Genomic DNA, 71,778 nt, shown 5'->3' with positions numbered 1-71,778 from the left:
AAGTCAATAGATTGTCATTAGTAATTAAGCCATGAACTAAAATACAATATTCAATGTCTATTTGCCTGCATTAAACCACTTTTTGTAAAACCTATCTGATCCCACCAATATGTTCAGATTCAGTTTACAAGAGAATAAATAACTTTTAATCAAGCTTTATAAAGGTTTTACTGCATCAATATCGGAGTTCATGGTTTAACTGACAGGAATCCACTTCAGTTTTGAAAACAATCTCAAAAACCATTGATTACATGGAACCGCTGCCCTTGATTTAATGTAGTGTAGTTAGATCCCAGTATCTGCAAATGACTGCATATAGGCACACCTCCATATTACAGCAAGCAGTCAACTGCAAGAGTGAGGCCTTCACTGCGTAGTTCAAATGACAGCAATCCATTAGCACAACTAGGATTGTGACGTAAAAAGGTATGTCCACTAGTTATATTTGACATTTAAATTATAAACTTGTCAAGGCAGGGATCTTGTCTGCCTGTTTGCACAACAGCTATCATGACAGGACCTCAAGTTTAATTAGGGCCTCTGTACACTATTGCAATACATACTTTTTTGGATAGATTGAAGAGGAAGATGAGAGTAAGGGAGACCTGAAAGAAGGCAGTTACAGGAGCCCAGGCAAGAAAAAAAAAAAAAAAAAAAAGTGGCACCAGTCATGAATTTTATATCTTTACTTTATGCATTTTGACCATTAAGATGACTAGAGTTGTTTGAACTTTGTATGCAATTTTACCCCCCCTCCCCCACCCAGGGCAACTGGAATGGAGTTATTGTAGTTGTTCACAATCTCTCAAGTAAAAGTTCTATGAATAACATATTGGATAATGGTGGGGGAGGGCACCATTGAAAAAGAATGGGATCTGACTGAGGATCCACCTGAATCATGGGCATGGGTTTGGCTCTGACTCTGATCTCTCCTGATCCCCCTCGTGCAAGAATTGGAAGCGAGATGTGAATATCAGGGGAATCAGTCATTACGCCCAGACCTGATTACAACCATGATGCTACTCCATCTATTCCATCCAGCACCACACATCTGATTATCTGAAGAGATGAATGCAGCTAAAAATAGGCTCTTAGTATTGTACTTAACATACTTTAAAAGAATCCACCTATTAAATATTACTACTAACCATGGTCCTGTGCTAATACCCCTCCATCCCCCACCCAGCCTACAACAAATAAAGTTTTACATATAGGCAGCTCAAAAAGCAATGTCTCTTTAGGCAATATAATTGTATTTCCTAAAGTATGTTTCAGGCAGTTGACTGTACATAGTCTAGGTCTTTTTCCTTTCTCACCCGTTTTTATATTATCTTTAAGTCTATTCCCTTAAACTTACAGGTTTGTCAGACTACTTTTATCACTCATAAAAAGAGTGAAGGGGTATCCGACATTTTTGAGAGTCATCATTCAAACACTGTAGTTTTATTGGAGTTTTGAAAGCTATTATATACCTAAACCTAAAAAAGTTATTCACATATGCATCTCTATCTTACTTTGCCACTAAGTGTGTGCTCTGAGACCAACTCACATACCACATTTGGTAACAGATACATAATAAGTTTCAGCTTTATGTTCTGTTTTATAAGATTTTATTTGCAATATATTATACAGAAGTTCATCGAATGAAACCAGAAAATAAATTAAAGGTTACCAAAAAGCTGAAAACAAGTTTTCCCAAATAGACCTATTCTCAATGAGATCTTGAGAAGATTTTTATCCCCAGTTAAAGGCACACTATTAAGTTTAGTAGACCCCAAATCTCATACTGTCTATAAACAACCCTATCTTCCAATAATCCCTAGCCTAGAAGAAATCTATCAGCTCTCCAAAACAAGGGCCATACTAGTCAAACTACATTTAAAGTAGAGGCTCAAGCAAACTACACTCAGACTAAGATTTCCTAAACTCCAATCATGTTGCGTGTGCTATCCCACAACTGTTCATGAAAGCTATTTTTGCTTGGGTGCACTCAGTTACATGATGCAACTACATAACACAAGCACAGGAAACCCAGCATCTTGGGACCATAACCTGTAATTTGAGGGTTTACATTTTACATGACAGAAGGACTGATAGTCTCGTCGTTAGTGGGACCAGATTTCAAGTGGAAACCTTTTCATGCTGATATATATCCAAATACCTATACAAATCTGGTACTGCACCTACATTAACAAATATTTAAACAGATTTGCTCATTACAATACATAGCCCCAAAATAAGACTTACTTGTCCAAGGCTTTGGCAGCTTCACGAATACCACGAGCTAAGCCATCGTGGATGAGTGCGGTCTTCAGCACTTCTTGCAGGGCGGTGTTAACATCCATTACACCTCCAGCAGCAATGCTAAACAATTGAACACAGACATAACTCCGCACTCACCTGCCAGCCTCCCGCCTTAGGACCCCGGAGACCTTGCCTGCAAACACCGGGGCAATAACACACCGGAGATGGGGTGCGCAGGTCCACACAACCCTGCTGCAGCCCAGCCCGGTTCCCCCCGCTGCAGGTGAAGCTCCCGACCCGGAGATCCCGCCGTCCGTTCCTCCCACCCGGCTCCGAACACGCGGCGAGGCCGCGCAGGCCTGGGCCGGGCCAGGACAGCTCAGCGCCCGGCGGAGCCACACGCGGCGGCACGTGGCGCGCGGGGCCCGGCATCGGCCACGCGCGACCTCGCCCCCTCCCCCCTCTCCCTCCCAGGGCGCCCGAGCGGAGCTACTAGGACCCAACGCCCTTCCCCCCACCCCCCACGCCCCAGTCTGCGCCCCCGGCCCCGGCTCTCACCCTTCCTCGGCCATGGTCGGTGGGGGTCGCTCCCGCCCGGGATTTGCTGAAACACAAGAGGCAGAACGAGAAGGTTAGTGGCGGTGGCGGACGCAGCCCCGCCCCCCGCAATCCCCCCGCAGATGCCCCCAGGACGGGGGTTAAATTCGCGCCGCGGCCCGATTCCCACTTACCCCGCAGCCTCTACGAGTCACCAGCGAAAGAGGGGGCGGGGCCCCGGCGGCGCATACTTAAGGGCGCGAGGACCCCGTCGCTGCCGCGCGCTCCCGGAAGAGGTGTCTTCGGAACTGCCTGATCCTCTGTCCGTCACTGACCCGTTCACAAGCGTTGCTGACGAAAAAAACCCGCCCCCGTCTCCTCTGGCTGTGACCCCTCCCCCCACAGAGCCGACTGACGTGTTTCGGCCAAAACTTTTTTTTCACAGGAACATGCCGGGCGGGTGGTAGCCTCTGGCGGAGCCGGGCCAAACCCCGCCGGTGGCGGGAACCCGCCTCTGAGAAGATGACCCCGGCCCGTCCGAGGGTTTCCCCACAGCCCTGCTGGATTCAGCACCACTTTGCCTTTGCTCTCTTGCTTCCCTCTTGGGAGCACAGTTGCCAGTTTTAACGCGGTAAATAAGCACCCGACTTTCACAATAAGCCAGAAATGAAGCTAATCCCATTTCAAAACAAGCCAATCCCTAAGAAGCCCAACACTATGTGACTGGATGATCCCCCAGTGTGCAGGCTGGGACTGTGGTGGGCCCGCTGTGCACACCCCTGAGTCTCTCCCCTGCTTGCCCCTTACCCCTGCTTGCTGGGAGCTGATAAAAAAAAAAAAAAGACACAACAAGCTAAAAGTAGGGTTACCATACGTCCGGATTTTCCTGGACATGTCCGGCTTTTGGGGACTCAAATCCCCGTCCGGGGGGAAATCCCAAAAAGCCGAACATGTCCGGGAAAATCCGGCGCCGCTGGGTGCTGGCCCAGGGGCCGGCGGTGCCGGGGGCCGGCGGTGCTGGGCGGCCGGGCCGGGGGCTGGCGGTGTTGGCCCGGGGGTGCTCGGCCGGGGGCTGGCCCGGGGCCGGCACCCCAGGGCCCGCACCCCAGGGCCCGAGCCGAGCCAGGCTGGAGACGCCGGGGCCGGCCGCCGGACGGGGCCAGACTGGGCCGCGCCTCCTCCTCCCACCCCCCCAGCTTACCTGCTGCCTGCTTCCTGCTTCAGGCTTCCCGCGAATCAAATGTTTGCGGGAAGCAGGGGAGGGGGCGGAGTTGGGGCGGGGACTTTGGGGAAGGGGTGGAGTTGGGGCGGGGTGTGGGCGGGGCTGGGGGCGGGGCCGGGGCCCCGTGGAGTGTCCTCCTTTTGGACACTCAAAATATGGTAACCCTACTAAAAGCCAAAAACTAGCCAAAAGCAACTCAAGCCAATTAAGCCAAAACCATGCCCAATTTCTGTGTTTTTTTCAATGGGTTTGGCATGTCTGCTTCTGGGATCTCCTGTGGTCCCAGCGCTCAGAGTTCCCCTTTCCTTCTGCACAAAGCCCTGCAGTTTGTCAGTTCTCCCATGGGCCAGCGAACTGGAAGAAGATCAGTGATTCACACAGCTCAACTTCCCCCCCCCCCCCACATACACCTTTCCCAGGCTATGTCTACACTACAGCTTATGTCAGCATAATTTATGGCTCTCATGGGTGCAAATAAGGCTGTGTCTACACTGCACAGTTTACAGTGGCACAGCCGTGCCGCTAAAGACTTACCGTTGTAAGGCACGCAGCATAGCCACTCTTTGTCGCCAGGAGAGAGCTCTCCTCACAACAAAATAAAACCACCCCCAACAAGGAGCAGTAGCTTCTTTGTCAGGAGAGCATCTCCCACTGATGAAGCACTGTCCACTAACACTAACGATGAAAGTGCAGAGTAGACATAGCCTAAATGACCTCCCTGAGTGACAGAGTTACACCAGCGTAAGCGCTCGTGTGCACAGCATTATGTCGGCAGGGGAGCTTTTCCCACTGACATAGCTTCTGTCATTGGCAGAGTAGTTTTATTATGCTGAAGGGAGAGCTCTCTCCCATCAGCATAGAGTACCTTCACTGGATGCGCTACAGCGGCACAGCTACATTAGTACAGCTGCGCCGTTGCAGTGCAGTACTATGTAAACATGCCCTAAGTGGCTGTAGCACCTGCAGCTACTGCTGACACAACATGGTGAGAGCACACAGTGTCAGCCATGGCACCATTATGCTCTTGCCCAGCACTGAGCAAAATCAGCCCAAGGTACTGCCTCTTTACAAAGTGATGAGCCTAGTTATTTGCTATTGTAAAGCCTCTCATTTCAAAGATTACACCAGGAATAAATTTGGCCCAATAGTATAACCCAGGGGTCAGCAACCTCTAGCACGCGGCTCTCCAGGGTAAGCATCCTGGCGGGCCGGGCCAGTTTGTTTACCTGCCGCGTCCGCAGGTTCGGCCGATTGCGGCTCCCACTGGCCGCGGTTCGCCGCTCCAGGCTAATGGGCGTGGCGGGAAGCTGTGGCCAGTACGTTCCTCGGCCCGCGCTGCTTCCCCTGGTATACCCTGACCTCAGATTGTAAAATGTTAGTTGCAAGGACAATAGGGCTGGTCTAGACTTTAAAATTAGGTTGACTCAGGGTAGGTCTAAAACTCTAGAGCAGTGGCACAGCTGTGCGGCTCTAGTGCTTCATTGTAGATACTACCTACACTGATGGGAGGGGTAGCTAAAGGTGGTAGCTAGATTGATGGGAGAATTCTTCCATTGGCCTAGCGCTGTCTACACCAGGGGTTAGGTAAGTATAGCTACATCTCTGAGGCATGTGGATTTTTCACACGCCTGAGAGGCCTAGCTAAACCAATGTAAGTTCCTAGTGTAGATCAGCCCTCTGCTCCGTTGCTCCAGGCCATGAAAAATTTTGCATCCGGAGCACCATAGTTAGGTTGACCTAACCTCCACTTTAGATGCAGCTAGGTTGATAGCATTCATCTGTTGACTTAGCTGCTGCCTCTCAAAGAGGTTAATTAATTACATTGATGGAAAACCCCCTTCTGTCACTGTAGGAAACATATACGCTATTATGTCACTATGTGGTACGGTACATCCTGGCTCTGCCACTACCGTGGCTGCAGCGTAAGCAAGTCCCTGAGTGTTGTTACAGCACTTAACACAATGGGGCCCAGATCTTGGTTTGAACCTGCAGGCACTATTGTAATGCAGGTATTAATAATAATTAAAAAAACATTGCAAGGCCAAAGTTTTTTGTATAAGATAACAAATAAATTGAGAGCCCAACAGCCTAAGATGAAATTCGACTATGATATGGTTATTGGGATGCAATTGTGGTTAAAGCAGGGGAGAGGGAGTCAGGCCATCTTGGTTCTGTTCCCAGTTGCTCCACCACAAACTCTCTATGTGATCTGGTAAAAGTCACTTGTCATTTCTATGCTAGTAGTGCCTGCACTATGCCAAGTGTTTTTCACGCATATAGGAAGACACTTTCAGTCTTGAAGAATGTCTCAGTTTCACCAACAGTAAAATGAGAATAATACTTACGAATAAAGCAAGAACTACAGAACTATATTGTAACTTTGGGGTACATTTTCAATGGCACAAATTCATAGATTCATAGATTCTAGGACTGGAAGGGACCTCGAGAGGTCATCGAGTCCAGTCCCCTGCCCTCATGGCAGGACCAAATACTGTCTAAACCATCCCTGATAGACATTTATCTAACCTACTCTTAAATATCTCCAGAGATGGAGATTCTACAACTTCCCTAGGCAATTTATTCCAGTGTTTAACCACCCTGATTAGATAAAATAAGATCTGTGCCTTTGAAGATCTTCCCCTTTGTTTCAGTAACCAACTTTGACAATGACATATGGGTGTGAATTAATTCAGAAGTAAAAATAAGACTTTGGAGATTTAGCAACAATTCTTAAATACACATTTGTATGTCAGAAACCAGATACATTTCAAAAACATGACAACTACCCTAGGACGTACTATAAGAATTTCAGATATTCCCACATTAAAGGAATTGTTAACAAGATGCATTTAAACCAGAAACATCCCACACCTTGTGAATGTTACGTATCAGTATTCAGCATGTATATATATTCTTTTTCTCCACTGTGTCTGAAAAGATTTCTGAAGCCTATGAATGTGTTCAGAAAAGAGTCAAAGTAAAATACACACACTGGGAAATTCTGAGAATGAAAAAGCACAGAAACAAATCCAAAAAACAGATGTTTGGGGGGTGGGGGGAGGTAACAAAAGCTGGTAGCAACAGCTTTGTAACTAAAGAAACCAAAATTAGAATGCTCCGTCCTTTTTCTGCAATGTATCCCTCTATCACCTTGCTAGTACCCACATCATTTTACCCCACTCCTTTCCATCCAGGTTATCATGGGAGGCAACCAATAGTGGACCAGATTCCAACACTGAAAAGGAGGGTGAAGAGATAATCACAGATATAGGTAGGGGTAGGGGATTGGACATGAGAAGGAGGGGACAGTTGGACAGTACGGGGTCCGTACCAAATTGCATAACTAATGGGAGAAAGGATAGACAGCATACGGTAAGATGTTTATACACCAATGCGAGAAGCCTAGGTAACAAAATGGAGGAATTGGAGCTCCTGGTCCAAAAAATGAAACCTGATATCATAGGAATAACCGAAACGTGGTGGAACGGTAGTCATGACTGGAGTACAGGTATGGAAGGGTATGTGCTGTTTAGGAATGACCGGAACAAAGGTAAAGGTGGGGGAGTGGCATTGTATGTCAATAATGAGGTTAAATGTAAAGAAATAATAAGTGATGGAATGGATAAGACGGAGTCTGTCTGGGCAATAATTACACTGGGTAAAAGAACTACTAGAGCCTCCCCTGAGATAGTGCTTGGGGTGTGCTATAGACCGCCAGGATCTAGCCTGGATGCGGACAGAGAACTATTTAATGTTTTTAGGGAAGTAAAAACTAATAAGAACTGTGTGATCATGGGGGACTTTAACTTCCCAGATATAGACTGGGGAACAAATGCTAGTAACAATAATAGGGCTCAGATGTTCCTAGACATGCTAGCAGATGAATTCCTTCATCAAGTAGTAACTGAACCGATGAGGGGGGATGCCATTTTAGATTTGGTGCTGGTGAGTAGTGAGGACCTCGTTGAGGAAATGGTTGTAGGGGACAACCTTGGCTCGAGTGACCATGAGCTAATTCGGTTTAAACTAAATGGAAGGATTAACAGAAATAAAACTGTGACTAAGGTTTACGATTTCAAAAAGGCCAACTTTAATAAATTAAGGCAACTACTTAGGGAAGTGCATTGGGCTAACATACTTAGGGATCTAAAGGCAGATGACGCCTGGGATTATTTCAAGTTGAAGTTGCACGAGCTGTCCGAGGCCTGTATCCCGAGAAAGGGAAAACGGTTAGTTGGCAGGAGATTTAGACCTAGCTGGATGAGCGGGCGTCTCAAAGGGGCGATTAAGAAAAAACAGAAAGCGTACAAAGAATGGAAGAGGGGAGGGATCAGCAAGGAAACCTACCTTATTGAGGTTAGAGCATGTAGGGATGCAGTGAGAAAGGCCAAAAGCCATGTAGAGTTGGACCTTGCGAGGGGAATTAAATCCAATAGTAAGAGGTTTTATAGCCATATAAATAGGAAGAAAACAAAGAAAGAGGAAGTGGGACCGCTGAAGAAGGTAGATGGAGTGGAGATTAAGGATAATCTAGGCATGGCACAATATCTAAATGAATATTTTGCGTCGGTCTTTAATAAGGCTAATGAAGGGCTTAGAAATAGAGTGAGCAGGACAGAGGGGAATAAAAGAGGGGGGATTGACATTACAGCATCAGAGGTGGAAGCCAAACTTGACCAGCTAAACGGGACTAAATCGGGCGGACCGGATGATCTTCATCCTAGAATATTGAAGGAACTGGCACGAGAAATTGCAAGCCCCTTAACGATAATTTTTAATGAATCTGTAAACTCGGGGGTGGTACCGTTGGACTGGAAAATAGCTAATGTGGTTCCTATTTTCAAGAAGGGGAAAAAAAGTGACCCTGGTAACTACAGGCCTGTTAGTTTAACATCTGTAGTATGCAAGGTCTTGGAAAAAAATTTGAAGGAGAAAGTAGTTAAGGACCTTGAGGCGAATGGCAATTGGGACAAATTACAACATGGGTTTACGAAAGGCAGATCGTGCCAAACCAACCTGATCTCCTTCTTTGAGAAAGTAACAGACCTTCTAGATAAAGGAAATGCGGTGGATCTAATATACCTCGATTTTAGTAAAGCGTTTGATACTGTGCCGCATGAGGAATTATTGGTTAAATTGGAAAAAATGGGGATCGATATGAAAATCCAGAGGTGGATAAAGAACTGGTTAAAGGGTAGACTACAGTGGGTAGTACTGAAAGGTGAACTGTCAGGTTGGAGGGAGGTTCCTCAAGGTTCGGTTTTGGGTCCGATTATATTTAATCTATTTATTACTGACCTCAGAACCGAATGTAGGAGTGGGCTGATAAAGTTTGCGGATGACACAAAGTTGGGAGGTATTGCCAATTCGGAGAAGGATCGGGATATTCTGCAGGGAGACTTGGATGACCTTGTAAATTGGAGTAATAATAATAGGATGAGATTTAATAGTGAGAAGTGTAAGGTGATGCATTTAGGGATGACTAACAAGAATTTTAGTTATAAGCTGGGGACGCATAGGTTGGAAGTGACGGAGGAGGAGAAGGACCTCGGAGTCCTGGTTGATCGCAGGATGACTATGAGTCGGCAATGTGACGTGGCTGTGAAAAAAGCTAATGCGATCTTGGGATGCGTTAGGCGAGGTATTTCTAGTAGGGACAAGGAGGTGCTGCTTCCGTTATACAAGGCGCTGGTGAGACCTCATTTGGAGTACTGTGTGCAGTTCTGGCCTCCTATGTTTAAAAAGGACGAACTCAAACTGGAACGGGTACAGAGAAGGGCCACTAGGATGATCCGAGGAATGGAAAACCTTTCCTATGAAAGGAGTCTCGAGGAGCTCGGTTTGTTTAGCCTAACCAAAAGAAGGCTGAGGGGGGATATGATTGCTCTCTTTAAATATATCAGAGGGATAAATACCAGGGAGGGAGAGGAATTATTTCAGCTCAGTACTAATGTGGACACGAGAACAAATGGATATAAACTGGCCGTGGGGAAGTTTAGGCTTGAAATTAGACGAAGGTTTCTAACCGTCAGAGGGGTGAAATTTTGGAACAGCCTTCCGAGGGAAACGGTGGGGGCGAAAGACCTCCCTGGCTTCAAGATTAGGCTAGATAAGTTCATGGAGGGAATGGTTTGATGGGCTAACGTGATTTTAGTCAATTAGGCAATAACGTGCCATCGCTGGTAAAATGAGGGTCCGGCTGGAGATTCTTGCCTGTATGCTCGGGGTTCTACTGATCGCCATATTTGGGGTCGGGAAGGAATTTTCCTCCAGGGTAGATTGGCAGAGGCCCTGGAGGTTTTTCGCCTTCCTCCGCAGCATAGGGCAGGGGTCGCAAGCTGGAGGATTCTCTGCGACTTGAAGTCTTTATATCACGATCTGGAGACTTCAACAGCTGAGTTAAGGGAAAGTGGGTGGGTCAGCTTTTGTGGCCTGCATCATGCGGGAGGTCAGACTAGATGACCACAATGGTCCCTTCTGACCTTAAAATCTATGAGTCTATGAGTCTATGAGACCATGAGGTTCCTTACACCTCTGTTCAGGGAACTATAGAATGACATATGCAATATATATTCTATCCAGTAGGTGGACGTATGCTCAGCCAAAAAGGTATGTATTAGATCAAACAAGGAAAATAATAGAAGAGCCAATGTATCATACATTTCTCCCCACCTTGGTCTAGCTACATTATAAACTCTTTGTTGCAGACTCTCTCTTCTTATGTGTAAGTCCAGCACCTACCACCCTGGAGCCCTGATCTTAGTTGGAGTCTCCAGGCACTAAACAACAATTGTAATAATAAATAATGTGGAAGTATATGTGTTATTGCATGCTAGATGTGTACACATAAATATACGTGTGTATCTGCATGTAGGTGTGGGAGTCAGTTTCTACAGATTTATTTTTATAGGTATCTGGACAGGTGTGCATTTCTGTGGTTGTGCTCTATGGATTTGTATTTGGGCTTCAGGAGTGGGCCTTTAATGGACCCATTGCAGCTGTGATAATATGTGGTCCTAATTCCACACATAAAATTACAATAACTTTAGTGAGCAAAAAACATGTAGCTGGTTACGAAAAATGGGAAGAGGGGAGGGAAAGAATCATGAAAACCTTTGTGAAATTTCATTTTTTTAAATTACCCTTTTTGACTAATTTGCTGCCAGCTCTAGTGTCCTGTAACAAATAAAACCTGAACTTAGCATAATACATCTGTCAAAACAATACATTTGCCTGTTTGGGCCTTTCTGTGAAAATGAGCACTTGAAAGAGGGTGTAGGAGAGCAAGTGATGGAGGGAGGGGAGATAGAGTGGGAGGGGGGCAGCCCCCCACCTTCACTAGCAGGACCAAGTACTGATTTTGCCCCAGATCCCTAAATGGCCCCCTCAAGGATTGAACTCACAACGCTGGGTTTAGCAGGCTAATGCTCAAACCAGCCAGCATGACACAGGCTCAGGGAGTGATGTGGGGAAGGAAGCTCTGGGCTTAGGTTGGAAGATGCTTGCTGCAGATTTCAGCATAATGTACCATTCAGCTTCTGATACTGTGGGTCACAGATGGTGACATGATACCTCACGCACAAATGACAGAAATCCATTCATAACCCCCTTTGCATCTGTAGTGCTACCACCCTCTGCACCAATAGTGCATAAGTATAAGACAGTACCCCTACTCCATACTAAATATCAGATCCTGTGGACCAAAAAGATGGGCTCCTCTTCCAGTCCTCTGAGCACCCAAAACATCACCCCTAGAATACAGTTCTTGTTTCCTGGGCACAGAAAATACAGAAAACCTGTTGCTGTCTGAACTGTGAAAATGCTGTGTGGTTTGGACAACTGTAGGTCATCCTCACTTACTATACCTCAGTATTGTCTTTGGATTTTGGATCCTCTCCTTCTCTGTCTGATTTCAAGAATCTCTTCTGTTCCTGAAGATGACCACATCTAAACCTGCTCCCCAACTAACGAGTCTGTTGTATGCAGAAGCTGCCTATCCATCCTGGCTGATTGGGTGTGCCCAAAGAACCCAACTGCTGAGGGGGTTATAGGAATATACCTGTTATGGACTGTACATTATAGCTCATCATAGAATGGTATGTGAGTCTTAAATGAAAGCCATTGTCATACGGGTCATTAGTATTCTTGGGAGATATATGTACAGACACTATGTAAGGAGTTATGTATATATACCAGAAATATATTTTAAAGTCAGTATCAAGGTAGATTCACAAACAGGTTTCTGTCAAACAAAGAGATGTGTAGTCATCTATCTGGCTGTTGAAATGTAAGTTAAGTATTGTCTCATTCACAATGGGTCACCCCTCACCCATCTAAACTGAATGCTGATGAAAGATTGTAAGAATTTCAGAAAGGAATTAACAGGTAGGGAAATCCAGTGGGGAAAGAAAACCTTATCTTGAGAAACACTTCAAAGGTTTGGTGGACTATGTTTGGGGAATAAAGAAGACACCCTGTCATCCTGCACCTAGGGAGTAAATGGACATTGTGTTTATATTTGTGAAAATGAGATCACAACTAGCTGTGGTTGAAATACTGCAGAGGACATTAGGGGTGAGGTAAACTACTTTAAACAGGAGGTTATCCTGGTAAGTTTAATTTCTAGAAAGCATGTTATGATTTTCTTTTATATGTAATCTTTTGTTTCCATTGTCTTACTCACTATCTCTCATATCTTTGGTAATAAACTTGTCCTTGATTTCACTAAAAATTATCTAAGTATTGTGCTAATAAGCAAGGTGATGATTCTGAGTTGAATAATACAAGTTGGTGAGTACACTGTAACCCTGGGGACAGCAGACCTGGTATTTCTGTGAGTGTTCAGTGGATGAGGGGCTGGACACTACCAGGGAACCCTTCCAAGGGGCTTGGTTCTGGGGTGCATCTATTGTTAACTTGCAAACAAAGTAAGGGCTAGTAATGCTCAGCAAAGAGGCTTGGATGGCTAACAGACTGGTGGTGTCAAGGAGCTGACACCTGGCTAAGCACAAGCAAGTGCCTCTCTCATGCTTGAGGCAAGAGGGTAATGAAGTGACTCACTGTTCTGGATACTTCGAGAACCATCACACTGGGATTCCTATATAAATTCCTATATAACAAATGTTCCTTTTCCAGTTTCTCTTTTTCCTCCTCCCCATTTTTAATAGTCTCCCCCACATTACCAGTGCTCATGTCCCCATCTGTATTGTCCGACTCCTGGCTATCAATGGTTCCTGCTTCCTCACCTTGACCCCTTCTCAATCATGTATCAATAAAGGACCAAGTCAGTCCTTCCCTCAAAAGTAGAGAGGCTTTCCATTCAAAATGGGGCTTTCATCAATCCTGCAGGATTGCTCAGAACTCTAACCCCCCTGGCTCAGGGAAGGAGGAAGGGTCTTTGAAAAACTGGGAATGACATCTTTCCCTACTGTTCCAGACCTCTGGGCACTGCCTTCAAACATGTCCACTTTTCCTACATATATTGCATCTAATGCAATCCTTGTGGTCTCAATCTTGGGTGCATTAGAACCACTGCACATGCACTTCCTCACCCCACAGCCCACACAAAAATGCTCTGTAGAGCCACAGGTAAAACAAGTGCATGGCTGCCTGGGATACCTACAGCTCAGAACTTAAATAAAATATACTGTGGAGATGTTGCAACCCTGGAAAAGTTCAATGGGGCTGTGATAAATGAAAGGGGGGGGGAGGAGTAGCTCCCTTTTATGGACACCCAGCCAGCCAGTTAGCTATAAAATCCCTCTTAGTAGCTGTTCTCTACTTGCTTTACCTGTAAAGGGTTATAAAGTCTGACTACATGCATAGGTAAAAGGAAGTGAGTGGGCACCTGGCCAAAAGAGTCAATGGGAAGGCTAGAATTTTTTATAATCGAAACAAGACTACCCTTTTGTCTGTCTGTGGTTGTTCTCTCTGGAGAGAAGACACAGAGCAGCAATGCTGTAAGAAGCTTGCGCCAGGTATGAAAAAATCATCAAATCATACCTAGAAACTACTCATTTGAAACCCCAGATATGTAAGTAGATCAGGAAATGTCTAGGAAGATGCAATTAGGTTTATCTCTTTTATTTCTGTAAGGCTTGTGGACTCCTCTTTGCTAACCCCAGGTGCTTTTGTTTTGCTTGTAACCTTTAAGCTGGACCTCAAGTAAGTTATTTTGATGCTTAATCCTTATAAGTGGTTCTTTTTAAAATCTAGCAATAGTCTGAGTTTTTAGATGTATTTCTTTCTTTTTTGTTTTTAATAAAATTTACCTTTTTTAAGAACAAGATTGGATTTTGTGTCCTAAGAGGTTTGTGCATATGTTGTTTAATTAGCTGGTGGCAACAGCTGATTTCCTTTGTTTTCTTTCTCAGCTCTTCCCCAGAGGGGGGGTGAAAGGGCTTGAGGGTACCCCACAGGAAGGAATTCCCAAGTGCTCCTTCCTCGGTTCAAAGGGTTGGTTTTTGTTTTGTTTTGTTTTGTTTGCATTTGCGTGGTGGCAGCATCTACCCATCCAAGGTCAGAGAGAGAAGCTGTAACCTTGGAAGTTTAATACAAGCCTGGAGTGGCCAGTATTAATTTTTAGAATCCTTGCATGCCCCCATCTTCTACACTCACAGTGCCATAGGGGGGAATCAGCCTTGACGGGGGCCTATAATTCACCATTCAAACCCTAAATCAATCATCAGCTTTAACTGGAGGCTGTGCCACTTTAATGTAACATGGAATCCAGAGCAGAAGATCTGCTTCATGGATATTTTCATTGTGGAAGAAAGTAGTCACAGGTTTAATCAAGGTTGGGATAACAAAACAGTTACTCCCAATCCCTAATCCCCCTCCTCATTCCAAACTGCTCCCAGAAAAATCCACTAGACTATAAGAGTAAAAGCTGAAGTAGAATTCTCTGCTGCCCGGCAGATGTATCACAGCTTTCAGCTGTGCAAGAGGCAATCCTAACTCTTTGAACAAGAGTCCCAACAACAACATTTCTAATTGGACATTTGTCCCTGTCCCCTGTATACAGCGGTCAAATCATCTATCTCCGCTGAGGCATCCTAAGATAATTTTTCCATTATGAGGAATCTTGCCCAGAAGATCAATCCTGCCAGCTGTGACTGCTGCTAGGATTTCTTCCTAGGTGGCCCCTAAGAAGACCCATGGCTGGAAACAGACACCTCAGATCCTTCCTTATTGTCACCATTCCTCAGTTTCTAACTCCCGACAGGTTTTTGTGTTCTCTCATCCCTGTGTTCTCTCATCAGCTCTGGGGTTTCCCTTTGTGTTGCTGGGATCCTCACGGTCAAGCAAAACAAAAAACCACCACTTCAGATTCTAAAAAAATTCCTCTTTTGGACCACTTTTCCCTCTGGTCCACTCATAGCCTTAATAATCCCCTGAGTGGAGTAAAGCAAATGGAGCTCCTGCAACAGAGGAGACCCCAATACTACCCCCATCTCCACTCACAGGGGAAGAGGAAGCCACATGTGTGGCTGCTAAACTGCCCTTTACCTCTACATTTCTGATACAGCCTGACTGTGTTAAAGTTCCACTGTATCCCTGCCCCTTCTCTAAATCCCATGCAGAATTTAAAATGGCGGTCACGCCCTGCAAACCATCTGCAGGAGTAAGGGGACCTAATCCACCCCCTCCATAGCCAAAGCTCCTTCTGGCAGCTGATCCCCAACAGCAAGGAGCTTCAAAGCAAGCTCTCTTTCCATTTGAACATATACTCCTATTGCCAGTCTCTTCATCCTCCCCCTCCGTGCAGATCCCAAGTCAGTTTCCCCAGCTACATGTACCTTTGGCCTGGGGACACAACCCCCCCAGGCACCACAGGAATAAGGCTTATAACAGGGGTCGGCAACCTCTGGCACGTGGCTCGCCAGGGTAAGCACCCTGGCGGGCTGGGCCAGTTTGTTTACCTGCCGTGTCTGCTGGTTCGGCCAATCTCGGCTCCCACTGGCCGCGATTCACCGTCCCAGGCCAATGGGGGCTGTGGGAAGCAGCACGGGCCAAGGAATGTGCTGGCCGCCGCTTCCCGGCGTCCCCATTGGCCTGGAGCGGCGAACCGCGGTCAGTGGGAGCCGTGCTCGGCCGAACCTGTGGACGTGGCAGGTAAACAAACTGGCCCGGCCCGCCAGGGTCTTACCCTGGCGAGCCGTGTGCCAGAGCTTGCCAAGCCCTGGCTTATAACATCAGCTGATAGCACCACATAGATCCACTGGTCTGTTCACAGTGATTTCTGCATCAGTCTCCACACACACAGACGTTTATGCCATCCCATCCAGAGAACCAGGGCCAGATTAACTTTTTGTGGGCCCAGCGCCAAACATATTTGTGGGCCCCCATTGGGGAAATAGGGCATGTGAGGGGGGGCGGTCCGCAGAGTGAGGGGCGGGTTGGGGGCAATGAGACGCAGCGCAGCAGGAGTGGCCCCACTCAGCCCAGCACAAGGGCACTATTTACAAACCCCAAACTGCTAGACGCACACTGGCCCGCCCAGCCCTGCGCTGCCAGCGTGCCCCTTCCACACTGCCCCCCTGCCCAGTGCCCTGCCCTTATGCCAGTGCCCCCTCACCCAGAGACTTCCCCCACAGCTCCCTATGCCCAGCACCCCCTGCCTAGAGACCCCTCCCGCTGACATCCCACCACAACTACACAGCACCCTGCACACCATACCCCCTGCCCAGCTCCCCCCCTCCCACAGATCCACGATTGTCCAGCACCCCCTTCCCAGTCCCACCATCACAGCTGCACAGCGCCCCATATTCCTGAGGGAATTCTGCATCAAATTCTGTGCATAATATTTTAAAATTCTGATTTTTTTTTAATAATAAATACATGTGGAAGCTCCACCATGGCAGTGGGGAGCACAGGCCACTGGCTGCATCGAGGTGGGAGAATACCCTGCAGCCTTCCCCCTCCCCTGGTATAGGGACTTGGCAATGAGACTGAACCTGACCCTGACACAGCACTGGGCCATGCCTGCCACAGAAACACCCTGGGGCCCTGCCCCTTTTGTGCCAGCAGGAGCCTCAGTGCCAGGAGCACCAAGCTTCTGCCCCCTGCAGGAGAGAGCGGGGGCGGAGAAGGGTGGGCCTGGTCGGGGCCTCCCAGTGGCTCCATGGTAAATCCGCTACTGCAGAGAACTTGTGGGTAGGACAAAGCCTCCTTTCAGCCCCATTATCTGAGACTGCAGCCATTTTGGCAGAAAGAGGACGTAAGAACTCTCTCTCTCTCTCTCTCTCTCTCTCTCTCTCTCTCTTTCTGTAGCTCAGAAAGACTGAGAACAGAGAGACTTTTGTTTTGGACTTTTAAGATTTGGGAGTTCTGAACCATAGTCCTGAGGTAAGGGCCTTTAAATAGATTTCCAACTGCTCCTTTCATGGAGCTTAACTAAAAGGGAGACATGCTTATGTTAATTAGTGTGCTTGGTTTCTCATTGCCCTGATCTGAGTAAGCACACTTGTTGACACCCAGGTAGGATAATGTAGGGTGAGGTGTACCTGCAGTACCACATCTGGCCATGAGGGAGGGCATAGGGTGGCCCACCCCTGTACATGAAAAGTGTCCATTACAATGTGCAATGAATATCAATAACATAAAAAAGTACACAAACACAAATGAACAAGTAAGAGGAAAAAATAAGACTTTCTTGAACTTTGTGAAATGTAAAGTTTTCAATTTGCATCCTATAGAAGTTTCCTTTTGAGTTAAAAGAGAACCAACCTAGGCTGAAACCACTAAATTTCAGCAGGTCAGAAATACACATTAGACTACTCGCTGTTTTTTTTTATTGAAAACCTAAAACAGGTAACATCCATCCCTACCCACCCACCATGCCCAGATTCCTGTCTTCTTTGGATGTCTTCCAAAATTGTTCCTTACCTCCATTGTTCCTGCAAAGGGGGACAGCTGGCCTGCTGCCCTATTTGTGTCTTCACATGAGCAGAATAAGTTAGATCTGCTTTCCAATATACACCTGGAAACCTTTGGGAGAATGTAAAAAGCAACAGAGAGTCCTGTGGCACCTTTAAGACTAACAGATAGGTGCCACAGGACTCTCTGTTGCTTTTTACAGATCCAGACTAACACGGCTACCCCTCTGATACTTTGGGAGAATGGGCAGTCTGTGTGGACCCTCTGTTCAGCAGCACATCAGGAGAGGGCCTCAAAATGGGATGAAATGCCCCAGTCTACACCACATGGAAGAAAAATCCAAAGCTTCTGTCTGAACCTTAGCCCAGAAAAGTATGAATTGCTCCTGTTCATCTCCAGGAGATGTTGACCCTAATGATGATGTTGTAAATCTCAATGTTAACTATTTAACTGCTGATCAAAGCATAAGAAAAAATATATATACATTCTACTGGAAATGACATCTCTTTTTGGCATCATGAATGATTGAAGCTTGAGTTATAGACAGTTCCTGTAGGTGTACCACCATAATGAGATCCAATGACTGGAACAAGAAGCAAGAGAGGGTGCAACTTTTTAACAGTGAGGGTAATTAATCATTGGAACAATTTATCTTGGGTTGTAGCCCACAAAAGCTTATGCTCTAATAAATTTGTTAGTCTCTAAGGTGCCACAAGTACTCCTGTTCTTTTTGCGGATACAGACTAACACGGCTGCTACTCTGAAACCAGTGAATTCTCCATCACTCAGAGACTTTATATCAAAACTGGATATCTTTCTAAAACATAGCTCAAACAGAAGTTATGGTCTTGATGTAGCAATTACTGGATAAGGTTCTGTGGCCTGTATTATGCAGGAAGTCAGACTAGATGATCATTATAGTCTTTGTCCTAAATTCTATAAATGTACTTTGCTACATGCTGCACACACACACACCCCTGTGCTGCTCCCACAGGTTTGTCTGTCGGCTTGGAGCACTGAATAATAGAATAAACAAAGAACATTTACACTGATGTGATTCCAGTGATCAGGTGTCATGTCCCTGTTGCTGTGACGTTAAATTCGCAGCTGTTCTTTGTAACCCTTCACAAATTCTCAGGGTAGAAAAAAGGACAAATATGTACTAAAGCCGCTGATTTGCGGATTAAGCAAATATGGTGAAGCAGCATGTGCCTGTCAATGAAAAACTGGGAGGGAACAGTAGTATCAGCAGCTTCTCCCGTGCGGCTAATGATTGGGTTTAGGGTGGGCTGAGCATACTCACTAACAACATCTGAAGCTGCTGCCTTAAATCTGCTGTCCGCTGCGGTCAGGATCTTTTTCTTGTGCAAAACCGGGATAGACAGAGGGACGTTGGTACTCTGGTAAAGCTATACTGGGTTGCGCTATCCAGGACCCCTCGCTATGGGCAGCCAGGAAGCAGAGCCCCAGGAGACTTTGCAAACCCCAGGTGGGAGTAGTAGAGTTTTTCTTTCAGATCCTGCTCTCTTTAACCTTTTGGGTTGCGGATGTCTTCCCTCCTACTTCCCCTCCTCCCCCCCAGGAAATTGGGTGACTACTTCACCCAAGCATTGTCTGAACACTTCTGAAACCCCGGCTGACTTCTTTTGTTTAGATTAGTGGTTTGCGTTTGCTTAAGGTGGGACCTGATTTTTCTGACTAACTGCAACTTTGGGGGCAGAGGACCCGTTTTGTCTGCACTTTTTTCCCCTTTTGTTATTTTTGTAACTAAGCTCTGCCCATCAGAAGAACTTAGAACTACACTAAGATCACTCTCTGGCACTTCTTGCCTTCCATGTTTACATCTCTCACTGTTGAAATTGACCCATTTCATCTTCTATTCTGGGGTAATGTGTTCAATTGGCTTTTTGTCTTTATGTGAAGTCTAGCTGAAGCTCAGCAGGAGCTTTTTGTCTGTTTATAAAGGCTATGAAGGGATGAACTTGAAAGTTTCTTGCTGGCTATTTAAGAACTCTGACCCTAATTGCGACCCTAGCTAAATAATGGAAAGCCTTGCTAGTGGAGCCTGAAGCCAGACCTGTTAAATAACTATCTTACTGCACCTTGGAAAAAGAGCAAAAGGGTATATTTGATTTTCTGGGAACTCTCTTCTGGCCTCAACCTCATTCTGGAGTGCAAAATATCAGGAACACTTAAAATATACACCTGGAGGAGTGGAGAGAAAGAAAGCAAGTAAATTTAAATACTATCTATTGCAAACGTTCCTTGAAGGATACAAAGAGCTGGCAGATGACCTACACCTGTATCTTGAATGTTTCTTACATCTTTATTTGTAAGCTGATTGTTTCTGGGTCTCTGGGCTGTAAAACAAAGTGTATGTGAGGGATGAGGTGCAGACTTTTTATAGCACATGAATACTGTGTAGATAAAACACTGCAACTTTATATGCTAGATGTCTGATCAGGCAGCCACTACTTAGGTGGACAGTTCTCACTCCCACAAGTAATCCAATTCACTTCTGTGGAGCTATGTGTGAGTCGCAGTGGCAGATTCTTTTGTCATTGATGCTGCAAGCTGCTCACTGTGGAAAGACACTGGGAGACTCTGGGTGCAAGAGGCTATACAGATAGGGTTGTGGGGAGGGCTTCACTTAGGCTATGTCTACACTGCACTTTCCTCATTAAAACTTTTATCTCTCGGGGGGGGGAACCTTGTTGGGGGGTGGTTTTATTTTGTCAAGAAGAGTGGCTACACTGCTTGCCTTACAGCAGCACCAAGGCTTGTAAGCTGTGCAGTGTAGACATAGCCTTGTAAAATGGTGCAGTAATATATTCATAAAATGGTGGGTTTTATTACTTTTAATGGCAGAACATCAATTACCTTTTCCTGAACCATAGGTTTAGGTTACTAATTCCGAATTCCTGGAGGGCACATCTTTTGTAAACAGACAGCTTGAAGTTGTGCCTAATACAAATATTTTTAGTTCTAGAAAATGGCAGACCAGAAGTTCCCAGTGAAGAGTCAAGCAGATTTACCAGAGATCAGCTCTTCACAATGGCAGCAACAGCTTGTTTAAACTTCAGTTCAATGATTTGCTATTCAATCCTGGGGCCCTTTTTTCCAAGAGAGGTAAATCAATGTACAGCTCTGCAGACTATTATTCAAATTACCTGTGTATTTTGTATAACTTTTTTTTTAAAAAAATCAGAAATAACTTTATAAAAAAAGTAATCAGATCATTTCTATTGCAGCATCACCCTTAGAGGCTACATGTGAGCTCAGGCCCCTATTGTGCCAGGCACTGTAAGAGACCGTTCCTGTCCCAAAACACTTGCAGCCTATTTTAGATGAGGCAGACAAACTGTAGAGAGAGGTGAAGTGATTTGCCCAAGGTCTTGTAGCCAGTCAGTAGGAAAACCAGGAATAAAACCCAGGTCTCTTGACTACATTCCAATGCCTTATCTTCTGGATCACTCTCTTCCCTCCCCTCCCCCATCCACTTATGACTTCCCCCTCAGTCTTTCCCAGGTTAAAGTTTGCCAGGCTGGCAGATAAGAAAACCACCTTTACTGTAATATTAAATTGAGCAAACTTGATGTGCAAGTTGAGAAAAATACATAAATGTATGTAGAGCCCCATGAAACTTCAGAGTAATCATTTTAGAGCAAATCCATTGCTCAGGGGGGGGGGGGCAGGCCCTGGTCAGTTGGCCAGATCATCCCCACCTGGGGCAATGCCTACAAGAGAGGGCTAAGGGTTTTCTCCTGGAACATTCCAGTGTTCTACCCACCTGCCGCATGGAGTGATCTTCAAAGCTTGCCCCCAGATGCTGCATAGCCACCAGGATCTGTGAGAGGCCAGTGCTCTCTGTGCAGAGGCCTTGTACCTCTGTTCCAGTGCTGGAGTCACCATGATTCTCTTTTCCTGTGGCTGTGTAGCTCCAGTGGAAAGGAAAAGTAAAGTGACCAAACATATTACCTCTTCCCAGGTAATTTCTATAAGGCCAGAGGGGAGATGTTGTCATCTTCCCCCTGCCCAGTCCACACCTCATCCTCTGCATGGATCCCAAATTGGCAGGGTGTCCTCTGTGGCATCCTGGGGTATGGGGGTAGGGGAACCATGCTGTGGAGACAGCAGATTCCTTCATTTGCCCCTTTCTTGCAGGGGGGATGAGGTCTCTGCACACCAGGTTCCACCTGTGTATGGACTTAAGGAATGCGTTCTGTCCCTGGGTAAGGTCCTACTATCTGATCTGTAGTGCAACACAACAACTTAGAATTTCCATCCTTTACACCTGCTTCCACTTGGAATAGATGCCGCTTCTGCTCCTGACTACAGAAATACTGAATTGTGGTGCCAGGTGATTTTAAATTGCTGTAGCGTTACTGCTGAATCTCCCACTCCTCTTTTAAAAATGCTTTATGACTGTATTGGCAGGTACAATGAAAGAAGGATAAAGATGTAAGACTTGAATAAAAGTATTTTACCTAACGCTATCATTTTCCTTTGTGTACTGAGGTCTTTTTTTTGTCCATATTCTAAGTCTGGCTGTCATGGTGTTTCCTTTTACAGGCAGAGAAAAAGGGTGCCAGTGATACGGTTGTTGGACTGATTTTTGGATGCTTTGCTTTATCTAATTTCTTGACTTCTTTAATATTAGGCAATTATGTAAGTATGTTTACAGTTTTCAGTACTGACTTAATTATGGAATAGGACCTAACAACCTTACGCAGAGCGTGGTCCAGTTAAACCAATTTGACTGCTGACGTATATAAGTTTGCTCTTTTAAGCAAGTGAAAAGATACATTAAAATAATAATGTCCATACTGGGTCAGACCAAAGGTCCATCTAGCCCAGTATCCTGTCTTCCAACAGTGGTCAATGCCAGGTGCTTCAGAGGGAATGAACAGAACAGGTAATCATCAAGTGATCCATCTGCTGTTGCCCGTTCCCGGGTGTTTAGTGGTCAGGAAAAACTAATTATGTGCACTCTGAGACTCACTCCATACTCTAGTAAATGTATTTATGTTGTCTTCCTATCTTCCAATTGCTTTTACAGACATCTATGCTCTTCCTTTAATGAAGAGCCTGGACACCTGTAAATTCAGCTAGAAACAAGGAAGATGTTCAGCAGAATGAGACTAAGTTGCTCTGCTGACCATCAGCAAGTACTCTACAGATCACAGTAGAGAAGCTGCTGTTTTTTTAAAAGAAGGCAGGTTTCTCTCTGACTGCACATTTAGCCAGCTGGGTTGGGACACAATAGTCTGTGTGCTGTTTTTACAGCACTGGGTTCTCAGAGGCAGACCTCCTGGGAGAAGAGGTCAAAACTAGGGCTGTCAAGTGATTAAAAAAATTAATCGTGATTAATAGCACAATTAATCACACTGTTAAACAACAATAGAATACCATTTAAATATTTTTGGATGTTTTCTACATTTTCAAGTATATTGATTTCAATTACAACACAGAATACAAAGTGTACAGTGCTCACTTTATATTTTGGATTACAAGTATTTGCACTGTAAAAATCAAATTGTATTTTTCAATTCACCTAATACAAGTACTATAGTGCAATTTCTTTATCACAGAAGTTGAACTTACAAATGTAGAATTATGTACAAAAAAAATGCATGCAAAAACAAAACAATGTAAAATTTTAGAGCTTGCAAGTCCACTCAGTCCACCTTCTTGTTCAGCCAATCGCTCAGACAAACAAGTTTGTTTACATTTGCAGGAGATAATGCTGCCCTCTTCTTATTTACAATGTCACCTGACAGTGAGAACAGGTGTTCTCACAGCACTGTTGTAGCCGGCGTCACAAGATATTTATGTGCCAGATGCGCTAAAGATTGATATGTCCCTTTATGCTTCAACCACTATTCCAGGGGACATGTGTCCATGCTGATGATGGGTTCTGCTTAATAACAATCCAAAGCAGTGCGGACCAACGCATGTTCATTTTCATTATCTGAGTCCGATGCCACCAGCAGAAGGTTAATTTCTTTTTTGGTGGTTCAGGTTCTGTAGTTTCCACATAAGAATGTTGCTCTTCTAAGACTTCTGTAAGCATGCGCCACACCTCATCCCTCTCAGATTTTGGAAGGCACTTCAGATTCTTAAACCTTGGGTCAAGTGCTGTAGCTATCTTTAGAAATCTCACATTGGTACCCTCACTGCAGATTTGACAAAACGTAAAGAAAGTGTTCTTAAAATGAACAAAATGTGCTGAGTCGTCACCTGAGACTGCTTTAACATTAAGTATGTGGCAGAAAACAGAGCAGGGGACATACAATCCTCCCTCAAGTAGTTCAGTCACAAATAATTAATGTGGTGCGTTGTGTTTTTTTTTTTTTTTACAAGCGTCATCAGTATGGAAGCACGTCCTCTGGAATGGTGGCCGAAGCATGAAGGGGCATATGAATGTTTAGCATATCTGGCACGAAAATACCTTGTAATGCCAGCTACAAAAGTGCCATGTACATACCTGTTTTCACTTTCGGTGACCTTGTAAATAGGGCAGCATTATCTCCCATAAATGTAAACAAGCTTGTTTGTCTGAGTGATTGGCTGAACAAGAAGTGGGGCTGAGTGGACTTTTTTGTTTTTGAGTGCAGTTATGTAACAAAATCTACATTTGTAAGTTGCACTCTCACGACAGATCACACTACAGTACTTGTATGAGGTGAATTGAAAAATACTATTTCTTTATCATTTTTACAGTGCAAATATTTGTAATAAATAATATACACTTTGATTTCAATTACAGCACAGAATAAAACATATATGAAAAGATATATAAACATCCAAAATATTTAATACATTTCAATTGGTCTTCTATTGTTTAACAGTGCAATTAAAAGTGTGATTAATCGCCATTATTTTTTAATCTCAATTAATTTGAGTTAACTGCAGTTAGTGGACAGCCCTAGTCAAAACTGTGGCCAGAATATGCTGTAATCAATCTTTTTGGAGTATCTTCTTTTAATTTCAATTTTGCCTGTCTTTTCGTGACTAGTACTCAAAGATTTGAGAAACACCTTGTTAGTTTTTTTTCAAAACTGACTTTTTCCCCCTTGCTGCAGTGATTGCAGTCTGGCCAGCCAGTGGGCATGGAGCTAAACCATGCAAGAAAACATTTTAGAGCTGGAAAATGTCTTCTAGGTTCCTACCTTAAATATGGCTATCAAATATAGTTCTTAAGCTAGTGTACAGGCTGCTTTAAGGCCCTAGCTACATTTTTTTTTTTAAGTGTGTTTAAAGTATATTGTCTTTTGCCCCCCCCTTTTGGGGGGGGGGGAGGGGGAATAGTACTTTTCAATGAGAGTGGCATTAGACATCTAGTGTTTCCAATGGGAAGTCCCTTCAATTTACAAGAAAAAGAATAAAAGCCCTTACTGGTAAAAAGTGGCTGCCAATAATGGCCCGTACAGCTGACTTTTTAAAGCGGTGCCACAGCAAAGGACCCTGCTTAAAGTGCTGCCCCTTTTGTCCATGACAGAATGATCTTTTCCCTGAATAATTAGCCTTTCACAGAACCTGTGTTTACTGCCTTCTGGAGCTTACATGCCCTGAGCTGCATTCCCTGTTGTCTTGGTTAGCTGCTAGTATGTTAGATAGATGAGCAAATGGAAACAGCCATTTTAGTCAGGTCCCCATTGCCTACCTTAATAGCACCATTACTGCCTGCTATAGGCAATGCTGGATGTATGTGAGTCACTCTCTAATCAATATAAGAATGCTGGTGCATTCTGCCACTGTACAGAGGCTACAACAAATGGCAGTGAGAGAGTTAGCTCTACCAGTGACTTACCGTTGGGAAAAGTAGGTTAAGTCACTTAACCATTTAGAATATTTTTAGGTTTGGTTACAAGCTAAATGTGGGGGGGGGGGGGGTCTGATTCTCTGCCTTTGTTCTGTCAATGACTTTTCTAGAGCATGCACACAGTGTTTTGATTTCATAACAAAACTCTCCAAATAAATTTCCTTGATTAAAATTGGACTGGAAGTAATTAAAATGTAACATTTATTCTTCACCAATTGCAGCTTGTACAAATTGGAGCCAAATTCATGTTTGTGGCTGGAATGTTTGTCTCAGGATGTGTTACAATTCTGTTTGGGTGAGTGTTTTCTTGTTTCTAGTGTGCAATTTGCATTGTGTTCTAATCATATGAAAAACAGATGGTCTTGCTGTTCAAACTCAGGGCTAGGAGTCAAAAGACCTCAGCTCTGTTTCTGACATTGGGCCGATGACTTAACTTCTCTGTCTTAGTTTTCCTTCTCCGTAAAGTGGGAATAATACTTACCTAACTCCGGGGGCTACAAGGCTTGTTTAGCACTCTGAGACCCTCGGCTGGAAGATGCCATAAATGCAATTTGCTATTTAGTTATTGGAAAAACCTCAAGTAAGTATGGTAATAAGTACATACACAATCTACCTCACAAAATGGGATTTTTAATTGTTTGAAATCAATTTGGAAACTTTGCCTGGCAATTGTAGGGTCTAAGGCACCAATTTGTGCAACAGGTAGGCTTTATTTTTAAAAAGTGTCTATTTCACAATGCTGTGAAATCAAGTTCAGCTTTGTGGGGATGCTGCTTGGCAAAACTATGAGGAGCAACAGAGGAAGACACTGGAGTTCTTCACAGGGGAGAAGGACGCTGTGCTTGGCCCTCTGCCCCCAAAGGGGGTGGAGGAGTTGGAGGAGGGCTAGAGATTGTTTCCCTCCCCTTCCCAGAAGCAAGTGGGAGATGATAGAACTCTCCTTTTCCCATTCAGGCACTAGGGGTATGTCTACACTGCATTGTCAAGTTTATGGAAGCCCTGGTTGACCACAGAGGCTAATTCATGGATGCCAATGTGGGCTGTTCTAGCAAAGTGCATGGTGCCAAGGTTTTCTGCAGAACAGGACTTTACCTTAATGGACAGGCTGGGACACTATTCCCACCGAATGAGATGGTCATAAATAGAGTAACTGTCCTCACTGTTGTTCTAGGGAACTCTATGTATCCCTTATGGCTTTTGAAACAGTACCCTGATCTCAGAAGGCCTGGCAAAAGAAGGTTAATTACACCTTCAGTAGATGTAGAATGGTGGTTCAGTGTGCGTTTGGCAGATTGAAATCCTGCTATGGCTGTTTACTGGATCATTTGGATGCTAGTGTTATGCTGTCCACGTTCCTGTGTCTTGCTGTGCTCTTCACAATGTCTGCGAGGTGAGCCATTTCTTCAGGTGTGCACTCAGGCTTTTACTGGATTGCTAGACCAGTACACCTATCATAATGGAATCAGGATCCACATGCACCATGGAAATCAGGGATGCTTTGTGCAGCCACAACACTCCAGCTCCGTTTCACCAATTCTGAGTGCCTCCTACCCCAGTTCTTTGGCCTTTCTAGTGCATCATGTATGCACTGGCTGCTGCTGCATGGAACTGGAAGAATGAATGGGATACATGTGCCCATTCTAATTAGTGTTCATGCCGTGGGGCATGTACCACCCGATCACAGAATGGCCCAAAGGGTTCTGGGGCTGCAGGATGTAGTCGAGTGGTGGGGCTCAGGGAGTGGGACTGGAGCAGGAGGTACAGAGGTAAGTGGGGCTGGAACCTTCAGTCTCACTGCCCTGAGCATAAGCAGCTTCTCTAACATTTCTGCTGCACTTGAATTTTCTCCCTCAAGTGTTGCTTGGGCTCCAGAAATGATGCTGCCAATCTCCCCTAATGCGCTGCAGCCTCTCTCTCTGTCAGCCTGCCGTACATCTTCCTCTCATTGGTATTGCTGTTGATGACTGGTTTTATCCAGGATGTCCACTATTAATTCTTCTTGCCTGCTTCCTCCTTGACCGCTGTAGCAGCATATGGCCCTCCCTCCCTGCCCCCCAAAAGGTCCTGCATGACTGACTGCCCTGCAAAGGTGAAAGGGTTGGCAAGACAAATGAAAGAACACATTATTGTCTGAGTATTTCACAAAGAAGTTTGACTTCATCCATAGTGAAAGTCAAGGTCAAAAATGGTACTTTGGGTTTTATTCTGAGAAAAAGAAGCTGGTTTTCAGACATTGTTGGGAATTGAGCAGAAAGCAATCATGTTATGATAAGGTCTGATTTACAAAATCAATTTAATTATTTCTAAAATTCTAGTCCATTTTTCACTTGTGGTAGAAGAAGGGGGACCACTTGCCATGGTTTACTACCTACGGTTTTAGAATCCTTTTAGACTTAGTGCCTGACCGGCACATCTATGAGTGGAAGGGGCTAGTGACCTACAGAGGAGGCCCTAATGAGCATGCCCTGCACTGAAATGTGAACACCCGTTTGGAGTTTATGCTCCAGGAAAAGCTTGCAATTATCATCAACTGGGATTGTATGGAAAACTTGTGGGGAAATCAACAGGATGCTGAGTTCACTTGCAGATATAGTGAAGCCTCCCTGAAAGCTCCCTGCAGTCATGCAGTGACCCCAGTGCAGCTTAGGCTTACAATACATCCCCCATGGTTACATACAGACACCCCAGGTCAATTCGGACTCCTTATATGGCACACATGGACTATTCTTATATACACACCAAGGACAGCCTGGACTCCTCATAGGACATCCATAGCCTAAATAACTTTTTAGCCCTCTCCCCCCATTTGGATCATAGCTCAGGAAAAGGGATTGAAAAGCACTCCCCCTCCTGGCATCTTTCTGGACTCATAATACAGGACTCCTGGAGTAAATACAACCCAGGTGCATTTTGGACAGTTAGTATGGCACCCGGGGAATATATATATTTTCTCCTTCTTCTTCTCTCCCCCCCCCCCCCCATATCTCCATTATAGTTTAGAGTAATTGGACAGGCAGCTTGGCATGGTCCAGTAGTGCCGATTTGTATGGCATTGTGTACTATTAGTAAAAGGCTCTTTATCTCCATAATGCATCTTTGGGACAAGGGTGTGTGTGAATATTTAGTAAAAATTTCATCATAACTGCTTAACTTTTTGTTTTGAATTCCACGGGGCGGCTGGGAATGGGGAAGCACTAGGGGCCTGGCATGTGTTCCACCTTTAGCGGATACATGCTGCTATCCCTGATAATAATTTCATTGGGGCATAAGCCAAAATTGACTCTTCCATATATTAACAAAAATGTTCTGCCACCATGTTTACTAGGTTCTGACGCTTCCAGTTCTGCTGTGGGCTGCTCCTTGGGGCATCTTCAAACAGCTCCTCTCAGCATGGACTCAGGATGTGCCGTAGCAACTCACTATGCAGAACCTCCGCAGGGACTGGCATGAGTAGCAGAATCCTTCCTGTGCTTGATCTGGTGGCGGCTGGCTCTGCTCTGTGTTGCCTGTGACTCAAGGCTTACAAGGGTGCCATCCCTGCTCAGCACATTGTCACGCACCACCATAGGCTCAGTGAGAAGCTCAGTTCCCATTACCCCATCAAATTCCTCCTAGAAGAGGCAGGTAGGCAGAGAGTTCCCAGAGGTGTGGTTGTTTATCCCTGACTTTGCGGTAGTTGGTCTAGAATCACTTCATTCACTCTGAGCATTGATCAGCTGAGTGGTGGATCCCCAATGCTGCAAGCTTCTCCAACGTTTCCTGGTACACATGGTCATTTCTGGTACTCTTGCTGAAGTCTGATAGCTTGCTTGTCTTGCATCAGAGATTAACCAGAATCTGGCTGATTTCCCAAGGCTGGCTAGTAGCTATGGCCAGCCACAAGAAGTCATCCTATAGCAAGTGTGCTAACACAGGAGATGGTTAACTGTATTCCCAGTTCAGAGGCCAGCATGGGAAGGAAGGGTTGCTTCCAGTTCCTGGGAATCAAGTGGGTAGTTCTGAGCTAAAAGGGCCAAGAAACACTAGCCCAGAGGATTGGGGGACAATGTTGACAAGCTGTCCAGACATGACTCTGGGAAGCCAGGGTTGAGCTGCATCCACCCCGCAAAAAGACAGCTGGAACCCAAATCCCAGAAGGATTCAGGCTCAGACCCTCCCCTCCCCCACACCCTTTTCCACCCATGTCCTAGGACCTGGGTCTGAGAGCTTATTGACCCAAGTCAGAATATTTGTGTGTGGATGCTAAGGAAGGTCTGGGCTCAAACCTGAGTCTTAGCATGGGTTTACAATGCAGTGTAGACATACCCTAGAGATACTGGAGCTTCTTGTATATCAAATACATGCAAAAGCTGGAGCACCCAAGCAGGTCCTGGGACAGCTCCTTCCACAGCACCTGAGAGTGAAAGTGGAACTGAGCTTCTCATCAGGACACTGTCCCTGGACTCTGATGGAGGGCGGAGAGCCTGCATTGGCTGCTAGGTGTCTAAACTTTTCAAACTCTTTCTTTATGTGATAGGCAGGTAAGAGTTATTCCCCATTTGACAAAGGGCAAGTGACTTGCCCTGTGCTTTGACCACTAGACCATATTGTTTAAAATTATCGTTTTGGTTTGTTTTGTTTCATTTTTGTTTTGTTTCCTTGTTCTTTCAGTATGTTGGATAGAGCACCTGATGGACCAGTATTCATTGGTTTGTGTTTTCTGGTTAGAGCGATGGATGCCATAGGCTTTGCTGCAGCAGTGACAGCTTCATTTTCTATTCTTGCAAAGGCTTTTCCCAATAATATAGCTACAGTAATGGTATGTACAGAACTACACATTATAGCCAAATGTCCAGAATAAAAGTTTTAATGACTCTCATATCTTTATGCATTTTTGCGTACCAGACAGCCACTGTAACCCTACAGCTCATGTCAGGTGTCTAATATAAGCTCCTCCAATTTAAAAAGCCTGACAAAAATCTCTAATTTGAATTAAAAAACTATATATGCCTGGATTGAATAAATATGATTCAGGTGCAACAAAAGTTATGCAGGTCCTGGAACAATGGAAGGAATAAAGATGTAAAACTGAACTCATTCAGTAACACATACAGGACTGTTAAAATAATAAAAACCTTGATGACTTTCTGAGGATTAGTTGAGGAGGGATTTTTTTTTTTTTTAAATTATATTCTTGTTGTGATCCGTTTACCGGCCTTGTTTGAAACATGGGTAGGATACTGACAGACAACGTACAACTTGAAAGCATTTTAAAAATGCAACCACTTAATCTAGTCTTCATGGAAACTGAATTCCGTATGACATAACACAACAAAGGGAAATGTCTTGGCTTATCATATAGCTTTCTGCTTAAGGATCAATCTGCTTTAACCAGGCGCTTCAACGAGGAGTTAAACCATTACATCTGGGATTTTTTTATTCTAAGGTTCCTCCATTCTAGTGGGGACTGTTGCAAAGTGCCCTATGCTGTTGTGTGCCCTATGTCTGTTGTGCATTGGTGATGGCTTCACTAGGAGTAGACACAAGGGAGGGCATGCTGAGCCAACTTTGCATGATACTAATGCTATGCCCTTGCTTTAAAAACAGCAAGCCAGTAGCAAGGGGAGGAGGGATCTAAGAAGTGGATATGGCTGGAGACTTGGAGAAGGAATTGGTGCTGCTGTTCAATTAGATAGAAGTAATCATAATTTTTTTGTGGGGGGTGGAGTGCGTGTGGGAGAATAAAATAAAATAAATAAATAAAAGTTTACTTTAAATCTTAAACCCTCCATCTCCTTATACCAGGCTCCAGTTCACAAAGGTACTTTAAAGGTGGACTTGCTGAACTGGGGCCTCTGTCACCTGTCAGTCTTGTTTCTTCATGAGAGATAACACTGAAGGGCAGACATATCTCTGAAATCTGTGAAAATAACTAGTCATAGTTTGCTGTTAACATAGCAAAAATCTCAGAAGTAGACTACCACACAGACACTACAGCATTGTGACATAAAAAACAAAAACTGCCCTGTTTCTCCCCCCCCCCCCCAAGCAAATTAACTCAAAGGAGACCGAGTAGAGACACAAGTCTGATATACATTTAAGTTTTACCCATATTTTAATTATGGGTGGCATTTTTTAACCAAAATAGTTATACTGGCAAAAGCCTTTGTGTAAACAGTAATACAGTATAAAGGTGATTTCTATCAGTGTAGTTTTTCTCCTTCCTGCATAGGAATAATGATGCTGGTGAAAGCACTACCCATATAGTGCAAGCAATACATCTTTCTAGTGTAAACATGCCCTCATGTGAGCTTTCTTGTCACTGTTCTATTACTTCCCAGTGGATATTATGGCTAACTACTTTTTCCTGAACAGAGGAAAAAAAATTTTTTAGTCTAAGTATAGGTTGATCCAACGATGTAACTGAAGGGTAGTGAATTATTTTTGTCAAAGTCAATTTTTTTTTATTTTTATTTTTTATTTTTTTTGGTCAAGGTATAGTCATGGTCCAGACTCCAGAGAAGAAAATAAATAATAAAAATATGATCGATAAATAGACTTTTGGGGTCCATTCAGAAGCATCTGATGGTCTGGGTTTGGCCCGTGGTCCACCTATTGACTACCCCTGATGGGAACTAATAGTATTGTAAGAGGAGACTAAGTCCACATAGGTCCCCTTCATCCTATTTTTTGAGGTAGCCTCTGATAAAAGAAACCAAACGTAGTGGGTCAAACATACCCATTTTGTGACTTGATGGACTTCATTAGATAGATGCAGGGGCTGAACTTGACCAATTGTATATAGGTAGAAAAGTGCTTCAACTTAAGGCATTTTTCACCCAAGCCCCAAAGAAGTGACTTGATGATGATCATCTGCAATATGTTTACAAAATTACATTCAAACCTGAAGGGGAGAACTTAGTATTTGGGAAATGTAGTCACTTCATTGCTGGCCTCTCTGCAGATGTACTGGGTATATGGAACAGCAATGGAGGTGTTTTGCCCCAGAAACTAGGTATGTTAGGCAGTACTTGAGTAGCTAATACCAAAATATAAGAACTATACTTGGTCCTGTCCTATCTGTGCTGAAATAAGAGGATCAAATTGCTTTTACCTAGACAACTTTCCAGACTCCGCTGTCCTTGCATGTGAAAGTGGTTGTTGATGGGTCTGATTTGTTCTAGCTCTTGATCAATGACCGAGCCTCGCTTCTATCTAACCAACCTCCTCACACTGGATGCTCCTCATAGGAAGTGGTTTGTCTCCAGACTGTTGCTGAAGAATTCGGATGCACCCAAAAATTGATGTTTGTTCTCTCTCTCTCTCCTCTTTAGGGTAGTCTTGAAACATTTACAGGGCTTGGACTGGTGCTGGGCCCACCTATAGGTGGCTTTTTGTATCAGTCCTTTGGCTATGAAGTCCCTTTCATAGTACTAGGATGCATAGTGCTGATCCTGGTGCCTCTGAACATGTACCTCTTACCAAAATACGGTAGGCTATTTTTCTTCCACTTCCTTTAATTAATATTTCAAATTTGAGATGGATGGATAGAGACATACTCCAGTAAAATATTTTAATTCTTCATGTGTGTAACTATCTGTATGAGATTCCGGAGCTGGATCAGGCATAAGAAATCTTATGGCAAAATTGCAATTGATTTTAATGTTGCAGGATCAGGTCCTTGTTGAACATAACTAAAAATCGTGGATGCACATGGCTTGGAATGAAGCAAATATCTGCTGTCCATCCCTGTAAATGCTAGCTTCCTCTGTTGCATTGAAATGCAGTGAGACTTTTCTACATGTGTCTTAGCTTTGGGACTGGAAATGATCAGTTGTCTTTGCTTAGTAGCATTTTGAGGCTAGTTGGAGTCTTACAGTACCAAGGACAAAGGGATTCCTAAGTATTGTATTCCACACAGTGCAAGATATAATTAACACATGGAAGAGAATCCAGCTGCATGCAGTACTTTTGAACTCTGATGCATTTTGGGGAGAAAAGGTAGCTAGAAAGTAACTGTCCATATAATATGAACAGCCTAATGTTAGAAGGTAGTCATCACCAGATTGCTGGAGGATAAAACTAATGGAACAGTTCAGATGTGATAACTTTGGAGGATAAGAACTGCATGGCTAAATATTTGAATCTTTATAGAAAGCCCACAAGGGAGGGGATGGTAAAGATAAAAAATCACAGGAGAGGAAGCACCGCATATATAATAAGTGTGTATCCTGCTTGCTACCACTACATGGGATGTGCTCGTTAACCATTTGTCTGTCTTCGAAAGATGTTTATAGCTTGGATATAAATACTCTGAATTATGCAGCTTTGGAATTCTGCTATGTGGAAATCATTCTACAATAGTCCTAGGTTTTGATCTTGTAGATAACGCATATCAGTAGCAGTCTCATTGTACACACACTGAGATTGTGCACATATTGAAGTGTGTTCAGGAACGAGGCAATGGAACATAACTTAAAAATGAAAAGACATCACAATGGCATTTGAAATGTGTCTTGTCTAGAGTGCATATCCAAGGTGCAGGAAGCCTGATCAGGTAACTGCATGCATATGCTAATTGATTTGGTTTGACAACTGACACTCTTTTTTGTTTTGGTAGCACGTGTCTGAACTAGGAATACCATGAAAAGGGAGAACTGCCACATGTGGTTTTATGATGCACAATGTGTTAACTTTTTCTGGCCATTAAAAGAAAATAATTATTAGATTATCTAGTTTGATCTTGTGTAATGGCAGATGGTGTACTGTAGAGAGATGGCTGTATTTCATATTTTTGCCTATTCACTTAATAGGCAATAGCCCAATTACTTTAATCTAAGATGAAGGCATTAAGTAGGAAATTTTTAAGTTCTGTTTTCTTCATTTTTTCCCCTCTGTTCATTTGTCTAGCTTCCAATTTTGGAGGCTTTAAAAAAAAAAAATCTGATCTTATAACAATGTCCAACCATGAGCTGTAACATTCTAAATTTTGCTTCAATTTGTTTGAGATTCCCACTGCTTTGAAGATGTGGGAGAATACTGAATCTTGGAAGTAAGAGTAGGTTATGAGCATATCAAATTAAACACAATCCATGCTACCAAAAGAACACAGTTTCTTTTCTTCTCTTAAAACAGATGCAATCGCTACGAAGGAATCCTTCTGGATGCTCATTACTCTGCCAAAAGTTGTATTTCTCTGTTTTACTAGATTTTCACTAAGTGCGTGTTTAGGCTTTCTGGATCCCACTATGTCACTGTTTGTTTCAGAGAAGGTGAGTCATCTTAATGTGCAAGAGATGGGTTAATGACTTCAGCAATATGGAGTACTTTAATCCAAATATTTTTAAAATTAATGTCCTAATAAATTCTATTTTATCAAATGTGCTTGTCATTGGCATTAGCCGAGCTTACTACCGTGTTGTTGACTTGCCATTCAGAGTAATTTGATTTCCGCAGTGCTGGGCACCAGCAGCTCCTATTAACTTCATTTGGAATTATGGGTACTCAACAGCTATGAAAATCCATCCCTTGCTCTCTTTTAAATAGGTTCCCCCCCCATTTTCCAGTTGCATAAGATCCTTCCCTAAGGTATTCAAACGGTGACTGCAACTCTCCCTTTCATGCACCCCGTCTATCAGATAAAATGAGTAAGTGCTTTGTCTGTGGGATAATCGTAACCGTGACAGAACATTGTCCTAAGCAAAAGCATCTTATTTCGGGGTTAAGCTGTTTTGGCTCTACCTCTGCTTGTAACAACACAAAACACTTAAACTGTTTCAACAGTCTAGTCTGAAGACACTATCTTGGCCTTGTCACTTATCTATTAAGATGGATAAGCGACACTTATTTGTATGCTTGCCTGACATGCTGAAATAAAGTGCATGCTAACAAAATCATTAGGTATGTATTAATGTTGTCATTGTGTTTCCCCATCAGGGAACTTGAAAACCAAGCTTAATTGCACCTTTGCCAAGTGCCATTTTTTTCCTGATTCTTACCTACTTACTGTCTCTGGATAAGTATGAACAGATAATGCATGTGTGAATGGCAGGAGGGTTCATGTTCATGTGATTGGGTAAGACGAGTATTTACAGACTTAGAGGTTTCAATGGAAATAGCTGCAATCTTGGAATATTTGAATTGACTGAGCTCTTCAAATCTAGAATTGTGAATTGTTGATGCCATTGGCCTATAAAACTAGGGAAAGGCAAATGGCAAGTGAACAAAGCCTACTCTACAATATTCTAACTTCTCATTCTATTGTTTTTGCATCAGTGAGACCCCTTTCCTCTCCCTCCCATGCCCTGTTCTGAATCCCTCTTTATATCACAGAGACAAAGTGGGTGAGATGATCTTTTATGGGACCAACTTTCGTTTGGGGGGAGGGAGGGAGAGAAGAGAGAGAAGCTTTTGAATTACACAAAGCTCTTCTCCAGGTCTGGGAAAGGTATTCAGAGTGTCATAGCTAAATACAAAGTGGAACAGGTTGTTTAGCATAAGAAGTTAATACATATTGTAAGGGACCATTCAAGGTGAAGTGGCCCATTAATACCCCTGCAGTCATAGGACAAAAAAGTGGGGTTAGTGGGTTACAGATGGTTGTAATAAGCCATAAATCCAGTGTCCTTTATTAAGACCTTGATTGTAGTGTCTAGCAGCATTATGAATTTAAGCTCCAGGCTCATCTTTTGAAGGTGTTGTGCAAGTTACCTTTGAGGAGGAGGCTTGAGAGGTCAGATACGGAGTGATGGTTTTGTGAAAAGTGTTCATCCATATGTGATAAAGTGTTTTTGTCTTATCACTTTACTGTGCAAGTTTATTTGACAGCATAGTGATTGTCTGGTTGTTGGGGCATTGAGTGCACTGGATGAGGCAAACCACACATTGCGATAGGCATGTGTAGGACCCCTGGATCTTGAAAGGTGTATGTTGTTCCTTCTGTTGTTCTGGCAGGATCTGGTGCCATTTTGAGTTGGTGGGCCCTAGTCTGTGGGGAGCTTGCTTCTGATGAGGAGCTTAGTGAGGTTGTAGGGGAGGGGGTTGTTTCAAGGCCAGAAGAGAGGGTTCAGGAAATACTTTTTTTGGGATGTGGTCCCCATTGAGCATGGGTTGTAATTGTTTAATGATGCCCTGTAAGGGTTCCAGTGTGGTGTGATAACAGACAAGTGGGGATATGCAATCAGAACTTTTGTTTATTTTCTGTAATGGAGCAAGCTCTCTCAGGCTATTAGGGAGGCCTGTTCTGTGATATAATCCACCCCTCTGGTGGACTGTCCTTATTTAGTGAAGGTGGTTTTAAGTGTGTTAAGGTATGTATCTCTGACTTTCTCCTCAAAGCATATTCTGTGGTATCTGACAGCCTGGCTGTAAGTAACCGATTTCTTGGTGTATCTGGGGTAGTTACTGGACCTGGGTAGGTAGGTATGGTGATCAACAGGTTTGTTGTATATAGCTGTCAGGTTCCTTCTGGAATATGTGAGGGGCAAGAGATGGTTCTTTAGTTTTTCTGAAGTCCTTTTGCAGAGTTACTTAGCATATTTGAAGCATATTGGTCAGAGGGCTATAGATGATGAGCCCTCTGGGGATGATGTTTTGTTTCTTGCATTTACTCAGGAAGTAAATGTCGCTGTTAAGTTGTTGTTATTGTTGTGTGTTTTTTTTTAAATTCATGTTGAGGAATTTCCATTTCAATGGCAAAATTCAGTATCTTCCATTGTTGTTTGACTTGTTGTTCCCAGGATATTAGAGAGACATAGTGGATGAAGTAATAGCTTTTACTGGACCAACTTTTGTTTGGAGAAAGAGACCTACAACCCCAAATATGGTGTGCAGCTCTTCAGAAGGACTTCAGAAAAACAAAGAAACCATCTCTTGCACCTCCCATACTCCAGAAGAAATCCCCTCATACAAGAAATTATCATGTACTCCCACATGATAGAAAGAAAAAAATCAAGAAACCTACCTGGAGAGCACGCAAAAAACCTCAAACTAGTTAAAAACAAAAACTAACCACCGTTGGAACTAACTACAACAACTCCACAACCCACAGAACTTTGCCTCTGAGATAAACCATGGCAATAGGACCCGCCACATGAATGCTGCATGACAACCCAACATCATCAATTTATCAAGAGTACCCCTAATTGCAGCTGAATTATCTGTACTTTACAAGGGACCAAAATTCTGCCCCACCACAGACCCTGATACCATACTATCATGTAGAAAACTAGAATAACTCTTTCACGGACTCTTCCTCAAGTATTCTTTCACAACAATGACAACACCTCCCACAACTACCATGTCCCCACCCACAGTCATAAGAAAAAAAGAATCCTCTGACTGGACATCTAAGTTTCCTCTAAGCTGTGTGGTCACATTAAGTGTTGTGCAGGTATTCAGGGCTGTAGCAGGGAGACATGCTTCTCTCCCAGCCCTGGACCTGCTGCGGTGGGGAGAGGCACCTCTCCCTGCTGACCCCAGCCTAGCCCTGCTGCGGATGGGGAAGAAGTGCCCCGGCCCCAACCCAGCCCAGTCCCGGACCTGCTGCGGCCGGGCGGGGCGGGGCGGGGTGGGAGATGCCTATCGCGTGGTGCCAGCCCCGGAGCTGCCACAGCAAGGAGAGACACCTCTTCTTCTCTCCCCCCCGGAGAGAGGTGCTGAGGGGGGGGGGGAGAGAGAGAGCGAGCGCACTGGGGGGAGTCCTCTCTCCCTGCCGTAGTCCTGGGGCAGCCTGCACCCCAAACCCCTCATCCCTGACCTCACCCCAGAACCTGCACCCCCCAGCCAGATCCCTCACCCCTTGCATCCCAACCCTCTGTCCCAGCTCTGAGTCCCTTATCACTGTCCCCACACCTCCAGCCAGATCCCTCACCCCCTGTCAAGGCTGTATCCCCACTTTGAACTTTAGGGTACAAATGTAGGGGCCTGCATGAGGACTTCTAAGCTTAACTACCAGCTTAGTTCTGGTCCGCTGCCACCATTCCCTACCCTGGGAAGCTTTTAGAAACTCTCTCACCAATTCCCTGGTGAATACAGATCCAAACTCCTTGGATCTTAAACAAGGAGAAATTGACCCTTCCCCCCTTCTTCCTTTCACCAACTCCTGGTGAATACAGATCCAACCCCCCTTGGATCTTAAACAAGGAGAAATTGACCCTTCCCCCCTCCTTCCTTTCACCAACTCCTGGTGAATACAGATCCAAACCCCCTTGGATCTTAAAACAAGGAGAAATTGACCCTTCCCCCCTCCTTCCTTTCACCAACTCCTGGTGAATATAGATCCAAACCCCCTTGGATCTTAAACAAGGAGAAATTGACCCTTCCCCCCTCCTTCCTTTCACCAACTCCTGGTGAATACAGATCCAAACCCCCTTGGATCTTAAACAAGGAGAAATTGACCCTTCCCCCCTCCTTCCTTTCACCAACTCCTGGTGAATACAGATCCAAACCCCCTTGGATCTTAAAACAAGGAGAAATCAATCAGGTTCTTAAAAAGAAGGCTTTTAATTAAAGAAAAAGGTAAAAATCATCTCTGTAAAATCAGTATGGAAAGTAACTTTACAGGGTAATCAAACTTAAAGGGCTCAAAGGACCCCCCTCTGTCTTAGGTTCAAAGTATAGCAAACAAAGATAAACACTCTAGTAAAAGGTACATTTACAAGTTGAGAAAACAAAGTAAATCTAAGACGCCTTGCCTGGCTTTTTCTTACAATTTTGAAATAAGAGAGACTTGTTTAGAAAGATGGGGAGAACCTGGATTGATGTCTGGTCCCTCTCCGTCCCAAGAGCGAACAACCCCTTAAAACAAAGAGCACACACAAAAGCCTTTCTCCCCCCCCCCCCCCAAGATTTGAAAGTATCTTGTCCTCTTATTGGCCCTTTGGGTCAGGTGTCAGCCAGGTTACCCGAGCTTCTTAACCCTTTACAGGTAAAAGGATTTTGGAGTCTCTGGCCAGGAGGGATTTTAGTACTGTACACAGGAGAGCTGTTACCCTTCCCTTTATAGTTATGACACGCCCCCCCAAATCACAGATAGTGTTGGACGTTCGGTTCCACACTGGCTGTGATTTCTTCCTGGAGTTCTAGGAGAAAACAGAGTTAACAAGACACATGTACCTTTAGACATACTACTGATTATATAAAAACTAACAATATGTTTCATTCCAAGAACAATTGTTAACCAGTTAACTCTGGGAAACTTTCCCGGGAGAGTGCATCAGCCACTTTGTTAGAAGCTCCCGAAATGTGATGTATTTCAAAATCAAAATCTTGGAGAGCTAAACTCCACCGAAGAAGTTTTTTGTTATTTCCCTTGGCGGTATGAAGCCACTGTAGCGCAGCATGGTCTGTTTGTAGTTGGAAACGCCGTCCCCAAACATATGGGCGTAGCTTTTCCAGCGTGTACACAATGGCGTAGCATTCCTTTTCGCTGATTGACCAGTGGCTTTCCCTCTCAGACAGTTTCTTGCTGAGAAACACGACAGGATGGAATTCTTGATCCGGTCCTTCCTGCATTAAAACTGCTCCTACGCCCCGCTCGGACGCATCTGTGGTTACTAGGAACGGTTTGTCAAAGTCTGGGGCCCTTAGCACAGGGTTAGACATGAGTGTTGCCTTAAGCTGGTTAAAGGCCTTTTGACACTTATCAGTCCACTGAACTGCATTTGGCTGTTTCTTTCTGGTTAGGTCTGTCAGCGGGGCGGCGATTTGGCTGTAGTGTGGTACAAATTGCCTATAATATCCGGCCAAGCCTAAGAAGGATTGGACCTGTTTCTTTGACTTTGGAACCGGCCACTTTTGGAGAGCATCCACTTTGGCCTGTAGGGGATTTATAGTTCCTTGACCCACCTGGTGCCCCAGGTACGTCACTCTGTTTTGGCCTATTTGACACTTTTTAGCCTTAACAGTTAGTCCTGCCTGTCGGATGCGCTCGAAGACTTTTTTCAGGTGCTCCAGGTGTTCTGTCCATGAATCAGAAAAAATGGCCACATCATCGAGGTAGGCAACTGCAGATTCTCCCAATCCCGCTAGGAGACCATCTACAAGTCTTTGGAAGGTGGCGGGTGCATTTCGCAACCCGAAAGGAAGTACATTGAATTCATACACCCCTGCCTGGGTGACGAAGGCTGACCTTTCCTTAGCGGGTTCATCTAGTGGTACTTGCCAGTACCCTTTGGTTAAGTCTAAAGTAGAGATGAATTGGGCATGTCCCAATTTCTCCAATAGCTCATCTGTGCGTGGCATTGGATAGTTGTCAGGACGAGTTACAGCATTTAGCTTACGGTAGTCCACGCAAAAGCGTATTTCCCCATCTGGTTTGGGAACTAGAACCACTGGAGATGCCCATGCACTGCTAGAGGGGCGGATTATACCCATCTGTAGCATGTCCTGGATCTCCCTTTGTATAGCAGCTTGGGCATGAGGTGACTCCCGGTAGGGTGGGGTTCTAATTGGGTGAGCATTACCTGTGTCAATGGAGTGGTATGCCCGTTCGGACCGTCCTGGAGTGGCTGAGAAAATCGGTGCAAAGCTTGTGCACAGCTCCTTGATCTGCTGTCGCTGCAGACGTCCCAGGGTCGTGGAGAGGTTCACCTCTTCCACGCCGCCATTCCTTTTTCCTTCGTAGTAGACACCTGCAGGCCACTCCGCGTCATCTGTTTCCTGGGCTGTAAACTGGCAAACGTTTAATTCTCTGGAATAAAAGGGCTTAAGAGAATTAACATGGTATACCTTAGGCTTTATGTTGGAGGTGGGGGAGGCTATGAGATAGTTAACAGCTCCTAGGCGCTCCTGGACCGTGAATGGTCCTTCCCACGACGCTTCCATTTTATGGGCCTGGAGCGCCTTTAAGACCATGACTTGGTCTCCTACTTTGAAGGACCGTTCTCTGGAATGTTTATCATACCAGGCATTTTGCTCTTCCTGAGCATCCTTTAGGTTTTCTTTAGCAAGGGCTAAAGAGTGTCGGAGGGTGCTTTGTAGGTTGCTTACAAAGTCTAGAATGTTAGTTCCTGGAGAAGGCGTAAACCCCTCCCATTGTTGCTTCACCAACTGTAATGGCCCCTTAACCTCGCGGCCATACACAAGTTCAAATGGTGAAAACCCTAAACTGGGATGTGGTACAGCCCTGTAGGCAAAAAGCAACTGCTGCAACACTAGGTCCCAATCATTGGAGTGTTCATTTACGAATTTACGTATCATGGCCCCCAAAGTTCCATTAAACCTCTCCACCAGACCGTTGGTTTGATGGTGATGAGGGGTGGCAACCAAGTGATTCACCCCATGAGCTTTCCACAGGTTTTTCATGTTCCCTGCCAGGAAATTAGTTCCCGAATCTGTAAGTATGTCGGAGGGCCACCCTACCCTGGCAAAAATGTCTGCTAATGCCTGGCACACACTGTTAGCCCTGGTGTTGCTTAAGGGTACAGCTTCCGGCCATCGGGTAGCAAAATCCATGAAAGTCAGTACGTACTGCTTTCCTCTGGGTGTCTTCTTTGGGAAAGGACCCAGAATATCCACAGCTACTCGCTGAACTGGGACCTCAATTATGGGTAGTGGCTGGAGAGGGGCTTTAACCTGGTCTTGGGGCTTTCCCACTCGTTGGCACACCTCACAAGACCGGACATAATTAGCAACGTCCTTGCCCATTCCCTCCCAGTGGAAGGACTTCCCCAACCGGTCTTTGGTTCTGTTCACCCCAGAATGGCCACTGGGATGATCATGGGCTAAGCTCAAGAGTTTTACCCGATACTTAGTGGGAACTACCAACTGTCTTTGAGGATGCCAGTCTTCCTGGTGCCCACCAGAAAGAGTCTCCTTGTATAAAAGTCCTTGTTCTACAACCAACCGGGATCGGTTAGAAGAGCTGAGAGGCGGTGGGGTGCTCCGTGCCGCCGCCCAAGCTTTCTGAAGGCTGTCATCTGCTTCCTGCTCGGCCTGGAACTGTTCCCTTGATGCTGGAGACATCAGTTCCTCCTTGGACTGTGGACTGGGGCTTGGTCCCTCTGGAAGCGATGCAGGTGCTGGGGCTGTTTCCATTGACTGTGAACCGCTGTCCGCTGGTGCACTATGTGGTATTTCAGGCTCTGGCTGAGCCTCTTGGGTAGGGTTATCTGCTGCTTCCACCAGTTCAGACTCGCTGGTGCCCTCTGGCATTGGAGTTGTAGACGGGTTTGCAAGCGCTGGACTCAGTGTTGGCAATGGTTCTGGTGCTGGCTGCGTTGCCAGTTCCGGTTCTGGGACTGGCTTTGGCTGGGTCTCTGGGATTGGATCCACTACGGCTGTTGCAGTCGTTGGCAGGGGATCCGGTTCCACCACCTTTGTTTGGGTCTCTGGTAACACAGACGGGGCCCTGGTGGACGGCTCTGGAACAGGGATGGGGGAGAAAGCTTGCTTAGCCTGGCTGCGGGTGACTATTCCCACCCTCTTGGCTAGCTTCACATGGTTGGCCAAGTCTTCCCCCAGCAGCATGGGGATGGGATAATTGTCATAGATTGCAAACGTCCACATTCCTGACCAGCCCTTGTACTGAACATGCAACTTGGCTGTAAGCAAGGTTACAGACTGTGACACAAAGGGTTGAATTGTCACTGTAGCCTCCGGGTTGATGAGTTTGGGGTCCACTAGGGATTGGTGGATAGTTGACACTTGTGCCCCAGTGTCCCTCCAAGCGATAACCTTCTTTCCGCCCACTCTCAAGGTTTCCCTTCGCTCCGAGGGTATGAGAGAGGCATCTGGGTCTGGGGATCTTTGGTGTGATTGGGGTGTAATGAACTGTAATCGGTTGGGGTTCTTGGGGCAGTGAGCCTTTATATGCCCCAGTTCATTACATTTAAAACATCGCCCTGCTAAGGTATCACCGGGGCGATGTTGGTTGATGGAGACTGGTGTGGTGGGGTGAGAAGGCGTCTGGGGTTTCCCTTGGGATGTGGGTGGGGCCTTGGGTTGTCCCCGGTGGTAAGGTTTTGTTTCGGCTTGCCCCTTCTGATATTCGCTCCAACTGCTACTAGCTTTTTTCTTTTCTGTCACCTCCACCCACTTGGCTCCAATCTCCCCCGCCTCGGTTACAGTTTTGGGCTTCCCATCTAGGATGTACCTTTCTATTTCCTCAGGAACACCCTCTAAAAACTGCTCCATTTGCAATAGGAAGGGCAACTCTTCCGTAGATTTAACATTTGCTCCTGATATCCAGGCATCCCAATTTTTCCCAATGTGGTAGGCATGTCGGGTAAATGACACATCGGGTTTCCACCTTAGGGCTCTGAACCGCCGACGGGCATGCTCAGGTGTTAGCCCCATTCTGATTCTGGCCTTGTTTTTAAAAAGTTCATAACTGTTCATTTGTTCCTTAGGCATTTCAGTCGCCACCTCTGCTAAGGGTCCACTGAGCTGCGGCCTCAGCTCTACCATGTACTGGGTTGGAGTGATGCTGTATCCAAGGCAGGCCCTTTCAAAATTTTCTAAGAAGGCCTCAGTATCATCGCCTGCCTTGTAGGTGGGGAATTTCCTGGGATGGGAAGTGGCACCTGGAGTGGAGTTGCTAGGATGGTCTGATGCGTCCTGCCTAGCACTTGCTGCTTCCAGTTCATGCTTCCTTTCTTTTTCTCTCGCCTCCTCTTTGGCTTTTTCCAGCTCCATCTCTCTCTTGTGGGCCTCCTCTTTGGCTTTTTCTTCTCTTTTATGGGCCTCCTCTTTGGCCTCCTCTTTGGCTTTTTCCAGCTCCATCTCTCTCTTGTGGGCCTCCTCTTTGGCTTTTTCTTCTCTTTTATGGGCCTCCTCTTTGGCCTCCTCTTTGGCTTTTTCCAGCTCCATCTCTCTCTTGTGGGCCTCCTCTTTGGCTTTTTCTTCTCTTTTATGGGCCTCCTCTTTGGCCTCCTCTTTGGCTTTTTCCAGCTCCATCTCTCTCTTGTGGGCCTCCTCTTTGGCTTTTTCTTCTCTTTTATGGGCCTCCTCTTCAAGTTTTTTAATTTGAAGCAGTCTTTGATGTTTTCTTTCATTTTCTTCTGCTTCTAGTTTGGCCAGTTCTATTTTGTTAGCTACTTCTTTGGTAGTCATTTTCCTGTTTTCTTGTGCTGGGTCACACCCCTCTGCAGTTGACTGAAACTGGGATGTACTTAGCTCTGGCTGCTGCTGAGTTAACAGAGACTTTCTAACAAGCTACTCCCGAGGATGTAAAAAGAAAAAAGAAAAAAAAACAAAAAAACAATTCAGCTTGTAAATTGCCTTTACCAGTCAAAGTTTGTTTGCTTATTTGAACACTTCTCTTAACAAAGGACCTTGTTAAAAAAAACTTAACACCTCTGCCTTCAGGCAAGGAGAGATAAGATATGCATCTACCTTCAGCTCTGCTTTCCAAGCAGCTAGAAGGAAAAAAAAATCTCTTACTGGCTTTTGGGTTTAAAACGAATCCCACTGCTCTGCCACCATGTCAAGGCTGTATCCCCACTTTGAACTTTAGGGTACAAATGTAGGGGCCTGCATGAGGACTTCTAAGCTTAACTACCAACTTAGTTCTGGTCCGCTGCCACCATTCCCTACCCTGGGAAGCTTTTAGAAACTCTCTCACCAATTCCCTGGTGAATACAGATCCAAACTCCTTGGATCTTAAACAAGGAGAAATTGACCCTTCCCCCCTCCTTCCTTTCACCAACTCCTGGTGAATACAGATCCAAACCCCCTTGGATCTTAAAACAAGGAGAAATTGACCCTTCCCCCCTCCTTCCTTTCACCAACTCCTGGTGAATACAGATCCAAACCCCCTTGGATCTTAAAACAAGGAGAAATTGACCCTTCCCCCCTCCTTCCTTTCACCAACTCCTGGTGAATACAGATCCAAACCCCCTTGGATCTTAAAACAAGGAGAAATCAATCAGGTTCTTAAAAAGAAAGCTTTTAATTAAAGAAAAAGGTAAAAATCATCTCTGTAAAATCAGTATGGAAAGTAACTTTACAGGGTAATCAAACTTAAAGGGCTCAAAGGACCCCCATCTGTCTTAGGTTCAAAGTATAGCAAACAAAGATAAACACTCTAGTAAAAGGTACATTTACAAGTTGAGAAAACAAAGTAAATCTAAGACGCCTTGCCTGGCTTTTTCTTACAATTTTGAAATGAGAGACTTGTTTAGAAAGATGGGGAGAACCTGGATTGATGTCTGGTCCCTCTCCATCCCAAGAGCGAACAACCCCTTAAAACAAAGAGCACACACAAAAGCCTTTTCCCCCCCCCCCCCAAGATTTGAAAGTATCTTGTCCCCTTATTGGCCCTTTGGGTCAGGTGTCAGCCAGGTTATCCGAGCTTCTTAACCCTTTACAGGTAAAAGGATTTTGGAGTCTCTGGCCAGGAGGGATTTTAGTACTGTACACAGGAGAGCTGTTACCCTTCCCTTTATAGTTATGACACCCCCCACATCCAAACCCCAGTCCTGAGCGCCCCCCCCGTCCCCACCCACACTCCAAACCCCTCGGTCCCATCCCCGCCACATGAATTTTGTTATGTGCACCAATATGGAGGTGATGGTGCACATAACAAAATTCATTCCCCACATGTGTGGGGAAAATTAGAGGGCATGCTGCTGGACACCCCAGAGTGGACAAAACCACACATTGATTGCTTCAGGAAAAAAAATAAGACTGTGAAATCCTTAACAAACAGCATATCCACCACAATCTTTCCCCTGCCAAGAGGACAGCTGTACAGTCCCTGAAATCCAACCACTAGATAATGATCAAACCTGCAGACAAAGGGAGTATTGTAATTCTCAACCATGATGACTACATCAATGAGGTCAGCTGACCACTTTCCAACAATGCCTACTATAATGAACTTTAAAGAAGACCCCACACCACAATCCACCCAGGAATTTAAAGATACTATCAAATCCTTCCTCAAACAACTCCAAGAGAAACTCTACAACTTCATCCTGCACAAAACTACCCCAGGGATCTTCTACATGCTTCTTGAGATACGCAAACAATGGAACCCCAGCAGACTCATCATACCTAGCCATGGCACTCTTACTGAAGGAATATCCAGACTCATAGAAACTATCCTCAAACCACTCATCACACAAAAGGTCAGCTTCATCCAGGACACACGAAACTTCCTGCACAAACTCTGCAATATTAAGAAGCTCCCTCAAAACACCCTCCTTGCCACCGTGAATGTCACTCCTCTATACCAACGTTCTTCACAATGACAGCATCACTACCTACCTCAAATATCTACAAGACAATGATCAACACTCAGATATCCACCCCAAACACATCACCAAACTCATCCATTTCATCCTCACCCATAACAATTTCACATTCAACAACAAACAGTTTGTTCAAAGCATGGAAACAGCCATGGGTATTAGGATGGCTCCCCAATATGCGAACCTCTTCATGGGCCACCTTGAGGAAGAATTTCTGGAGAAATGCACCATGACATTTTCATCTTCTCGACAGATGACCTAAACTCCGTCAGATTTCCACCACAACTTCAACAAACCACCACCCATCTACTAAACTCTCTCTAGAACACTCCCTCACCACCATCAACTTCCTGGAGACCACGATCAGCTTCAACAATGGATCCCTACAGAAAACTGTGTACAAGAAACTCACGGATCACCACACTTGACTTCACAGATCCAGTAACTACCCCAAACACACCATGCTAGGCACTCAGATACCACAGAATATGCTTTGAGGAGAAAGTCCGGGATACATATCTTACTGCACTTTAAAACTGCCTTCATCAAACAAGGACACTCCACCAGAGATGTTACGTAGATTGCTTCAGGGAACGGGCCACCCAAACACCCTGAAAGAACTTTCTTCAATATGGAAATAAAACTGTCTGACTGCACAACCCTAGTTGTCACCTATCATCCCATACTGGAACCCATACAGGGTATCATTAAATAATTACAACCCATACTCAGTGGGGACCCTGTCCTGAAAGAAAGCTTTCCTGAATCCCCTCTTTTGGCCTTGAAACAACCCCTTACCTCTCCAAATTCATCATCAGAAGTAAGCTCCCCACAGACCAGAACCCACCAACTCCAAGTGGCACCAGCTCCTGCCATAACAGAAGCAAAACCTGAAGACACATCACTATAGCTATAATGATCAATACCCCCCCACAACGCACCCTTCAAGATCCATGGGTCCTACACCTGCCTATCACAACATGTGGTGTACCTCATCGAGTGCCCTATATTCTCCAATAAATAACTAATAATCAGACAGTCATTATTCTCTCAGATAACTCACAAAGAAAAATGATGAAAGACAAAAACACCATATCACTGGTGTTTGAACACTTTTCATGACACAATCACTTCATATCTGACTTCTCAGTCCTCCTCCTCAAAAGAAAACTGCACAACACTTTCAAAAGACAAGCCTGGGAGCTTAAATTCATAACTTTGCTAGACACTAAAATCATGGTTTTAATAAAGTATAGGATTTATGATTTATTACAACAATCTGTAACCCACTACCCCACCTTTTTTGTCCTATGAGCAGGGTGTTAATGAGCCACTTCACCTTAAATGGACCCTTAGCATATATGCTAACTACTTATGCTAAACAATCTGTTCCACACCTTGTATTTAGCTGTGACAATTTGAGAACCCTTCCAAGACTGGGAGAAGAGCTCTGTATAGCTCAAAAGCTTGTATTTTTCATCAACAGAAGTTGGTTCAATAAAAGATATTGCCTCACCCACCTTGTGTCTCTCATATCTTGGAACCAACATGGCTGCAACAACACTGCAAACAACAGAGGGGTTTTTTGTGACTTTTTTATTTTATTTTATTTTTATTTATTTATTTATTTATTTATTTTATTTTAAACAAATCAAATCATTAATTTTTTCCAGTTTAAAAGCCATCTTAAAGGGAAATCATGCTGTAAAATAAATTTACCTAGTAGGAAGATACAAATGCTGTAGTATTCTACTATTAACAAAACTAAAAATTGGAGGAGATCTAAATACTAGAGCCACTTGTACTGAACTCTGAGATCTAGATTTCAAACACCCCAGATTCTGAGCTGTTAAAATGAAGCCTTCTGGATTGGGGGCAAATCTGTCAATTTTTGAGATTAGACTTGAACCATGCGTGTCTGTGGAGTAATGGAACCTGATGAATTGAAGAGATTTGGGGTAAGGGGTAACCCTAAAACTTCTGCTGATACGCAAGTATTGAAAAATATATTTCAGAAGGAAGTTAAAATTATTGGCTTCAGCCACTTAGCCTAAAATGTGATTCTTATGCACTACTTCAATCATTGTGCTTTTTTTTTTTTAAACTTTATTTTACAGTTCAAATTACCGGCTGGTTATGTGGGTTTAGTATTTCTAGCGTTGGCACTCTCCTACTCCCTCTCTTCACCATTACTTGGGCTTCTAAGTGATAAAATGCCAGTGAGTAAAATCTCTTGTTGCTTGTATAGTGTCATATGTACATGACTAGCTTAAATATGCAGAGTAAAAAAGCAGAGAAGTCTCTTTTCTGAAGTCTTAGACCAAGACCCCAATTCTGCAAAGGGGTCCATCTGCCCAGGCCTTTACACCTGCACTGAGTCCCATTTTCTTCAAAGGATCTGAGGTTACATTAAGATCACAAATACACTTGTTCATTATCTTTACTGTTTCTATGTACATTATAGCTGATATACAGCTGGATTTTTAGATGGGCTAAATGCATGGTCAGCCTCTTAGGGCAGGTCTTCACTACGGGGGGGGGGGGGTCGATTTAAGATACGCAAATTCAGCTACGTGAATAGCGTAGCTGAATTCGACGTATCGGAGCCGACTTACCCCACTGTGAGGACGGCGGCAAAATCGACCTCCGTGGCTCCCCGTCGACGGCGCTTACTCCCACCTCTGCTGGTGGAGTAAGAGCGTCGATTCGGGGATCGATTGTCTCGTCCCGACGAGACGCGATAATTCGATCCCCGAGAGATCGATTTCTACCCGCCGATTCAGGCGGGTAGTGTAGACCTAGCCTTAAAGAATCACTACTCCAGGTAGAGCTGGAATTGGGGGGAGGGAGGGTGTGGGGTGGTGAACAAGCTATCAGGACTTCCCCCCCCCCCCCTTCTGGACAAATGTACTGGCCAGCCGTACCTTCACACTCTTAATGAAAAGCTCACTATAGGAATATATTTCAAATGAGCTTGGTATATGTGTGGGCTAGGAGGCTTTGGTGACACAGCCTTTTACCTTTGGAGATCTTTGTTCAAGTCTTATCTGATCACAAGTGCAAATGTATATTTATTTTGACATAGTATGTGTCACTTTTGCCATTTACCAGTGACCACCAATTATGTAGCAAAAAGACAATAGGAAAAGCAGAGAGATTGAATATCCAAAATTATGTGCATGGTCAACTCTGTATGGCAGCAAGCACTTGACAGTAGTGGTTAATGTCACATCAGCATCATGTGCAAACTTACGTTTCAGCAGTATTTTTTTTTTTTTTTTAAGTCCTGAATCATACTGCTGGTGAAAACCAAGCTTTGGGCACCTGGTAGCAGAGTCTGCTTGCAATAGGGTCACAGTGACTTGAAATACCCTCACCTCCTGATTTGTCACCTGAAAGCTTCCGGATGCAATCCCCACAGTAGGCAGTACTTGCCAGGGAGTGGGCATGAGATAGGAAATGTACTGATCAGTGCCTCTCCCATACATCCATCTATGGAGCCTCAGTCAGAATGTAAAGGAGTTTTCCGCAGGGGCCACTTTTAAAAGCTTCATTGGGGGTTGAGGTAATCCAGTCAAACTCTTAAATTTGCCTCTGTTACCTGTCATATCTGCAGCATCTTCTTACACTGGGAGTAGGAGATACTGTAGTGCCATAACTAATGCTGAGTAGCAATGTTAAGTGTAAGGACTCGTACTCTGTTGTGATGGGGAGAGAATATTCACTTTCTCTAGAAAATTATTGTTCTACTTCCTGCTTTCACCCCCAAGAGGTTTGAGCTGCTTCTGAAGGAAGGGAAATGCATCTGAATGAGTCACAAGTATCTTCCTTTTCCCTGGTGGGTTTGAAGTGTTCAGAAGTGCCTTAACCAAATTATTTTTGCCTATGTGCTAGTTTGGCAGATAAGAGTTTGGTTGAGTTTGAATTTCTTCAGACCTTTGATTTCTCTTTCACAGCACCTAAGGAAATGGTTGTTGGTCTTTGGAGGCTTACTGACAGCACTGTCCTTTTTCCTGTTAGGACCTGCTCCCATCTTGCACATTGAAAGGTACAGTTTACCATCTTTTATCTCCAACACTATCAAGTGAGCTTTCCCCATTAATTGGCATTCTGTCTAATTATTACCACTTTATGTAGCCATTCAATGCAAGAGGAGTTTATCTGCTGAGCTTTTGAAAAGAGATACTGTTTTCCTTGCTCAAGCAGCAGAACACAAATGTACCTCCAGATGGGAGCATCAGAATACACGTACGGTTATAATTAAAAAATGACTAGAAAAAATAACTCATCTGTATTGACCTGCAGCCTTTGCCTCTTCAGAGATGTACCTACTCACTTTAGTCTGTGTGTGGGGTGGAGAATAATAAAGGTTAGTTTTGTTGTTACTGGTAAGTCCTCCAGGACCAACATGGCTGTGGGAGAGCAAAGTGATATATTTTGTTAATTCTTGGGATGCATAAGCAACTACGTCTATGTCTTCATGGGTGGGGGTAGAGGGGGGAGGAGGAGGGATCCCACTGAGAGCCATCTTGATGTCATACCCAAGGGGAGACGGGTACTGTGGTGTTTTTTTTTTTTTTTTACCTCAATGTAGCTAGATGAGGTAAACGCTATAGCCCGCATTTGGTATTTATCTCAACTAATTACACTGGGGGGAAAAAAAACTACATTGCCTGTCTCTCCTTGGATATTTATGACATTGAAATGCCTCTCAATGGAAAATCATTGCCCCCCCAAAAAGTGAAGAAAGTCTGTGTTCCATTTGTCAAGCCACCTGTTCTACCCCTATTGTCTTCCAATGATATACTCTGTTACACCTGTGAAATGACACTGATGGCAAGGGTTGCTAAGGTGTAGAGCTGGTTACATTTTTTTCCTAACTTTTGAAGAAGAACATAACCAATTTCAAACATTTTGGGAGGAGTGAGTGGAGGAGAAACGTCAGGAATTAGTTTGTAGGTTTTTTTTTCCCACACCTCTATCTCTACACCGATGTAACTGTGGACTGCAGAATGTTTAGTGTTCTGAAACAAAGACCATATCTTGGATTTAACAACCCCAGGATAAATTTTCAGGGTCAGCAGTTGGTAAAACCATTCTCTGTTTATAAACTGAGCTCCCTGCATAAGGAAATCATTGATGCAACAAACATGGAATCACAGAATTTTTTATTTTTCACAAAGTCCATTTTTCAAATTGGAGCTGCACTATTAAATCTCTTCTGTCAAAACATGCAGGGCTATTTACTGGATGGTTTAAAATGAATATTATAGCGAACGATGGTTTGAAGGGAAAACTAATCTCTGAACCATGGAGAACTGGTGTAACAGTCCTAATTAACGAGAGTAAAGTTTATTTTAAAGAAGTTTTACACCATTCCTTTCAATGCTCATTTTGCAGCAAACTCTGGATGTTTGTCCTAATGCTGGTTTTATATGGCTTTTCCTTTGGGATGACTGGTGTCCCACTGTTTCCTGAGATGCTCAGTTGTGCTTAGTAAGTAATTCTATCTGTTTATATTATTACTAATACTTGGAAGCTCTACAAACAATTTCCAGCCACCTTTTCATTCTCTGAGAGGGAGGGGTGGGGGAACTAATTAATTATTGATCTGAGCCTGAGATGTTGGGTGAATCTTTTGAAAAAGTGACTTAGGCTCTTGTCAAGTGGCTTTCTTGCTTTTTATTTTTTAAAGTGAGCTGGGCTTCTACATCACTTAAGCACTTCTGAATTTTATCTATTGTTCAGGGGATGTGACAACCTCAATATGGTCATGGGGTCCAGCTGGTTTTGGTAGTTTGCATAGCAAGCCATAAGACTAATGTGTATATATATATTTTTAAGGGGACTTTTATTTCAGGTCATTGGAAGGGTTAATATCCAGCAAATACTGTTGTCTCTCTGGGAGACACTACAGTAACAGTTCTATCAGCAGGAGTCAGGATTACTTTAAATGCAGTTTCCCATCTTCCATGCTGCTTGCCCATAGTGGGCTGAGGTCCTCTTGGTTCCATGTTTAGCCAACAGTGTATTTCTCCTTGGAACCAAGGGCTTTCCCCTTTTTCAGACCCATCTCTCAGCTTTCCTTCTCCTATGCCCCATCACAAGACTGACTGTGTATGACATGGATATCCAGTTATCACAGTCTCAAAGGTGATTACGCTGTAGTGGTAGGAATCCCACTTAACATTGTCCTTATCTTCCTTCTCCTAGGGAGGTGGTGCCAGGTGGCTTAAGAGGCAAGACAAGGGGCAGAAAGTTGTAGATCCTCTGTACAGACAAACTTCTCTGTGCTATAGTAGATGCACTTGTGTGTATCTTTATGTAGTTCATATTTCCCTGGAGGGGGGGGGGGGGGCATTCCCACAGGAATAGAGCACTTTAAAAGGAAAGAAATGTACTTAGTGGAAATAACCTGTCTGTCTTTCTCCAGTGACAATGGATTCGAGCAGGGGTTAAGTGCATTAGGACTGGTGTCTGGGCTCTGTGGTGCAATGTGGTCACTTGGGTAGGTACACAGTCATGCTCTATAAACTTCTGGTGTTTTGGTTGCTCTGTGTTACTATAATGTTGCTGGGCTGCTTAAGTGTGTAGAAGAGCTGGCTTGCCCTTTAGCGCCCCCCCTGCTGGCCAAGTATGGCTCTTCAATGTCCTATCTCAATAGTCTGTGCTCTCAGGACCCCTTAAGAATGCCACACAGTCCAAAGGTATAACATGAAATTCCCCTGCTGGGGTTCTACTTTATGAAGTCCAAAGACTTTTTGAAATAAAGTCTTTTGCCCAGATTCAAAATAAAGCCTCCTTGGCCTGCAGTCTCTGTCCCCTCAGGTTCAGGGGTTGCATAGCCCTCTTTCTTGGGGGGGTGGGGAGTCTGTGCTTCCAGGTTCCCAGTAGCTTCCTTCAGAAGGTTCCTTCAGGGACCCTTTCACCTGCTCCCTGTGTAATTTTCTCCCTTCTTTCCCTGTGTTGAAAGAGAGATCCATTGGAAGCCCTTCCCCATCTCCTGTTTTCTAGGTATCTCTGCTTAAGCCTGGTTGGGCAACAGGTAGTCAGTCACAGGTGCACTGGACCCTGCTCCCTCTTAAAGGGGCCAGTCTCCCAGTGACAAATTGATAATGAAAAATCACTTAACTTTTACCTCTGTCATTGTGTTAACCTTGGACCAAAGACTCATTACTAAACTGCTGCCAGGTGGGCATGTTCTGCAGTGATTCAAAATGGGCAGGAAAGGGATAGCAGGATGGAATCTGAACTAATCTTCCTTGAGATGGTGGTGTCTTTCACATCAAGAAATAATTGTTGGTGACTAAGTCTGGGTGAGCCTGCAGTTCCCCTGTGTGTGTGGTTACTTCTTGGCTATCAAAACTCTTGGCGTGTGCTAGCTTAAAGACAGTGACACTGAACCTCCCAATAGTACAAGGAGGGATGCTTGTGCCTGAGATAAAGGATGTAGTGACGTTCCCATCACTACTCCCAATTTCTACCCTCTGTCTCCCCCTCCGCTCTCCTGCCAATCATCACTTTTCCCCTTCATTGTCTGGGCAGTTTGATGTGTGGATAATTTGGCATTTTGAGGTAGGGGTGAGTGTGTGTTCAGGGCTGGCTCTAGATCAAATGGCACCCAAGGCAAGGAGTGCCTTTGGTGCTCCCCCCCCCTACTTTTTTTTTTTTGCATTTGTAGCCCATTTCATAACTTTGATGCACAATTTGCATGCATGATTTATCCCTGTCATATAAGACTATCAATTTGCATGCTAGGAGCTGTAAATCTGCATTTATCCATGCCATATATAAGAAAATAAAAAAAATCCCTCTAAGCTTATAGAAACGTCTTAATTTTAAGAATAACTGAAGTGTTCTAACATCACAAAATTGAACTGTACACTGACATTGGGTGGAGCAGTATTAATTAGTGTCACAGTAGGTGACAGCCTTAGAATGTTAACCCTAGTCCTTTAGTTCAAAAGGTCGCTTTTCTTGCCTTTGCCCTCGTAAGCTGAAGCACAGCGTCAGAGATCCAAAGACTGGCAATGGCATTTTCAAGCAATGAAAGAGCAAGCGATGTCAGTCTCTCATTGGCCATCATTAAGGCTGAGATTTAATCATGGGTATTTTTAGTAAAAGTCATGGACAGGTGACAGGCAAGAAACAAAAATTCATGGCCCAGGACCTGTCCATGACTCTTTATTATATAAATACCCCTGAATAAAACTTAGCAGTTCCTGAGGCTCCAGGTGCTGCTGCTCTGGGGTCCACCAGGACACCACTGCTGTGGGGGCCTGGGGACCGATGGCTAGCCCCTGCATTGGCTGTGGGGGCTGACTTCCCCCAGCCACCCCTGCTCTGAGTCCCTGGGGACCACTGCTTGGGCACTCCCCGGGGCCAGCCACCCTGGAATTGCCTGAGCAGTGGCCTGTGCGGCTGGCTCCCAGGCCGCTCCAGTGGCACCCAGTGCTGCTGGCTGCAGGACACCCGAGCAGCTGTGTAAGGGAGTGGACTCACCCCTGCGGCACCTCCTGCTGGTTGTCTGTGGGAATTAGCTTGTCACAGGCTCCGGAGCACCCTCTGCAGGCTGGTGATCCACCTTACCTCAGTCTGGCCCCCGTGTTCCTCCCAGGACCTGGTGCCCCGTTATCTGGGGTGCTGCCGCCTGGCAGTAACCCCACAGTTCTGGGTCTCCCCCTCCCAGGGGAACCCCCACCCACTATCCCCACTTCACCTCAGTCTTGGCTACTGCCAGTCATTACTTAGCCCCCGTTCACTGGGGCAGACTGCAGTGTATCAGCCACGCATCACAGGCAAAGGGGTTTGGACCTGCTGCCTCTGCCTACCTGTGGGCTGCCCCTTTTCAACCCCAGTACCCAGTTGGCCTTACCCTAGGCCTGCAGCCTGGGGGATTTCCAGGCTAGAGCTCCCCAGCGCCTCTTGCCTCCCCCAGTCCTGCTCCACCTTAGGTACCCAGGTACACTCCCTAGCAGCCAGGCCCTTCTCCCTCTAAAGGCAGAGAGAGAGAGAGTGTGTTTGCTTGAGCTCCAGGCTCAAGCCTTTATAGGGCCAGCTGGGCCCTGATTGGGGCATGGCCCCAGCTGAGCCTGCCTCCCACTCAGCCTGGGCTGTTCCCCCTGCCACAGCCCTCTCGAAGGGCTGTTTTAAGCCCTTCCGGGCAGGAGCGGGTGGCCACCCCGCTACAAGCTGGCCCCGGGATCAGCTGCACCAGCCATTGCAGCTGCGAAAGTCACTGAGATCGTGGAAAGTCACGGAATTTGTGACTTCTGCAACCTCCGTGACAAAATCACAGCCTTAGCCATCATTGATCAGATATACATTTTAATGAGCCTGAGCTTCAAAAAGCTGCGCTTACCACTTGAGACTGTGATTGGCAGCGTGAGCAGAATCCTCAAAGCTATCCACACATTAGGAAAAGTATCCTTCAGCTTTGCATCATGAATGAATTGGAAAACTTGGAGTGGAGGGTGCTTCCCATGTTGCAAAATGTGATGGATGTTGTCCAATTCGACATAGAGGTCTTTATCGTTGACATCTGAACATTCCCCATGTGTCAGCTTCCAGTGAAGGTCTGTACAATTGTTCGAGTGTTTTCCTGTCCACTGGCAGCTTACTAAGGGCATACAAAAAAACCCAGGTCTTTTCATGGTACTTCATTTGTCCAAACCTTTCTTCGATGGACACTTGAGCAGCAGTAATGAGTGAGCAAAAAAACTCCCTCCTGAATTTTTCTTCCAAGCTTCCCATCACCTCATCTCTTCCCTTGTAACCAAACTCTCTCTTCTTCAAATGAATATGAGTTTCCTTGAAGAAAGGCTCAACTCCTAAGTTTTCTGCCATTTCTTTGGCAGCAGTGATGGCACCTTCAAATCCGTTGTCTCTGTAGGCCACAATGAAATCAGGGCAGCTTCTAGTCAAAGTAGCAGCAGTTGTGACGTCCATTGACTGAGTTTTTAATGCTTTGCTTACAACATTTACTTGGAACAGGATATCGTGTCAAAGCACAATTGAGATCAGAAATTTGAAGTCCGTGATCCGGTTGGCCAGGCTTTGCGCCTCATGTTGGATTCCGGCCTCGGCTTTACTCGACTGCTCCAGTTCCATCAGGGCATCATAAACCTCAGTCACTTGGTAGCTCACTGGCCTTATGCTGTCAATGTGGCTCTCTGTGAGTGTCACCTAGTGGCTTCATGGTCAGATTTGTCGTTATCCGTGAGAATCTTCCACCTGATAGTTGATGCTGAAAACAGGAGGTATATCCTTTGCAATACTCTGAAGAGAGATACTGATTCTAAAGAAGATGCTCCTGCCTCTGACAGAACCAGATTGATGGCATGGCAGCCACAAGTCATGAAGAAAGCTCTTGGATTCAGTGCCAGGATCCTTGCCTGGACGCCACTGTTTCTTCCCTTCATGTTCATGCTGTTGTCATAGCCTTGGCCACGGCAATCCTGAAGCTTTATTTTATTCTCATTCAAAACATTCATAAACAGTTCTGTTAGGCTTTTTCCAGTCCAGTCATCCACAGACTGGAAACAGGTAGTGTTTCTTTACTTGGATACAGCCTTCTTCGTCATCAACAAATCTTACTATAAATGACGTCTTCTCATTGTGACAAATGTCCGGAGTGCAGTCCATTATTACGGCATAGTACTTCGCTTTGTCAAGCCACATCAATATGTTATCAAGTATCTTCCTTGCCACAAGGTCAATCAATTCATTTTGAATTGTTTTGCTGCGGTAATGGTCCATAGCTTCTTTATGAACTACTCGATGTAGGTGCTCACTCATGACATCATTGGAGCTCTACCCAACTGAGGAAATTACTGTTAAGTTGTTCACTGAACATATCCAACAAGCCCCAGAAAGCCAAATTATTCTTTGCAAGTAATTTGAGATCAGATGCTTGTGCACTTTCCTCCAATGCTGGGTTTCTACATTTAATAATGCACTAGTTTTCTCTGTGTCTGCATTTATTCAGCTTGAGTCTGGCCTTGACCTCCAACCGTTTGGAGTAGGCTGTAAAATGGCCAGGAGACTTTTTATGTTGCTTCAGAGCATCAGCTAAATTATGCTGGTAATTGTACCTGGAAAGCAGAAGCGATGATTTGGCTTTGTCAAATATTTTGCAACAAAAATAGAATACTTTGGCTAGTTTACTCAAACACAACTGACAATGCCAATTCAGTTTCTCACCATTCTCGAGCACTCTTTCGCAGCGTGACTTTGAGATGTGTCACTTCTGCCCATTTACTGGAAACATCATATCCTCAGTTTTGCCTGGCCCGTTCAAAATTGTACGATCAATATTGGCAGAGTTTAGGATTGCTGGCCATAAAACAGGATCTGATGTATCCATTTGCAGTGTGCAATTTTTCTCACTGCTGTTTCTGTCATTGTGCAAGGCTGATTCTTCATCATTTCTCTCCTTTTCATGTAAACCAGTTTTTTTTTTCTTTCACATTACGCTCCTTTTCATGTGAGTCACATTCTTCTTCTTTGCTCTCCTTTATGCCGCCAGGAAAACTGGGTGATTCTCCATCACTTTCCTCACATTTCCATTTCTTATCTTCAGGTAAATCTGTTAATTCCTTAGTAATAGGACTGCCATCATTTACACTTTGCTCCTCAATTTTATTTGCACTGGGACGATCGCTACTACCTAAAGCCTGGTCTATATCGAGCTGTTTCAGATATTTTTCCATCAAATTTACCCCTTGATGCAAACTAGATTGCAATTGAGCTTTTTGTTTCCTATACTGAGCTCCTGAAGGCTTCTTTTGGGAGCATCTTTTACTTTCTATGGGGGAAAACAGCATTGGGGAGAGCAAAAGTCTATGTTCCGCAGTCTTAGAAAGTCATCAAACATTATGTGTTAAGCATGGCAAAAGAAGTAACAGTATTTCTTTTATATTGTTGCTTAGATAGGGGTTTGATAGATATCACTGGTGTCTCATTAAATATATCCTTTATTAGTCACTACTTACACTCTTCAAGTCTTAAAACACAAGTACACTTTCACAATTACACAATAAAACAAGGTTCACAATATCGCAGATGCATTCTCACTTCACTTTGTTTTTATATCTCACTGACTGACTGGTGACACCCCGCCCCTTACATACCCATGAGGGCATGGCTGACCACATTCTAGGAGGTTCAAGGAAAATGTAGCTCTCAAAGTCTGGAGGGTTCCACAAAATTCTAGAAAGGTCCAGAACATTCTCAAAGGTTAGTGAAAAATGAATCCACATGTGGAATACCTGAAACACTTTACTTCAAACATTCTATTTTCCCTAACAAGAAAAACAGGACCCTGAGCCCAGTGTCCCAAGTCCAGCACCTCAAGCGGTTGCCTAGGTTACCTGCCCCTGAATCTGGCCCTGCATGTATTTGGCTAGAAGGGAGGGGTTCCAGAGTTTCTCACCCAGTTGCTGCCACCAAGTGAGTGGAAGTTGAGGAGGTCATGAGGTATGCCACAGCCAGTGCTCTGCCCACCCTGCTTGTGTTGATAGCAGCACACAGGCAACAGCAGCACAAACCATAGCTTTGGGCAGCATTTTCCAGGATGTTAGTCTGCCCTGCTTTATCATCCGTATTGGCAGCTGATGGGATTTAATGGAACAGGAGTGGGATGCTCTCTGCTGAGTGACTGAAATGCTGGCTGTCCAATAGTGCAGGACAGTTGAGAGCAATGCTGGGTATATGACAGCAGCCTGGTGGATGTAGTAAAGAGGTATGTACAGTCCTCTCCTGTTACTAAATCTGTCTTTAGATCTTGTAAAAAGCTACTTCAGTTTACACGAAGTGAATTGTGAACAAACAATAATGTTGTGCTAATGCATGAGAATGATGCTGTACTGTGCTTTTCAAAAAAGCTGAGCACGCACTATTCACATGGAAATCAATGGACCTTTCAAGGTGTTCAGCTCCTCAGAAAACCAGGCCCCTATATAAGTAGTCTAACTTTGAACACAAGGCCCCACTCCTGCATTGAGTTCTAGCATCTACCTGGGCACGGTCCCATTTAAATCAGTGGGACTATGCATGGGCACAGGAGTCAACAGGACACAAGTCTGAAAACCTATGTTAGTTTATATTCTGCGTAGCTTCCCACTCCCCCCCCCCCCCCCGCCCCACTTCACAAAACCTTAGTTTGGTGCATTGACTACACTGAAAGACCCTGTGTCAAACCGCTCTAGCATGGGACTACTCCATAGATGTCTGCCAGCTGATGTGCCATCTGTACATAAGTTATAGATCTGAAACCTCGTGTCTCAGATTGTGATAAAGAATCTCTTAGCTGTGGATGTTGTAATTTCTTCTCTTTGAGGTACCCATACTTCTTCTCTTTGATATTTTTAGAGGTTTTGTAGGACCAACGTTAGGTGGATTCCTAAATGAGAGGCTGGGGTTTGAATGGGCTGCCGCCATACAAGGAGGATGGGCGTTATTAAGTGTAAGTAAAGCTAGTATTCTTGCTTGTTGCTTTTATTGCAGACTGCAACTGTAAAATATTACACAACTATAATAATTGGTGGCCGTTTCTTTAAAGGGACTATCTATTGGAATATTCTATATCCTAGAGGCCTCACGAAGAAGAAGGTACTGTGGGACTTCCATTCTTTACATCCATTTCCAACCAGATTTAAAAGGTTTTCATTAAGGCTAGGTCTACACTGGGGGGGGGGGCGGGGAGGAGGAAATCGATTTAAGATACGCAAATTCAGCTACGCGAATAGCGTAGCTGAATTTGACGTATCCTATTCGACTTACCCCGTTGTGAGGACGGCGGCAAATCGACTGCCATGGCTCCCCCGTCGACGGCGCTTACTCCTCCTGACGAGGTGGGAGTATGCGCGTCGATTCGGGGATCGATTTATCTGTCTAGATGAGACGTGATAAATCGATCCCCAAGAGATCGATTTCTACCCACCGATCTGGGCGGGTAGTGTAGACTAGCCCTAAGGAAAACACAAAATCAGCTTAGTAATGAAAGAGACTTTAAACACTTCTGGGGCACAGACTACACCTGCATTTGTTTGGGTTTTTTGTTTGTTTTTTGTTAAATAATGCTAGCATTATGTATTCAAAAAGTATCCAGAAGTTCTGTCACACACATTGCCTTTCCTTCTTTTCCCTTCCCCCTCCACTCACAGATCCAGCCTACAGATTCCTCCAGGCACAAATGAAGAAAGAGTTCACCTTTTGGCTAGTGAGACGTAGCCAGAAATATTTTTGGATCACTGTTCATTTTTTATAGTTAACTTAGTGATGAGAGGAGTGGACTTCACACACATAAACACGCAATACTGCATAATTCTAGAGCTGGGGGTGGGGGAGATCTTCCCATAATGCACAATGAATTGTGGTTTATTTGTAACGGCAATATATTACTCCAGGGCTGTTCTGATACTTGGATATTAAATGTTGAATGCCTTTCTTTTGGATGTCCCTGCCGTACATTAGTTGAACTGGTAAATATCAGATGTCAGCTGGCTTATCTGTGTTCACTGTACAGTGTTCTGAAAAGCGGTTTTGCCCAATGTGAAAGAATTTTATTTCAGGATGTTCTACTTTTTGTACTTGTATCTGCTGGAGACTATTCCAGATAGTCTGTCACGACCATATTTTTTTCTAATGTGTATTTTCCTTTTTTAAAGGGAAGATAGTGGTTAAAAATATCATAACTGATAATATAAGATGTTCAAAGGGAATTTTGAAATGCTCTGTTAAATAAAACCAATTAACTTCTTATTTCTAAATTCTGTGAATTTCTTTAGCCAAATGAGATTAAAAGTGAGGGTGGAAAGGAAGTCCACAATCTCCCTTGTCATCCTAACAAACTCAGGAGTGGGAAAGAAAGGCTAAAGTGGGAGGGGTGAGTTTACACAGTGGGTCATATTAAAGAAGTATGGTGTTGGGCCTGTTTAGACCAGGACTGAATTTGGCTCATGATGGAGATGGGGTTGGGTGGACTTAGGGTCTGTATTACTAGTGGATGCCAGTTGGGCCACTTACCTCTTCAATTATAGCAGAGTTTATTTCTTCAATATATAAAAAATACATGCAAGATTCCCATCTCCAAAAGCTCTGAGCACTCTGCCATCACTGTAAAGCACCATGGCTTCTATCAGGAGCACCCAGTGAGCCTCACCTCTTTAGAGTGCTGCTGGCTGCTCTCATGATAAACCCCACCCCTACCACAGTCTTCCGCAAAGTCTTGGAGAAACAGATAGGCTCTGAAGGCAATTAGGAGTGAAAGGAGAGGGAGTTTCAAACTCAAGGGGCTGCTGTTAAGATCGACCTGCCAGCAGCATTTTTGCTGTATACCAAGAGGATTTTAAGCACTTTGGATGATCACAACTGTTGCAATATTGAACTGGGAGAGGTGGCCCTTTCTCTTGGCTAAGGATTTTGGTATTATAGAAGCTGTGGAGGTTTCCTGTCTCTTTAAGAGCGATTTTGGCACCCTTACTTGAGAAGAGAGAGAGGAGTGGTTTTGGTGGTTCTCTAGCTTCTACTCTGAGGACTTCTAGTGACATGAACACACATGATCTCTGGAGTGGCACCTTTTCAGCCTTAGACTCCCTGTACTATCAACATGCAGCAATAACTAAACCATGTTTCAGCTTGGTTTGAATATTGCTTTGTAGTCGAGAGGGTGCCAAAGAGCTACTTGTATTATCTTGTTTCTTGGTAAGGAACCTCTCACTAGAGCTGGTCAAAAACTTTTCAACAGAATGAATTTTTTCCAATATGTTGTAATATTCTATGGAACAGAAATTCCAAGTTTGACCAGCTTTGCTTCTTCCCATGTAGTTCCTATTTATGCCTTACTCCCTCTCTATAGGAAGGGTGGGGGAGCTCTCGCCATCTGCTCCAATGCAGTGCTCTCTGCCTCCCTTCAAAGGCACACTTGCAGTGGTTCCCCATTGTGCATGCCAGACTATGAATCACACCAAATCTCTGGTTTATGTGCTTTAGGATCTGGGGTAGCTCAAATCCCTTGCATGTCTTTGCAAGAATTTGAGGGGGAGGTACCAAGATTGAAGTCAGCAGAAGCTGAATCCCAAATTTAATCTAAATGCTAGAAGAGGATTGTAGGATGGTGGATTGTGGGGCCAGTGGCAGGTTGGTCAGCTGGCTCATTATAATGAAACCAGTGATACCTTGTTTTCAGTATTATCTACTGGATCACCACTGGAAAATTAGGATGTTTTGTTCACCATTGCTCTGGCTGCTTAAGCATGCTGTCTCTCACACCTCTTCTCTGACCACTTGCCCTTGATAACCCTGTTTGATAGGCCATCAGGACTCTTTCTCCATCTTGGCATCATATAGCTCTTCCTGTTTCTAGGTGCCCATAGCAAACAATGATTTTTCAACCTAAATATTCTGAAATTGAGTTCTGAATGAGACTCTTTGGTGCAGGACAACTCATAACTGTACACAGAAATTTTTGTAGAGGCTGTGGGTATAATTTTAAAACTTTATAATTTTAAAACCCACCAGCTGCTTCCAAAACTTGACTTAATTTTCCACCCCGGATATGCTTGCACAAGACAGCTCTTCACAGTACACTGAGAAGCTTGGCTGAAAGGATGTTGGATTTTTCTGAGATTTGTAATTTTCATCTTTGCTTCCCCCAGGCAGTAAAGCTTGGCCAATGTACATGGCAGAGGGGCATTGCTGGCACATGGCATATATCACATTGGTAGATGTGCAGGTGAACGAGCCTCTGATGGTGTGGCTGATGTGGTTAGGTACTATGATTGTTTCCATTGAATAGATATGTGGACAGAGTTGGCACCAGGGTTTGTTGCAGGGTTTGGTTCTTGGGTTGGTGTTTTTGTTGTGTGGTGTATAGTTGCTGGTGAGTATTTGCTTCAAGTTGGGGAGCTGTCTATAAGCGAGGACTGGCCTGTCTCCCAAGATCTATGAGAGTGAGGGATCGTCCTTCAGGATAGGTTGTAGATCCTTGATGATGGACTGGAGAGGTTTTAGTTGGGGACTGTAGGTGATGGCTAGTGGCGTTCTGTTACTTTCTTTGCTGGGCCTGTCTTGTAATAGGTGACTTCTCGGTACCCTTCTGGCTCTGTCAATCTGTTCCTTCACTTCACCAGGTCTAACATCAAATTACCTTGTGTTGCAATATTTGTACATAAAACATCTTACTATTCATATAACAATATCAGGCAGTGGTTATATGAAGCCTTGCATTTAGGTACAAAATATTTGCAAATGTATGGAAGAAGCTTATGCCATCTTAAGCATTTGAGAAACAACAAAGGGTTTACACCTTTGGGTGGAAAACACGGATTGGAAGTAACCAGTATCTTCTGTAAAATGTTTCCCACCATAAATGTTCTCCAAGTTTAAAGAATGAAGATTTTAGTGTACTTACAAAGAAATAAATTTCAGTAAAGATACTTCTAGAATTCTTTGTGTGGGTACAGGCCCACTTCTAGAATTCTTTTTCTTGGTATAGGCCTGCTTTAGCTTTATTGCTCTGATAACAATATGCAGTTCTGGATACCCTGATATATTGACCGGAATGGGAACCTGAAGATTAGTTTGAATGTTGAAACTGAGTGTTTTTGGTGGCTTTTAGGGCTGTCAAGAGATTAACCTTGCGGTTAATTTTTTTTAAACAATAATAGAATACCATTTATTTAAACTTTTTTGGATGTTTTCTACATTTTCAAATATATTGATTTCAATTACAACACAGAATACGAAGTGTACAGTGCTCACTTTATATTTATTTTTGATTATACGTATTTGCAATGTAAAAAAAACAGAAATAGTAATTTTCAATTAACCTAATACTAGTACTGTAGTGCAATCTCTTTATCATGAAAGTTGAACTTACAAATGTAGAATTATGTACAAAAAAACTGCATTCAAAAATAAAACAATCTAAAATTTTAGAGCCTGCAAGTCCACTCAGACCTACTTCTTGTTAAGCCAATCGCTCAGAAAAACAAGTTTGTTTACATTTGCAGGAGATAATACTGCCCGGTTCTTGTTTCCAGTGTCACCTGACAGTGAGAACAGGCATTCTCATGGCACTGTGGTAGCCAGAATTGCAAGATATTTACGTGCCACATGCACTAAAGATTCATATGTCCCTTCATGCTTCAACCACCATTCCAGGGGACATGCATCCATGCTGATGACAGGCTCTGCTCGATAAGAATCCAAAGCAGTGCAGACCGACACGTTTGTTTTCATTATCTGAGTCAGATGCCACCAGCACAAGGTTGATTTTTCTTTTTTGGTGGTTCGGGTTCTGTAGTTTCCACATCAGAATGTTGCTCTTTTAAAACTTCTGAAAGCATGCTCCACACTTCATCCCTCTCAGATTTTGGAAGGCACTTAAGATTCTTAAACCTTGGGTCCAGTGCTGTAGCTATCTTTAGAAATCTCACATTGTTACCTTCTTTGTGTTTTGTCAAATCTGCAGTGAAAGTGTTGTTAAAATGAACATGTGCTGGGTCATCATCCGAGACTGCTGTAACATTAAATATATGGCAGAATGCAGGTAAAACAGAACAGAAGACATACAATTCTCCCCCAAGGAGTTCAGTCACAAATTTTACTAATGGGGTGTGTGTTTTTTTTTTTTTTTTTTTTTTTTAACAAGCATCATTAGCATGGAAGCACATCCTCTGGAATGGTGGCCGAAGCATGAAGGGGCATACGAACATTTAGCATATCTGGCACATAAATACCTTGCAATGCTGGCTACAAAAGTGCCATGCAAATACCTGTTCTCACTTTCTAGTGACATTGTAAATAAGAAGAGGGCAGCATTAGCTCCTGTAAATGTAAACAAACTTGTTTGTCTTAGCAATTGGCTGAACAAGAAGTAGGACTGAGGGGACTTGTAGGCTCTGAAGTTTTACATTGTTTTTTGAGTGCAGTTATATAACAAAAACATCGACTTTGTAAGTTAGTTTCACAACAGAGGTTGCACTATAGTACTTGTATGAGGTGAATTGCAAAATACTATATCATTTTTACAGAGCAAATATTTGTAATAAATAATATACACTTTGATTTCAATTACAACATAGAATACTATATATATGTATGTGTGTGTGTGTGTATATGTATATATAATAGAAAAACATCCAAAATATTTAACTAAAAAAAAATTAATCGCAATTAATCAGTTTTAATTGCACTGTTAAAGTTAATTAGTATTCTATTGTTTATTAATCGCACGAGTTAACTGTGATTAATTGACAGCCCTAGTGGCTTTATTAATACAAAACTACTTTGTTGCCCAGAATGGGCAGCTAAAGGTCAGTTTGGCCTGTTTTTTCATAAGTATTATGTTGCTCTCAGTTAGCTGTTCTTTATGTATCCTTTTCGTTCTCTGTACTACTTTGGAGCAGTGTGGTCTGGGTGATTTTAGTAATAAAGCTATTTACTATCTGGAATGGCCAGTGAAAGCGCAGTTTGCATGGGTTTTTCATTAGTATTAGATTATTCTCACCTATTTTGTATAATTTTGGTCATCTGTGCAACTTCAGAACCTAATGTTCTGGGGCTTTTTTTGGTCTTAAAAATGGTTCTGGGCCCAAACAGGTTAACCAGTTCTCTTTACTGAAATATTGTTCTCAAGGTTGTCTAACTGTATTAGCTACAGTATTTTTAAAATCAGTTTTATTTATTAAAATGTTGTTCCTAGGTGTTCCGGCTTTCAGCTTTTATCTCCTGCTGTTAAATCTGATTTGGTTTACTCATGCAAACGATCCTATTTCAGTAAATAAACTGACTTAAGGCAGACGAATTTAGCCCGGCATGTATAAATAAGTAACAAGGTAAAGAGTAACCAGATCCTGCTATGATTTCCCCCTACTTGTTTTTCTACTGGGCTGGCTAGCTAGCCGTGAGTGAATTCACACTATTGGCTCTGCCATAGACTTGCTCTGTTTCTAAATCAGCACTGCAGTGTTTCTGCAGCTTTTGCCCAGTGACTTCTATGTCAACAAAAAGGTAATTAAAATGGCACAGCATTACTTGTGCAGGCCTTCTGTCCTTTATGGTGTAAGACTTTCTAGATGTGGTAACTGTGTTGCACAATGTGGACTTCCTGTAACAGAATCCCTTGATTAAATAGGTAATGGAGGTTTCCAAAGTGAGGCAATCAGTTTTCTGATTTAGTCCCCTAGCCTGGCCTGCACTTGCAGTCATTTTGAGCAACTACCAAGCTTCAAACATGGTCTGTTACCAGCCTTATGTTTACACTGCAGCTTTTATTCTGCCTGTCCTTAAGGCCTGTGCCTTGGACAGCTACATTGCAGCAATATACGAGCACTTGATTATAATGTCAGAGGACCCCAAAATACCTGTTTCTCCTGAAGATGCTTTGATGCTGATGAATAAAAATATGGACGTGTTGAAAGGGGCCATCAGAACAGCAGCCCTGCAGGTACTGTCATTGGCTATTCTGTACTTAGATGTATTTATTTAGGTGGAGACTTTTTGTTTTAGCCTGTCTTGTCAGGGTACATGTATCATTGTGCTTCCTGAAGATGGTATTTACGGCTGGGTCTTCACAAGGGAAACAGTTTACTCCTATCTTGAAGACATCCCAGATCCACAGGTAACTGGATTCCACGCAGAGACCCTGAAAGATATTGTCTTTGCTACTAAAAAGGGAAATGGTCTGGTGGGAGAGGGGTAAAAATCTCTATTCAGCAGTGAAGACCAATAACTTCATAGTGGCTTGTATAGCCCTAAAAAGTATAGGCTAATAATGAACATGTAATATTTTAAGTCTTTTGTGACTGGTTGCTTTCATGATTATGTGAGGGGGAGGAGGGGGAAGAAACAAACAAAGTATAGTCTAATTAAATAAAATGGAGTAACTGTAATGTACTTGTTGGGTCCGAAGCTTATTTGAAACAAAATATAAGGGCTCTGATTTTTTCAATGAGTTCTATGTAGGTTCTATGGCAAAACCAGGACCTAAGAAATATTCACTATTACAATGCAGGAAACTTGCTCAAAGGGTAAAAAATAATAATAATCGTATCATCTGTTTTTATCTGAACTCTAATTGAGTGATGAGTTATTACAATAGTCCTCTTTATTCAGTGCTAGTAATACATTTTTGGTAACTAGGTAAAAGTCAAAAGTCCAATAAGTGTAAACTGGCATTCCTTGTTATCAGGTTGTAACAGAGATTCTGTGATGTCCGAGTGTAATTTATGTAGCGCAAATATGAAATAGAAATATTTCTAAGATGAGGGAGTAGCTTCATTCTAATAGATTTTAGGCTGCATTTAAGGGAAAATAGTTCCAATAACTTTATAAGTCTTGGTGCTAAAACAATAACTGTTTAAAAAAAAAAAAAAACCACTGAACAAACAAACCCATAAGAAAATATCAAAGTTGAACTTGAAAGACTTCAAAGAAGGACTTTCAGACCTTCTAATTTCAATTCCTTGCTTTTTAAGCCATTCCTGTCTTTGTCCCATTGCACAGGTTACTAGAATTGGGAAAGGATTATAAAGTAAAGGAAGCTGTCAAATTGTTTTTCTGTTGTTCTAGCACTTGAAGTCCCACAAACACATGAGAATTGTGCGTCCTGTATTAGAAATGGTCATTAGAACTGCATTGAGCTCTGCAAGGTCCATGCTTCTTCCAGAGATATGGCGGAGACTAAAAAGCAGAGCACAGGACTATGGGAGTTATAAAAACAACGTAAAAATTATGGGATGGAACAAGCATTATGGGATGGAGAAAATGGTGTAGGCCTCTATTTGAGGAGCCTCTGAACTCTTATCAGAGGTATTCTGCTTAGATAGACCTCTGTGTACTAGACACTGACTTTCAAGGACTATAGATCCCATGGTGGGTGTCCTCTGGAACTGGACTGGGCTTCCCGCGTCAGAAACTGAGAGTTGCTGCTCCTTTTTGGGGTTTGGGCAAAGAAAAGCTGTGATGGAGCCCTTTTGTTGAATTGCAGGGGTTGAAGATACGTGACCAGGGTTAAGACTGAGCTACTGTTGACAACATGCTAGTGCTGGGCCCCAGCTCACAGACTTTCTTCCCAGCTAGGTGTTAAGAGCAGAAGCTGGAGATTGTTGGTTGCACAGAAGAACTAAGTTTGACGCTCAGATGATTTGAGGAAAGAGTGAGTTGCCCTGAGGCCATGCTCTGTGTTGAAGATGCAGTGTTAAGGCTATGTGGCTACAATTAAGTCTAAGAAGAAAAGAGGGAGGGATTCATTGTATGATCAGATTCACAGGCTATTGCTCTCTGATACAACAATCTATATTACTAGCTATTACTGTGCAATCTAAACTGATCACAGTACAAAATCACCTCACTCCTTTTTATTTCAACTGGATCGCCTTTGCCAGGCTTACAGAGCACTGGCCTGAACTCTAGCACGCCAGTGCACGAAAGAGAGCCCAGGACTATAAACTTACGGGAGACTCTGCACTCAGGAATGGGGTGGATCTGTGTATAATGCCAGAGTGTTTGTTGGTTAGGTTTATGTTGCTGTTGAAATCTGCAGCCATTAGCTGAACTATAGAAGTGCTACCTACTGACCTCTTAAAGTTATATAACTAATCCTGCTTTAATCTACTGCATTTGCCATTGTATGTTGCTCAGATAACTTTTAAATAAAATTTTCTATTTTGGGTGTTTATTGCCTGTATAAATATTTATTCTTTTTGTTCCTGGAGACAACTGAGGCATACCTGTAGGGGTGTACAGTATCTGTTTCTCTGGAGGCACCACCAACTATAAATATTCATATGAGTAAAAGGACTTCTGCAGAGGGGTGACTAGAGGATTTCCACCTAATTCCCCATCTCAGCTGGGACCCCCCCCTGAATCTCCATTATCCTTAATGACATAAGGCACCCAGGCAACAGGTGTGAGTTGCCTGCTCCTGAGTAACCTAGGAAGGTAAAGAGGCTTGTGAACTTGACTCCTAATTCCTAGGAATCCATGGGCGAATCATTAGTATCCCATAAAGCACTGTGAAAATGTCACATAAGGCATTGCACCAAATGGTGACACAGGACACACTGGGATACCTCTCTGTAGTGCACCACTTTTTCCATAGCCACCACTGCTCTTGGTTGGTATGTGCAGGGCCATTGCAAGCAGCCAAGCATGCATACATCCAAGGGATATACAAATGTTGGCAGTACATCAGTGTAACTTACATCAGTGAAACTTGGTACAGTAGACACAGCCTTAGTTTCCTATCTGTAAAATGAGGAAGATCATGCTACTTCACAGGAGTGTAGAAATGATTAATTTTGGTTTATAAAGTGCTAACGTTCACCAAAATGCACCCAAAACCTCTAACAACTTGGCAATCCATTGACTCCCACATTCCCAGCTTATTTTGACAAATGACTCTTGAAAACATTTTTAAACGTCGATAACTACACCGACCCCAGCACAAGTGGAAGATTCGCCTCTGTCTTGGATCATAAAATGAGTCATTTGGATTTGGAGGCCCACCAAAGCATCATGTTGTGTAAAAATGTTTCTAAAATCTTTGGGCTGGCACTGTTCAAAGAGTTGTGATCACAATGGACAGGAAACAGTAATGTCTCTTGAAGGAAGGGCCAAAAATATTTCACAGGCTTGTACAAATATACAGTCAGGAATGAGTATTCCCAGTGTGTTCTGAGCATTTCAGGGTATTGTGTCCATGAGATTATATATACTTAGAGCAAATTGTTGTTGTTGTTGTGTTTTCATGTTAGCGGACATGAAAATTAAAAACGCATGCAGACTTTTTTCAATATTATTATGACCTGGGTGAAATCTTGTTATGGGTTAAGCTAAAGCCTCATTTAAGATTTGATTGGTGTGAAGGCACCCTTCAGTTAACATAACTGTAAGGAAAAGCCCCCACCTAAAACAAAAGGAGTATTTGAACCTGCCCAGGAGCTTTTGCAGAAGTGTGTGTGTGTGTGTGTGTGTGTGTGTGTGAGAGAGAGAGAGAAAATTGGCAGAACACAGAGGATCGGTGCAAGCCACATGAACAGCCAGAAGGAGCTGCTGCAAGTCTGGTGTATGACCTTGGAAGAAACCTGGGAAGAAGTTTGTGGGTCAGGGAAAAGGTTGAAAAGTGTGGTTTGTTTTGATGCTGTGAGCAAAGAAGCGGTTTCCTGTTTGATTCCTTCTGTGTTCAGAGACACAGGACTTTGGACTTTCTTTGGAAATTATCAAAACTGTATCAAAGAAACACCTGACTATCCCCAATTTCTACTCCTAACCAGAATCATCCACTAGACCCTAATTTTTTGGCTAGCTGTTTGAATCAAAATAGGTACGTGTTCAGAGTGGGATCCAGATTCCAAGGAGAGAGATTGTGAACTAGTATAACTGTTGAACCAAGTTGAAGCAAATGATGGCAGCGCTCAAAGATATTAAAGATGGCCAAAATGAATTAAAGCAAGACCTAAAACAAGATCTGGAGGTTTCCCAGAAAAGCCTCAGAGGGACTTGCGGGCTGAGCTGAAATCCTTGTTAGAGCAGCAATTACAAAGTGCTTGGACAGACTGGGAAACACAACTGCAACACACTCAGGCTGGAATAGTAGAATGGATGGCCACCAACCAGAAGTTTCGCCAAGAAATAGTGGTGACCAAACAGGCTTTAGCCAATTTGGAACCTGCTAACTGAGAAGAGTTGAAGCAAGGACTTAAGGAGCTGAAAATTTAGATCCTGAAGGAAATCAAAGGATCACAGACTACAGGGGAAGGCAGCCATCTGGATGAGGACTTATTCAACTCCTCTGGCTGGCTCAAGACTTGACACTTACAATAGCTTTTTACCCTATTTGTAACCCACAGAGGCCCAGAGGGGAGAGATTGGGCTGTGTCAGCTCCAATAAG

The 71,778-nt window shown here is 43.9% G+C and overlaps 2 protein-coding genes and 1 non-coding gene across 4 annotated transcripts in view; 1 reads left to right on the top strand and 2 right to left on the bottom strand.

The window, feature by feature from the left end:
• The window catches only part of RPS12 (ribosomal protein S12), a 4,962-nt gene extending 1,884 nt beyond the window's left edge, over positions 1-3,078 (bottom strand). The window contains exons 1-3 of the mRNA XM_065400556.1: positions 2,976-3,078; positions 2,803-2,848; positions 2,248-2,364 (exon numbers count right to left, since the gene is read on the bottom strand). Of these exons, the coding sequence (XP_065256628.1) occupies positions 2,248-2,364; positions 2,803-2,816 (131 nt within the window). The 5' untranslated portion in view covers positions 2,817-2,848; positions 2,976-3,078. The remainder of the gene's footprint in view (positions 1-2,247; positions 2,365-2,802; positions 2,849-2,975) is intronic.
• Positions 1,360-1,434, bottom strand: LOC135876921 (small nucleolar RNA SNORD101). The gene has a single exon (XR_010561332.1). It is a non-coding gene; the product is annotated as a small nucleolar RNA SNORD101 (small nucleolar RNA).
• A 16,246-nt stretch (positions 3,079-19,324) lies between the features above and the next one.
• Positions 19,325-61,111, top strand: LOC135876597 (MFS-type transporter SLC18B1-like). Of its 2 annotated transcripts, none has more exons than XM_065401865.1 (14): positions 19,325-19,370; positions 20,865-21,010; positions 22,454-22,549; positions 25,928-26,001; positions 30,357-30,504; positions 33,020-33,176; positions 34,821-34,957; positions 48,997-49,098; positions 50,836-50,927; positions 52,280-52,375; positions 53,313-53,387; positions 60,251-60,344; positions 60,441-60,490; positions 61,045-61,111. In XM_065401865.1, exons 1-14 carry the CDS (start codon positions 19,325-19,327, stop codon positions 61,109-61,111), a joined length of 1,380 nt encoding a protein of 459 aa, XP_065257937.1. The 2 variants fall into 2 exon arrangements, with proteins under 2 accessions (XP_065257937.1, XP_065257936.1); XM_065401864.1 differs by having other exon boundaries at positions 19,325-19,376.
• The last annotated feature ends 10,667 nt before the right edge of the window (positions 61,112-71,778 follow it).

Source organism: Emys orbicularis, chromosome 3, assembly GCF_028017835.1.
Source record: "Emys orbicularis isolate rEmyOrb1 chromosome 3, rEmyOrb1.hap1, whole genome shotgun sequence".
Taxonomy (NCBI): Eukaryota; Metazoa; Chordata; order Testudines; family Emydidae; genus Emys; species Emys orbicularis.
The sequence above is the reverse complement of the archived record's forward strand: the minus strand, read 5'-3'. Positions and strand labels throughout refer to the sequence as shown.

Coding starts and splice junctions, on each gene's coding strand:
- LOC135876597 (XM_065401864.1), top strand. CDS start 19,325: ATGGGCAGCCAGGAAGCAGAGCCCCAGGAGACTTTGCAAACCCCAGGT. Junction 26,002..30,356: donor TGTGTTACAATTCTGTTTGG/GTGAGTGTTTTC, acceptor TTGTTCTTTCAG/TATGTTGGATAGAGCACCTG. Junction 52,376..53,312: donor GAGATGCTCAGTTGTGCTTA/GTAAGTAATTCT, acceptor GTCTTTCTCCAG/TGACAATGGATTCGAGCAGG.